The sequence below is a fragment of the Xenopus laevis genome, chromosome 9_10S (assembly GCF_017654675.1).
Source record: "Xenopus laevis strain J_2021 chromosome 9_10S, Xenopus_laevis_v10.1, whole genome shotgun sequence".
NCBI classification, from domain to species: Eukaryota; Metazoa; Chordata; class Amphibia; order Anura; family Pipidae; genus Xenopus; species Xenopus laevis.
This window is the reverse complement of record NC_054388.1, coordinates 34998361-35070449: the sequence shown is the minus strand read 5'-3', so window position 1 is coordinate 35070449 and position 72089 is coordinate 34998361. Positions and strand designations below refer to the sequence as shown.

At 41.2% G+C, this 72089-nt stretch overlaps 1 protein-coding gene and 1 long non-coding RNA gene across 2 annotated transcripts; one reads left to right on the top strand and one right to left on the bottom strand.

Annotated features, from left to right (window-relative positions):
• Nucleotides 1–24654: 24654 nt before the first annotated feature.
• Nucleotides 24655–31720, bottom strand: LOC121398841. The gene is made up of 3 exons (XR_005964544.1): nt 31309–31720; nt 29053–29163; nt 24655–24736 (listed from the first exon to the last, which is right to left on the bottom strand). It is a non-coding gene; the product is annotated as an uncharacterized LOC121398841 (long non-coding RNA).
• Nucleotides 31721–32689: 969 nt separating this feature from the next.
• mafb.S (v-maf avian musculoaponeurotic fibrosarcoma oncogene homolog B S homeolog) lies at nt 32690–35977 on the top strand. Its single transcript, NM_001090383.1, is given in 1 exon segment — nt 32690–35977. A coding segment is annotated over 1 exon segment (942 nt). The 5' UTR covers nt 32690–33135; the 3' UTR covers nt 34078–35977.
• Nucleotides 35978–72089: the final 36112 nt, after the last annotated feature.

Genomic DNA, 72089 nt, shown 5'->3' with positions numbered 1-72089 from the left:
TCGCCTTCCCATTGAAGTCTATGGGGTTCGCGACGTTCGCGAACTATTCGCATGTTTTGTCGCAAGTTCGCGAATATGTTCGCGAACATTTTTTCCGCCGTTCGCTACATCCCTAATAAAGAATAACAAAGTGGTATAAAGGTGATACCTAACTAATATAATCATAGCAAGCTTTCAGAACATTTTAGTTCCTTTTTCAAGCCGATTACAATGAAGCTGTGCTGTTCTCTGATAGATATATAGATATAGATATAGAGATAGATATAGATATATATAGATATATATATATATATAGATATATATATATATATATAGTGACAAGCTGGCGGCTTGACCACGTAAGTCAATGGTGAGCAGGCAGCATAGGAGGAAGGAGCAGAAAGACAGGGACACACAGCTTCTTCAAGGAAAACAGAGGTTTATTTTCCAACTTTACACAAACACAGTATTGTCCACAGACACAGGGGTGACCATTTTATCATTCAAAACAAATAATAAAATAAAAACCTAGCCCATTGGGCACTACCTTCATACCTTGAAGCAGTCCCTGACTAGGCTGGGCCCCTTGTGGACTACCAGCAAACAAAACAATTGTTATGGCTCACCCCTGTACTCACAGTCTTGGAGTGAACCTTTTAGCCTCCTGGCTTTTCTTCAATGTCCCACACAGACAACAACTCTGGCTCTTAGTCACAGCCACGGGCTCCCTCTGCTTCATGCAGGATCAGGCGGCACTCCCAGCTCCTCTGGAAGTTCCTCACACAGCCAGGTCTCCTACCTGCTGTGCCCTGTTGAGAGACACACTCTCCTATTCCAATTAACTTTAAATAGTCTTTCCACAGGACAGCTTTCCTGTGGAAGGTGAACTCCAATCTCTGGACTGGCTCTATGGAATGGAGTCCCTGACTACTAAAGTCTTTAAACAGAGCGCTGATTCTCTGTTTCATAACTCCCTTCCTGGAGCCTATCTCAGTCCCTGGGGCGAAATTAAAGGCTAGAGTGACCTTTTTCCTCCTTTTCCTAGTCACTCTACCACAATATATACAATATTAAGATGATAGGTCAAACGACGAACAAAAGGAATATCAATCTACGTGTGTGAGGGGATCTGCAAAGAAAATAGAAAGTAATTGGAAAAAGTCGTTATTTCTGGTGATCTATCTGAAAATAATTGGTTGTTTGAATGTGAACAACCCCTTTAATGCCCTACATGTATGGAACGATGATATTATTCATGTGTCACAATTATCTCTCTGCTCGTTTGATTCCAGGGCTCATGATCGCAAGATACAGGTATAGGATCCCTTATCCGGAAACCCGATATCCAGAAAGCTCCGAATTACGGAATGGCTGTCTCCCATAGACTCCATTTTATCCAAATAATCTAAATTTTTAAAAATGATTTCCTTTTTCTCTCTAATAATAAAACAGTAGCTTGTACTTGATCCCAACTAAGATATAATTAATCCTTATTGGAAGCAAAACCAGCCTATTGGGTTTATTTAATGTTTAAATTAATTTCTAGTAGACTTAAGGCAGGAAGACCCAAATTACAGAAAGATCCGTTATCCGGAAAACCCCAGGTCCCGAGCATTCTGAATAACAGGTCCCATACCTGTACAACTGATTAGCTGAACACACACAGTTTTTCCACACCATTCTTTCAAACTTCCAGGCTAAAACCCACTGACACAAAATAGGCTTTCCCTGGGCAAAGAGGCTTTCCGTCTCTTCAGATAAAAACCTCAAAGGTGAGCAAATTTACTGGGATGAGAAGCTTGCTCTAAACATATGCCAAGTTCAGAGAGCGACCCAGCGTCAGAAGTGCTAATTAAATCAGGCCTTGCTCATTTCAGGCGGCCTGTGTACTGCGGGCATAGCTGTCCTTACAAAAGAAAGCATATCAAAGGAAATGTGATTCTTATTTCTCTTCTTTGTGTCGGGGGGGGTTGAACGTAGGGAAATCTGCACTATTTTGTAGTGTCAGATGATGAAGCTGTCAGAAGTCATTTCCCTGCTGCTTGAGCGGTTCATTTTTAATATTTACATAACGTCTCTTGTCCTAGAAAGCACCATACTGCCGAAGAAGAGAGATTTTGCTGCATGCATCTCTACGCGTGCTACTAGTAAGCTGGTGCTTGAATATTATGGCACAATATTTAAACTATGCTCAGGCAGATAAATCTAGGAGATAGGTTCAGTGTTTTCATATGTGACTGGAATTGTACATAGAGATAAGCACAAATATAAATCTGGTTCTAACCAACAATTAAATTTGTTAACCCCTACACAGCCTCAACTCCTTTAGATAACCCTATAACTCCGCCTATTGCTCCATATAACCCTCCCTATAACTCCTTCTATTCAGTTCTGGACTGAGAATTAAAATAGGCCTTGGCATTTCAGGTACACAGAGGCCCACACAGCCCACATAGAGGCCTAAACAGTCCCACATAAAGGCCTAAACAGTCCCACCAGCCCACTAAATACTGAATTTCCATGGGACCTTATAGCAGCCACTCTGGCATTAGCCAGAAACCACAGATTGCCAGTGCGGGCCTGCTCCTATTGCTCCATATAACCCCTCCTATAACTCCTCCTATTGCTCCATATAACCCTCCTATAACTCCTCCTATTGCCCCATATAACCCTCCTTATAACTCCTATTGTTCCATTAACCCTCCCTATAACTCCTCCTATTGCCCCATATAACCCTCCTTATAACTCCTCCTATTGCTCCATATAACCCTCCCTATAACTCCTCATATTGCTCCATATAACCCTGCCTATAACTCCTCCTATTGCTCCATATAACCCTCCCTATAACTCCTGCTATTGCTCCATATAACCCTCCCTATAACTCCTCCTATTGCTCCATATAACCCTCCCTATAACTCCTCCTATTTCTCCATATAACCCTCCCTGTAACCCCTCCTATTGCTCCATATAACCCTCCCTATAACCCTCCTATTGCTCCATATAACCCTCCCTATAACTCCTCCTATTGCTCCATATAACCCTCCCTATAACCCTCCTATTGCTCCATATAACCCTCCCTATAACTTCTCCTATTGCTCCATATAACCCTCCCTATAACTCCTCATATTGCTCCATATAACCCTGCCTATAACTCCTCCTATTGCTCCATATAACCCTCCCTATAACTCCTCATATTGCTCCATATAACCCTGCCTATAACTCCTCCTATTGCTCCATATAACCCTCCCTATAACTCCTGCTATTGCTCCATATAACCCTCCCTATAACTCCTGCTATTGCTCCATATAACCCTCCCTATAACTCCTCCTATTGCTCCATATAACCCTCCCTATAACTCCTCCTATTTCTCCATATAACCCTCCCTGTAACCCCTCCTATTGCTCCATATAACCCTCCCTATAACCCTCCTATTGCTCCATATAACCCTCCCTATAACTCCTCCTATTGCTCCATATAACCCTCCCTATAACCCTCCTATTGCTCCATATAACCCTCCCTATAACTCCTCCTATTGCTCCATATACTTCAACTATTCTATAATGCCTCGCTGTATTTCCTATTGCTCAATACAGCCTCTAAACATAAGATTGCCTATCACTTGGTGTAATATATGGGAGTTTTCAGCTATTACTTTATTCGCTGGGTAATTTACATCTTTGCCTGCTCCAGTGAGTTATTGTTCAGGAAATAAATGAATAATTTGCTTCTTGCATCTGATAACTTATGTAATTGATCCAGTAGTTTGGCCTGGGAAGAATTGATTGTACTGTGAATGGCCCTTTTTATCCCAGTAATGCACTTACTAATCAATGGCTGGATGCAGCTGGGGGGATGGGGGGGACTCCGTGGGTGATAAAGCTGCCAATATGTGAGTAATTTGTTCCCAGTTTATTGGGGGAAAGGATGAATATCATTTCTATGTTAGCAGTAACTGTGCCTTTATTTGTTCATTTAAATAAAACCATAGATAACAAACATATTGAAGTTGTACTGGATGTCCATAGACATTTCATATGCAATGCGCTGTACAGTTCATGCACATTTGCCAGGTTTCCTATCATTCTATCTCAATGGTTCCAACAGTGTGGTGCTTGCCCTCTTGGGGCTCAGTCTGAATGCATGATGATTTAGGATGATGAATATTTGTATTCTGGGTACCCCAGAACTATAGCAGGGTGACTGTTACCCCAATGTTTCTATATATCTGTAACCTTGTTATTAGCTAAGGGGGCCCAGCCACCAGTTAGGGTGAGTGATTATTAAGTCCATGGGTACCCCGGAACTATAGCAGGGTCACTGTTACACCAATGTGTCTATATATATCTTTAATATATATTTAAGATTTAATTTTAGTTCTTCACTTGATGAAAGTGTGTAATATAATGAACAAATTGTTCACATTTTGCATATACCTATCTATTGTGTGTGTGTGTGTGTGTGTGTGTGTGTGTATGTATATATATATATATATATATATATATATATATATATATATATATATATATATATATATATATATATATATATATATATATATATATATATATATATATATATATAAAACAAACAAGGGAAAGTTGTGCTTACCACTAATTTTTAAAACCATTAGGCAGGGGTGCAATGAAGCTGTGACCACAAATGTATTTGTCTATATATAATATATATATATATATATATTGTACAGGGCTAGGAAATATGTTGGTGCTTTGTAAATGTTTAGAAGATGTTAACAGTATAGTATAGATTAGAATTATACCCATTATAAAGCTGTAAAATGTGGTAGTGGTACTGCATCTGCTTTTGTCTGACTCCCCCCTATCCATCAGTTAATTGCTTTTTAAAATCAGCCTGTACTGATTTCCATTGCTTTAAGCATCTCAACGCCTAGTTTATGAAATCAAGGCTATTGGCAAACATAGTAGTAGTTGAACTGCTAGGGAATGATCCCAATAAACTTCACTGGCAAGTGGCTAGGAGGAAATCTGCAATGTTGAAAGCACCACATAAAGTATGAGTCAAAGAAGGAAAAAACTAGGAAGCCAGGGTATTGCTGCAGGGGCTGCTGTGGTCTCAGCTGCTTGTGGGTCTGTCTAAAAATTAAGCATCTAATTGGTTGCTCTGGGTCAGTGCTGCCCTTGACAGGTGCCTCTATAATAGTGGCTGTTATAATAGTAGATTATTACATGCTAGGGGGGAACTTGTCTCACAGGAAGCAATGAAACCTATTTGCTTGTATCCCTGGCCTATAGTTGTTATATATAATTTATATATATAATTTTCTTTGTTTTGTTTTTATTTTAGATGACCAGATAATGTTGAAAAAACACACACATCCTTCAAATGCAACTTCTAGTTGATCTAGAGCAGCAGTGTCCAACGGACCGTGGACCCTTGTGTGGCCCCCCACATGAAAGTCTGCCTGCTGTCATTCCTTACCTTGTGTAAGCTTTAAAAGGTATCAGTACTGTTATTAACTCAAATTCACAGCACAATATGAGCTGTCTATCTTAAAGTCCTGATAGGTTTCTCTGTATCCTGCTCTATTCTGCCTGTCCTATGCCCCCTGTGTGTGCCATACTCTGCTTTTCATATGCTCCCTGTGTGTGTCAAACTCTGTCTGCCCTATGCTTCCTGTGTGCCATACTTTGCATTTCTTATGCTTCTTGTGTGCCATACTCTGCCTTCCCTATGCTCCCTGTGTGTGTCCTACTCTGCCTTCCCTATGCCATACTCTGCCACAGTCTGCTTGCCCTACTTTGTACCCTGTGGGACGTGAGCCAGGTAGTGTTTGTTCTGGGGGTTTGTTAGCATTTGAAAATTGTTATTAGGATCCCCTAATGTGTTTAATCATGTGCTGGGGGTGCTGTGTTATCCACAGGGGAGGAGGCAGTATATGGATTTAAGGTTATGTTTATGGTATATTTAATGACTTAAAGTTTCCACATATGAGTGATATCCCTGCAGTGAGCACCAACCTTTTGGTGTGTTGCCACCATTAATGTGGACATGGTCTTAAAAGTCCTTGTCATAACATGGGTGTGGTTTAAAAGAGGGGGTGCGAACACTGGCTTCCATTATCGGCCCTCCACAACGTAGGCCAAAAAAACTCTGGCCCTTGGTACCACAGCTTGGACAGCACTGAGAGGAAAGAGAAAAGCATTGGATCTCCAATTTGCTTCAGAAGTGGGGAAACATCCATTTCAATTTAAATTTTAAAAGTCGGGAAGCTAAAATCATGTATACTAACTACCTTTTTAAGGGTTATCAAAACAAAATCTTACAGGAATCAAACTAAACATGGCCATAAACTGGCTAATCTAATCTTAACAACTAACAGGAAGAAGGATTAGACAGGTTATACATATAGAATTGGCACTGTATTTCTCTTGCCGTGTGTGTATATATATATATGTGTATATATATATGTTTATGTATATAAATGTATATATATGTGTTTATATGTATATGTGTATATGTGTGTGTGTGTGTATTTTCCCATGTAGAAGGACAGTTTCCAATATATGAACAGTACGAAATGTTTAGGGGCTGAAATACGTTCATATGGTGATGTCATAAGAAGAATTTTAGGGGACTCTTGGCCAGTTCTAGGGGCCCTAAAAATCATTTGTAAGGCAGCAGGTGAACAAAGGACCACCAGCTGTCCGGTTGTAGGCTTTCTGGATTATTGTAGAAGTTTATTCCACCAACCTCCTTTAGTTCTGGATGATCAGTGATGTCCAGAAAATATAATACACATTGGCCGTATATTTCTGATATGTGTAATGAAAGCTTTCTTTTGGAGATACAACATATGGTGCAGTGCATTTGAGGCATGTATACAACCAGCAGCCTACAGTTGTCAAACTTTGGCTTTTAAGTGAGATTCTGCAAGCAGCGGTTCAGCCGTAGGGCCACAGGTTCAACACTCACTTCCAAGGCAATTCCCATTTCTGTATATTAAAGAGCATTAAAAGAAGAAATTGGTTGTCCAAGAAAATACTGAGTGTGTGCCAGAACATGAAGGATCGTAGGCAGAAAACAACCGACAATGAGCAATTTTTCACCCTATAATAACGTCTCCCCTCACATCTTAATAAATGCATGTTTGTTGACTTGTGTAAGCATTGCAGCAAATAGATGGGATCCACTGCACGAAGAGGGTGCAGGAAGCTCATGTGCTGTGAATAATGACTCCACACTGTATAAGAAGGACGCAATTCATAATAATCCCTTGCTTTTCTCATTTTGCAGCGTACAGCAGCGATTAATCAATTTGCTGGTGTGCCGTCACCCACAACAAATTTGCCAGAGCCAAGACAAATTTATTGCTCCATGATAAAAGAACTTGTTTAGAGGGAAAATAAATGAAATGGATGGCCATGGTATTTGAATGGAATGTTCAGATGTAGATGCCAGGCAGAGGAGCATATCCCCTATTGTTACCCTTGTGCTATGAGATGCAAGAATTCCTTGTATTATAATTAAGAAAAGAACATGGCCACATTGAACAGGTTGATGACATATTATGGGCACCTTCTGTAAAGTCATCAAAGCTGCCATGAAATGACTCTCCCTGGTTTCTCTGAATGGTAGCATTGAAGAGATGGGGCTTAATGGAAGGAAATTGTATGGAAGTTAAATTACATGGTAAGAGCTTAAATTGGTCTATACCAAGCACCCACAGATTCCTAAGGTTTATACCTAGGGTTGCCAGCTGCCCTGTATTTTACCGGCCTGGCCGGTAACAATTAAGCTTGATCCCAATGGTATTAATAGGGATGCACCGAATCCTGGATTCGGCTAGGATTCGGCCTTTTTCAGCAGGATTCGGATCCTTCTGCCCGGCATATGCAAATTAGGGGCGGAAGGGAAATTGTGTGACTTTTTGTCACAAAACAAGGAAGTAAAAAATGTTTTCCCCTTCCCACCCCTAATTTGCATATGCAAATTTGGATTCAGTTCGGTATTCAGCCGAATCTTTCTCGAAGGATTCGGGGGTTCGGCCAAATGTTTCTTGAAGGATTCGGCCGAATCCAAAAAAGTGGATTTGGTGCATCCCTAGTTATTAATAGAGAAAATGCATAAAAATATAGGAAGGCCAGTATTTTTTTCAAGAAAAGGTGGCAACCCTTTTTATACCCTTATAATGAACACCCTATATGGACTATTAAGGAACAGGTGGAAGTTATGGAATGGAAAATGGCAAATGAGACATTGGTTGGGAGACAACATGGAGATCGGGAAAGTGAAAGGGAAATTAAAAGGCAAACTCAAGAACAAAGATAATGCTATATAACTAAAATTACTGCAACACAATTAAACACATCAAAGAACTGACCAACACATCTGTACAGGAGGACAATGTCCTTATGGACTTCCTTAAAGTCTTGAAAAGAAGATTAGTAAGAAAAGTCAATAACCAACATGGTGCTATAACTCTTGAAGAAAAATAAAAACAGACAAATCACAGGACTGGCCAAAGCATCTGGAGAAGGAGAAGATTGTGAATATCTATATAGACTTCCATACAGAAGATAATATACAGGGGGCTTTATGCAGATCACAAGGGTAACATGGATACCTACCACTGAAGTGAAAAAAATATATAATAGCAAGTAAACCTAAGAAAAGGCAAGTCTACTAAATACTATGATCGGAAAAAAACAAAAGCAAACAAACACAACTGGACTGACAACAGTACTGATCAAAGCCAAAAACAATGGTAATAGAGGACAAGACCCATGGCAGAACTAAAAATAAGAATAAGCAAAGCAAACCGTAACATAATCTGAAAACCATGGACTGAATTAATCTATTTTGGAACAGTGATCTGATAAAAAAAATTATACCTTTTGAAATGTATTGCAGCAATTAATGAATTGGGTATTATTGTCCTGGTAATGAGCCGAATGCTATAAATCCCTGCAGAATTAAATGGTAAATTCACTGAGAGAAGCAGTTTAAAGTTTCATGTATTTAGTCCATAAGGCATTGTTATTTGTTGTGGACTCGTGGCCCAGATGTTTAAGTCATTAAATGATGCCATGAAGTTTTCCTAATAAACCTGGTCTTGTATTTAATAAGCATGCAATGTATCAATGGCATTGTAGAAGCTGAGCTTCTCAATCCGCTCTCCCTAATTTAGCACCTTGTTGTTTTCCTTGCCAATGATCTCAAACCTTCCCAGTGCAGAAAGTGTTAAACAACTATACACCCCCCCTACCGCAAATGGGGGGGGGAAATATATAGTGATACCAGTAGTTCCTTTCATGCGATGCAAAGACGCAGTTCTGAATTATGTCAGCACAGAGTTAGAGGACATCCTCTCGATATCTGGTCATCTTTCTGTGGGTGAAGTACATTCTGCTGATGCTGACGGAAAGGTGCACCAAATCAAACAGTTGGAGACTTATCTTGCTATCATACATTCTTGGCTATTTTCTTTCTCCCTTGAACAGCTTGTTGTGAGGGCCACAACAGATCACAATCTAGTGATATATATGTCTGAAAAAGCATGTTCTGTAACCACAAGGACAGGGGTGTCACAGCCAATGTTGATGAATATAAACGTTTGCCCCAATTAAAAAAAAACAGATCTGATCAATCCTTTCCAATTAATAAGACCTATTTTCTGTTTCCTGATTGCGGTTCTCAGAGCTAGGTCCATTATTAATCCTTGTGGTCAGAAAGGTTAGTTGTACCATTTCATTTTCTTCTTTAAACCATCCCACTCTTTCAGAGTCTATCATGCAAAAGCATTTTATTAGTACCAAAAGTTCCAATGAGCTTCCATGGTTTATTTCTAATCTGGTAGTTAATTCAGCTCATTAGTACCAAACCCAGAGCCTTCGTTTTAATCTCATTGCTTTGGCCAGTTGAAGACAACAATTGATGAAATCTTGATCTTCAACTGCTTCAGTTCAAGGCCCCCATTATTGACAGGCATTTGGTTGAGCCCATTTTGGGGCATTGCAATATTACAAATATATCAAAAAGATAGCCACTTTACTATAGTTCAAGAAACCATGGGTGAATTTTAATGAAGGCTTGGTTTGCAATAAATTGTGTGTCCGTGGTATAGGGGCATTTAGGGCATCTGGCTGCCAGGTTGATGCTGGCTTACTCTTATAGTGGATCAGTGATACAGTTATGAAAGGGAAAGTTTGGGGAATTAAAATGTTTTGCTATAGCATTTGTCCCTGACATGTCCAGATAACAGCCATATTGAGTCCTTTTGGCAGGCACTTGAAGACTACCAACATTTCAATAGAATCCAACCAGTATGTGATAATATAAGTGGTCCACTGGGGGGAAAGTGTTGCAAAAATTAGCTTTTAAAGAATCAGTGTATGCAGTTAAATAACCTCTCCACATCTATGGTTCTCCAGTTCATCTTCCAACACCCTCTGAGCAGCAGCCATATTGGTGACATCTTTTAAGTCATCAACGAACCAACGCCCAAATTGTAAGTCTTGCATTGAAACTGTTTCTCCCACTTTTTTTGCTCACCTCTTCTCATGGAGAGTCTCTCTGCTAGCCTAGATAGGCCACATGTGATTAAATAGAGGGATGATGTGTTTGTGCATCTACGTCTTTCTTACAGAGAAGGAATAAATCATCACTCTTTTATTTGTAAAGTGGATCAATATTTTGACAAATGCTGATATTTACTCATGTTTACTTAAACACTGATGTGTCCCATGCGGATTTGGGCAGAACAGACTACCCCATCAGATGCACTCAGGAGGTACCTAATGCAGTGAAGGCTGGGATGTGGATCAATCAGCAGTGGTTCTGCATTTATTGTAAATAGGACACATTATACACCAGTCTGTAGATATATTGCATGGCCAAGCTGAAAATTCTGCCACCCAACCCCGTAAAAACCAAACTAGGAGGGGTTAGGGAATCTTCCAGAATGCAGCAAATTGAAAAATGTGTATTAGAAGGATGTTATTTTTTATTACTGTCAGTTTAAGCAATAAGAAGCTTTGTAAGGGATAAGGCATTAGTATTAAGTTACATTGTGGCTGCTGTGTGAATGCAGGGCTGGGCAGTAGGGAACATAGCATTTGTAGTCTGTGTGTTTCTAAACAACAATTGCAAAACACTGGTAAAGAGGCAATGACCTAAAGAAAAAAAAAAGTAGGGATGGAACAATTTTATGTAGACATTTGGCTCAGAGGACTCATAATGTCCCACCATGTCACCCCACTGAGCGAATTTCTTTTTGATAAATGCAGTATGCTTTATCTTTGTAGCCCTTGTTCCACTGATAGTAGAAAGTTCTACCCTTGTTTCCCACAATGCTTTACAAGAAAATGGTCAACTGGGACTTCTCAGTTAATGCCGCGTGTCCCGGACGTGATGTGACGCCAGCCAGCAGCTCTCAATAACTTGGAGGGGATTAAAAGGATGATAAAAGCAATAGTCCATTACATTACCTTCTTCAGCGGGATTGTAATGAACACCATAAATTGCAGGCCTGGCTTCTAACAACTCCCATCTATTTAAAATGAATTTGTGGGGTTACTTTCATTAGCTAAGCTCACAGAGAGCAGCCTGACGTGTAAAAAAGGGATTTAGGGACTAAATATGCTTCATACACAAATATGCACCAAGGGGAGAGAGTAATTGGCTTGGGTAACCTTATGATCCTTCACTTATTAAAAGGAGTATTCCACCTTGAAATGAACTTTTAGGGGCACATATATCAAAAACTGCATGCAGAAAAATAGCCACTAATCGTATGAAATGGGCTAAGTTGTGCTTAAACCCCCAAGATTTTCAATTTGCTGTAATGTTGGAGATATATACTTTTTGTTGACTTCTACAACATCTTGGCAGGTTTTAATTTGTGAAATTTACCTTTTTAGTTCTTTGTGATTTTTTTTTTTTTAAATCATGCAAAATTGCCCAAAACAATCTACAATTTTGTGATTTTTGCGGGTCGTTTTGATTTATGCTAAATTGTCCCCATGTATGATTTTGAAAAGCCAGTGAAATTTTAAGAAAATCTACAACTGGTCATTTTTAATGATTCCTGGATTATATAATGCAACCTTTACCTATGAGGAACATTCACATGTCATTCACAGCAATAATAGCATGAAAAATGTTCTTGGGGTGCCAAATAAGGGCTGTGATTGACCATTTGGTAGCTCCTATGTGGACTGTCAACCTACAGGAGGCTCTGTTTGGCAGTACACACCTTTTTTATTGCCGCCAAGTCAATAATTCAAAAACAAGCAACAATCAGGAGCTTAGTGAGCAACATGCTGCTCACGAGACACTGGTTGGTAGGGTTGCCACCTTTTCTGGAAAAAAATACCGGTCTTCCTATATATTTATCTCTTTTCCCTATAAATAACATTGGGATCAACCATAGTTTTTACCAGCAAGGTGGCAACCCTACTGGTTGAAAATCACTGATATAATATTACCTCTCTAGTTAGGACTTTTAGCAGCTACTGTATTTGGTTGCTGGGAGTTTGCCTGTTTCAAGGTTATTTGCCATAAAAATTTGCAGCAAATATTCATTTAGCAGGAGATGCAATCAGGATTGCAAATGGTTTACGAAGTCTCCAGGATTTCATAAACTCACAGACAAAGCAAATCTCATTGGATCCGGCTATCGCTAATAAGCATACCTTAGAGGAGAATTCAACCCTTTAGCAAAAAAACTGTACCCCCCACTTCACGTAGACCCCCTCCCTCCTCCCCCCCAGCCTAACTGCCCCACCCCCCGGGGAAACTTCCCTAACTTTGTACTTACCCATCATCGCAGATTCAGGCATCGGAGTTCACTGCAGCCATCTTCCGGGTCTTCGTGTCTTCTTCCGGCGATTTGGCAATTTCGGTCCATTTCGGCAAATGTGTAGTTGTCGCAAACCAGTAAATTGCTCCAACTATGCAAGCGCCGCTTTGCCGGTCTCCATCTCAGCTTAATGAAGACCCGAAAGATGGCTATGTGGAACTCTGACATTAGGCGCATTTCTCCGGGGCTGGAAGGAGGGGGGTGTACGTGGGGTGGGGGTAGGGTTTTTTTTTTTTCGCTAAAGGGTTGAATTCTCCTTTAAGTCTGCTAACATTTTAAAAATGGAAATTTTAAAATGGAAACATGAAATAAACCCAGTATGATTGTTTTTTAATCAATATGGATTCATGCAGCTTGGTTACCATCAAGTACAAGGTTCTGTTTTATTATTACAGAGAAAAGGGAAATTGAGATACATACCTGTATACACCACTGGACTGGGAGTCAAAATAGAACCTGGCATTCCAAGTACAGAGAGACCCAATCAACTCCCGACCAGCCCACTAAATAGTGAGTGTCTACAGCATCATATGGCAGCACCTCTGGCATTTTCCAGAAACCACAGATTGCCACTCCGGGCCTGCCTGTATTTAATTCTTATATTGACACTGCCCTGGGATTAAATCTTAGAAACACATGGTAGAGGCCCTGAGGCACATGGTAGATCAAGCCAATATAAAACATTGGGCAACCATTATCCCCAGAAGCTTGGACAGGAAAGCTAATTCTCTATCATTTCATCATGGGGAGGGATCACGATTCTTGATTAGAGGAAATTGTAACACAGAGGATATTGCAAATATAGGCTTTTGTAAAACAGGTTGCCATTTTCTTGCAGTTGTTACTTCCTGATGTGTGTTACTTAATGCAACCGGATTTCCCCATTAATGCACAACGTTTCAAACAAATGCATAGTGAAGGGCTGCAATATTTGGACATAAAAACAATGCTCTTGTTCAGTGTTCCATTACTCTCAGGGGAAGTGACCCAGGGGTGATTCTGCACTCATTGACACCCTGAGGTGGCCTAGCAGACACTGCTTCCGGGTTGAGAGGGAGAGTTCATTACTAGTGCCGATAACGCAATAGCACTCTCTGCACTAGAATCAATGAAATTCTGGTTTCAAAAAAATCGAATTGCATCTCTTACAGTTACATTTTGCTGCCCCTGGTAACTTCAAAGTGCTGCCACCTGAGGAAAGTTCACTTCATGGTCTTTGTCAGACTGGGGAACCTGGGGCCCACGTTTCCACTTTTCTTCCACTTTTCCAGAGGGCACTGCGCATTGCATATTTTTTTTTACCTCCTTGCAGACCTGATGGATGGTGGGAGGTTGAGTGCCATAAGTTGCGTGCGCTGCCCCCCTCCTGCACTCAAGCCCTGATGTTGACTTATCAGGGCTTGAGTGCAGGCTGCTTGCTGTTGACTTATTTATATTCTTGCCTGTCTGCTGCTTTCCTTTTGGGGACAACAAAGATGGGGTGGGTTGGGACAGGTAGATAAATAATGGCAGCTTCCCAGGTCGACTTTTTGCCTCTCATAAGTCTATATGTCACATTGGCCTATTGACACTGTAGGTGATAAACTTCTGTATGATTTACTTATGCCCTTTATTCTAATAATATGGCCTATAAATACAATGACATGTACCAATAAATACAAAACCATATGTAGAAATATGAATTTTCATTTTGTTTAAGGGCAAATAAAATTAAGTTAAAATAGATAATAGTATTTTTATTATTATTGGATATAATTTCCCCTTTACATACAGTTTTGCCTGTTCACATGATTTCCCGTATATTTGCCAATAAAGAATATTTGATATAGGAGTCTCAGTGGTAACATGAAATAGAGTTCCGGAAATGGATCAGTGGAGTTATATATAACATGTACCATAATATATAAGGAAGTTTTTATTCTGGCTGGGCAAGGCTTTAATGAAAGGAATGGGTGCTTTTGTCTCATCAGCTCTCCATAAAAAGCAGCCAGTTCTATACCACATCTCCAATATTCATTTTAGTTAATAGTTCTGAGTTCCTATACCATCCGGATAAGAGCTTATATGCCGAGTCCTGATTCCCTTTCTCACATTTGGTTGACATGCTCCAAACTGAAGAACCGTTTGGACTGAAATTATAAAATGCAGTGAAAGGATTCTAGACTGTTCAATTGACAATTCTAAATACTTTCCTAATACCACAATTGCATTATTTTTAACATATGAAGCTTAAAAATAAAAACTTCTACATTTACTCCTGGTAACCTCTAACTCTTTGATACTGATAAACTGGAAGAAAGAATCACCACTAGCTTTAAAGACTGGTGTGAAAAGGTATAACAAATATAGGAAATAGAAGAAATAACAGCAATACTTACCAATCTTACCTAGAATCCTGGCAACCCTGGATCCTCTACCTGCAAAACAGCACAAGTTAAGTTAATAAATCAAACATTTAGCTGAATGGCAAGAGTCCAAAGACTATGTCAGGAATCTTAATTGAATATATGACTGGGGGCAGCTGGGAAACTGACAATATGTCTAGCCCCATGTCAGATTTCAAAATTGAATATAAAAAAAATCTGTTTGCTCTTTTGAGAATTTGATTTCAGTGCAGAAGTCTGCTGGAGCAGCACTATTAACTGATACATTTTGTAAAAAACATGTTTTCCCATGACAGTATCCCTTTGACAATGTCTTTATTAATGTCTTTATTAATAATGAAATTGGTTAAGGTACACGCTGATAAAACAACAATGTTTAAGTTCTGAGATTTATATAAATTCACTGTAAATGGTGCATATTTTCCTACTTTTATCTTTTTTTAATATAATATTTAGGCAATAGATTTGTATAACTTATTGCATCAACGTTCCTATATATGCAAATGTACTTGGTAATGGTAACATATTATTTTCCTGTATATTTATTTATACAGGTATAGGATCCCTTATCCGGAAACCCGTTATCCAGAAAGCTCAGAATTACGGGAAGGCCAGCGGCCATAGACTCCATTAACAATACGTGTTTATTTAGATTCAAATGTACACACTTAACAACATATCACTGATCAGTATACGTTGTACAATGAACAATATAGTATGAAATGCCAGCAATAAACAGAAACAAATCAACTTTTGCAGTGTCAGTTATTTACAAGTACTACATGCATACCCTAGTCCAATAATATTGGTACACCATGCAATATAAGATATATTACCCTTAGCAGGAGTCTTGAGCACCTTCCAGGTCCAACCATATTGCCCATATTTTGTCAAATTTCTGGGGGCAGCCCCTCCGAAGGTATGTTAATCTGTAATAAGGAATTGCTTTTTCGATCAGGTTCTCCCATGTTGAGAATTTTGGGCCCCTGTCCGATTTCCAATGTATAGCTATCGTCTTTTTTGCATACATGCACAGTAAAGTGACCAATGTTCTCTGACCACGCTTGGGTGACACATCTTCCACCTGATTAAGTAGCATTACCATGGGGTCAAGTGGGAGAGACATTCCCGTTCTATCATGTATACATTCTGCCACTTTTCCCCAAAATCGTTGAGACCTTGGGCAAGTCCACACTAAGTGCAGAAAATCTGCTGGGGAGAACTGACACCTAGGACATTCCTGACGTATGTTAGGGTTAATCTTGTGCAGTCGTTGTGGGGTAAAATAGATACGGTGCAGGTATTTAAGTTGGGTTAATCTATCCCGGCTGCTAATGACCCCCTCCATGGATGCCAAATTTATTTTTAAGAACAATTTCCTTTTTCTCTGTAATAATAAAACAGTACCTTGTACTTGATTCAAAGTAAGATATCCTTATTGAAAGTAAAGCCAGCCTATTGGATTTATTTAATGTTTCAATGATTTTCTAGTAGGCTTAAGGTATAAAGATCCAAATTAAGGAAAGATCAGTTATCTGAAAACACCCAGGTCCCGAGCATTCTGGATAACAGGTCCCATACCTGTATTTATATTTGTTAATATAAAAAAAACAAGCAGCCAGTTCCCACTGCACCCTCTTAACATGTCTGTTTGGGATAATATTCACTGATTGAAAAGCTTGCTGTGCCAGCCGCCTCTGAATGAGATTCCAAGGGTTTTAAACAAGAAACTTTCCCTCTGCTGTTATCTGCTGACACGGCTCTTTCCTCTGGCTAATGATTAACAGGGTGATAGTTTCCTTACATCCTTCTATTCCCCAAAAAGACAATCACTCCCACGCAAATTGGATCCTAATTGCTGATTACCAGGCTTTGGCAATATGTATGTGTTTAAGGCCTACGGATTCTTGAAATAAAGTATTCAGTCTGGGAAAGGGCTGCTTTGTAATATTCAGAAATACTAAAGGACACATATTTATAGTGATCGCTACTGTAGGTATCATGTGCTAAATTTTGAAGGAAGCAGCTTTTCTTTGCTTCTTAAACTAGAAGAAAACGAGCATCCTTTGTGTTTTTTTGATGGATGCCAATGGTATGCTGCTAACTATGGTGAGAGTTTCAGGCAAGCTCTATAGTAGCTCCCACCTTTTAATAAGATAATCCTTTTACCCATGTATTCAGGGAAGAGTTGTATTGTGCAAAATGTTTGTTAGGGAGACTACCGAGAGAAGTCTTCCCATTAATCATGAATACAGTAGTGTAACATGCCTGAAAAAATGAGGGTCCCCACACTCTTACTGATATGGCCTCCTATGTTCAGTCTACCCCCCCCCCCAGTGACTGGGGTCCATACACTCTCTTAAGCTGGCCATAGACGCAAAGATCCGATCGTACGAATCAACGTACGATCAGACTTTCCTTTCTCCGACCTGCCACTAACCATTCAGATCAAAGTCTTACCATTCAGATCAAATAAAGTAGTTAAAGAACAGATCAGCAATGTTCTGCCCCTGACAGCAATCCTACGATAGTTATATCCGACCAAAGCTAGTGACAGTCTCCCACTGAAAATCATACGATCGGCAATACACACAGAGATATTATCGGCAGCCGACAGAAATTTTCTAACCTGTCCGATCGACCAAACGACCGATCTCCGTCGGACGAAAAATGTCGGGACTCTCCACACAGGGTCCGAAAATCGTACGAATCCCTTATTCGTACGATTGGATTGTTACGTCTATGGCCAGCTTTAGGGTCAGGGCACACAGGCAGATTCGGGAGATTAGTCGCCTCTTCTTCGGGGCGACTAATCTCCCCGAACTGCCTCCCCTGCCTCCCCACCGGCTAAAATGTAAATCGCCAGCGGGATTGGCACTCGGTGAGATTCGTTTTCCAAAGTCTCCCGAAGTTTTCTCGTGAGGCATCTTCAGGCAACTTCGGAAAACGAATCGCGCAGAGTGCCATCCTGCTGGAGATTTACATTTTAGCCGGCGGGAAGGCAGTTCGGGGAGATAGAAGAGATTTGTTGCCGGGCCACTACTCTCCCTGAAGCTGCCTGTGTGTCCTGACCCTTACTGATAAGTGTTCACTGTCTATCCGGAAAAAAGGATGCAACGTACAGTAGCTAGGGTTGCCACCTTTTCTTGAAAAAAATACCGGCCTTTCTATATTTTTATGCATTTTCCCTATTAATAACATTGGGATCAAGATTACTTTTTAAAATACCGGGCAGATGGCAACCCTAACAGTAACCACCATGACTAGTATGGGGTCTGTTGTATTGTGTCTACAGTATGTGACTGCAGGAATATATTTAGTAGTTGGTCTCTCTTTAGTGAATCTCCCTAAATCTTAAATGGATTTTGGTTCACAGAGTTGCTGCTGTGGCATTTGGAACAACCATTTATATAGGTTTGGGATCCATTATCTGGAATGCTTGAGACCTGGGGTTTTCTGGATAAAGAGAATTTCAGTAACGCTTTCCTCAAGTCTACTAAAAAATCATTATAAGAACCCAATAAAATAGATTGTTTTGGCACCAATATGGATTCATGCAGTTTGGATACCATTATGTACAAGCTACTATTTTTACAGAGAAAACAGAAATCATTTTTAAAAACGATTTACTTGCTTAAAATGGACTCTATGGCAGATGTAATTCAGAGCTTTCTGGATAACCGGTTTCTGGTCAAGGGATTCATTTGCTGGTTCTTTGAGGCAGCAGACCACCGCTGACCTGTCGGTATCACATGGATATCTACAGGGAAGTAAGTTTCTATAGGATAGCATTAAAATTAAATTAAAAGTTAAAAGCAGCCCAAACTGACACCTGTAATTTAGTTAATATCATAGCATTATTGCAGCTTTTCTGCATTGTTGTTACAGCCTATTGTGCCCTTTATTAATACAAAATAAGGCATATGGCACACAAGGTGGTTGCTGAGTTGCATGGCACTTGCTGTGGAATGGGCAGTATGCTCCAATAAAGTACAACGACATTAAAACTGCCGATCTGCTCCTTCTTTGGAAATGATTATATGGAGGCAGCCATTTGTATTACTAGAATGTATCAGCGACCCTTCCTTATACAATATATTTCCATAACATTGTTATTGGCAATGATTTCTGTAATAAACCAGCCCTGCAGAACATGAAACAGTTTCTTCCAATATTCTCCTTGTGCTTGGGAAGATGCCTCGGGTTACTTAATCCCAGTTAAAACAAGGCCCTATTTAGTGGTGTGCTTTCAGCCAAAGAGGAAACGATATCTCAGAGAAATCGTTCCAGGTGGAGTGTTATGGTCCGTCGGTGACCACTGGGGGCTGGAGAAGAATAAAGGGCCCATTTGGGGTCCTCCTGAGTGATGTACACAAGGCAGGAAACTATGGGAACTATGCAAAATACATTTTTAGTATGATGCAAATAATGGGGTTGGCAGATTTCTACAAACCAATTGAGAGCCTGGCTGGATTCATTTTGGACAGGTTTAAAATTTCAGGTGAGGATGACATCCTCCACCAATTGGTCTGCATAAGAGAAAAATGATTGGATGAACCCAATAGGGCCAACACCTAGGATTCATCTGTACCAAACTAGGGATCTTTAGGGTTTTGTCCAAATAAAAGGTAACAAAAACAATTTTTAAACAGTAATAACATTTACAAAACATTACACATTTTAAGGAGTAAATCATTTTTTGGACGATAGACATTATTAAATACAAGGCCATTCTGCAGGCCCATTGTTTCATGCTACGCAGGCAGTTAAAGGGTTACACAATTGTGTGCGAACTGCGGACTTCAGGAGCTGAGGGAAATGGCTGCAGCACACAAGTCAAAATGAGCTGTACACAGCCTCTTGTTGGGGCATGATTGATACTGCAGGGTGTAGGTGTAATGAAACCTTCCCTGTCTCCTTATCCACCTGTGATTTATTGAGTACAAATTTAAGATGAGAAAGGCCCCATACCAGGTCTTGTATCATCCCCCTCAAAGAGAGAATGGTCATTCATCACTCAGGCCTGCACAAAGCAAGCTGTAGAGACACTCACGAGATGAGCCAATAGTCTCTTTTGTTGCCATTTCTAACAAGTGTTTGATCAGCAAAAGTCTATTTTGGTTGGTGGACCTTTCAAGACCAATTGGCACTGGGTCACTGATTCTACTTTTGTATTATCTTCTTTACAAGACTCACCAGTTGGGCGAGCGGCAGAGATTAATGATACCACCACCGTGCTGCAATCTAGAGCTCTCCGAACACCAGATTAAGATTTTTTTTTGTATTCTTCAATTTTTGGGGGTGGGGTGGCAGGTTTGATTTAAAGATATCTCTAGCAAATAAGTATTTTTAGGGCATTCACAATCCTATGTGGGAACTTGCTGCAGTTCTGGTGGACTCAGTTGGGAACAGGTAGGATTTCAATGATTGGCTGCCAGTTACTAGAGTCTAGAGTTTAATATACAATAATTGATTGTAATGTTGGGGATGCTGATGTTATCTGCAGTTATCAGGGAATTAAACCATAGCTACCCCCAATCTCATTAAAGGTGTGTGATGCCAAAACCTCCCCCCAAAACGTCCCACTTTTAGGGCAGAGACAGACGAGAAGATTCGTGGAGATTTAGTCGCCCAGCGACAAATCGCCTCTTCTTCGGGCGACTAATCTCCCCGAACTTTCTCTTCTTCGGGTGACTTCGGAAAATGAATCGCTCCGAGTGCCATTCCACTGGTGATTTAGATTCTAGCAGGCATTTCGGGGAGATTGTTGCCCGAAGAATAGGCGATTTGTCGCCGGGCGCCTACTCTCCCGAATCTCCACGTGTGTCTCAGAGACAGATGATAAGATTCGGGTAGATTTAATCTCCACCTGTGTCTCTGCCCTTAAAGAGAAACATTTTAAGAAGCATTAAAGCTTTAATCTAACTAAAATGTTGTAAACCTGGCCACAGTGACCTATCATAATCTTTTCTGGTATGGGACCCGAAGTAGGTCATTTAATTCATTCTGTGTTTGCACTAGAACGTGTGTTGAAATAGGAAAAGCAAGCTGAACAAGCCAAAACAATGACACCATGGGGGGGTTTGGCCAACTTGATGCTACACGTAGGGTTGCCACCCGGCCGGTATTTTACCAGCCTAGCCGGTAAAACACCTGCCAGGGCCAGTGTTACAAATTTACCTGTAATTTAGCTGCCGGTAAATCTTTACTACACCTAACCAAAGCCTGTGGCCTGCCCCCAAACTCACTGTTTTTTGCTGGCTTCTTGCCAATCGCCGTGCTGAGGCTCCGCCCACTTTGATGTCACAATCCGTCCCAACCAATCACGCGCCGTGGCTCTACCCCACGACCCATCCCCTTTGACGTCACGTCCCGCCCTTTTGTTCCCGCCCCCTCCACCGGCCGGTGGAACTTTTATTAAAAGGTGGCAACCCTAGCTACACAGGCCTACACCTCCCATAGCTTTTCCAAAGTCTGGCTATCCAAACATATGGTCAGATTCTACAGTATCTGATCAATTGGCCTTCCGAATAGTTTGCAATGAAATGAAAGTGCCACTAACATATTTACAGTCATATGAAAAAGTTTGGGAACCCCTCTCAGCCTGCATAATTATTTACTCCACTTTCAACAAAAAAGATAGATTTTAGTGAAGCAGTATTCAGTTGTATGAAATTAAATCAAATGTGAAAAACTGGCTGTGCAAAAATGTGATGATAGTATCCCTTTAGATATATAATCTCTCATAGAAAAGGTACATTTTCTTGGAATTATATCATAAGAATATACCTGTGCCCAACTTTATATACTATAATCTATTCTTCCAATCAATTTTTAATCAATTTAGCTTCTTTGTTCCCAAACTTAAATAGGGACTGACCATGAAATATGGCAAATGGTTAGAAGCAGGATGGCCCACCAAGAGTTGTTCTGGTATTCCTGATGGACCAGTCCAGGACTGTGCCTGTTTTGTAAGAGAAATGGACAGAAATCCTCGAAATGTAAAATGTGCAAAAGCGGGGAGATGGCCAATGAGGGTGAAACACACAGGATGGGGTTCGAGTATATGTGCAGTAAGCTCTATTGAAGCAAAGCCCTGTCATAGTTAATCTGGGGACTACTGTATATTGGAATGAAGTGTTAATCCTACCCCATACATCTCATTTCTGCAAGCCATTTACCCTGGACCTCTTCTCAGTCCCAAACAAGATCATTGAGTCTATGCTTAAAGGGATACTGTCATGGGAAAACGTTTTTTGTTTTTTTCCAAAACACATCAGTTAATAGTGCTGCTCCAGCAGACTTCTGCACTAAAATCCATTTTTCAAAAGAGCAAACAGATTTTTTTATATTCAATTTTGAAATCTGACATGGGGCTAGACATATTGTCAGTTTCTCAGCTGCCCCAGTCATGTTTTCCCATGACAGTATCCCTTTAATCTAAATGGAAACATTTCTTTCTGGAATAGAGGGCTCCAGATTAGCTTTCAAATTGGCCAGACTCATAGAGATGGTCATTTACTTTATAATTATTTGCCATGAGTGTATTCTTGTTTGACCCCCTAGTTTGGAGCCTTAACTGATACAGACTGACAGCCAAGTTCAGACATGTTGATGACAATGAGACTTAAACCAATGTTCTGCATTAGAACACAAGGACCCTATTTATAGGGAGAACTGGGTTGGACAAAAACTTACAGCATCTCTAACTTGGACTATTCTTGTCTGCTTACTTGCAACTATGGTTGCCACCTTTTTCCCTATTAATAACATTGGGATCAGCCATCATTTTTACCTGTAAAATACCGGCCAGGTGGCAATCCTACTTGCAACCCTTTTTATGTTCCCCATGCAGCCTTTTAAAGATATTTACAGATATGACTTCCCACCTATCATTATAAGAGTCACCTTTCTGGATTACTTCTTTCTAACTGTTTGCATACAGTGGAAGTGTGGTCCTAATAGTTAAAACTCAGTGCTATTACCACTTGATTGTTCTCACTTGCCGACTGTCCTACTTACAGCGGGAAAAATCTGATTCTGCAGAAAAATCTAATCAGGAAGCCTGTGCTGTCAAACGAATGGCAGACTTTTGCCTCTGATGCCGCACCAGGAATTCATTCTGTATGTACCAATGAATAAATTAAACTGGACGGTCCAACCTGGCCTCTTCCAGCTGTCTTTGAACTACAACCGCAGCATCCCAGGAAAGTATCCAGCTAAATGGCCACTGGTTGGACTTCCCTGCACCAGATCATTAACCTAGAATTTGCCTCAAAACGTGGCACTTCAGGTATAAGTTGGAGGATAATAATGAGAAAGAATCATCTTTAAGAATCCAGGTACACTTCCCGGGGGAACACAGCCTGCATTTGCAGATGAGAATAATATCAGCACTACAAGAAGAGTGTGGAAGCTCATCTCGCCGTCCCCAGACACTGTTCTCTTGTCCCTTTGTTTTACATGGGTTGTAAATCAATAGTGGTGAGGATCAGTAGTGCTGCCCACTTCCCCCTTCATTGTGGAACCACGTTGACATACGATTATACCATTGTCTTTCGTGTGTCAACAAGCAGTAGAAAAACCAGGAGACAAATAGTCTTTCCGTGTTCTGATACTTACATCTTTATCTCTCCTTTGGTCCCCCATGCATCAGAGCCATACGTTCATTGAATATTTGCTTATAGAAGTAGGGACGGGGTTTGAGTTGATCCGCCATGACAGGGAAAATTAGTCAACTTTGAATAGAGTTGGAGCAACTAAAGCTGCCATTTTGGGTCTCCAGTATATGAATGCTTGGGTCAAGTTTACAAATTGTATTTTGAAGTCACTATAGGTACTATAATTTTATTCCTTATGAAATACTCATTAAAACTACATTGTAGAAGGACTTTGGCTGAGTTGGGGGTGGCATGTGGGTGGTACATGGGCAGGGTCGCTCCTGACTTGAATTGTGCTGGGATCAGATCCAGTATTTACAGAGCATAAAAGACCTCATACTGTACAGTATGTGAGGTAGGGATCAGACCCAGTCAGTGGTGTATAGCTAACAAGAACCCCCCAGCCACACTCTTACCTGTGGTCAGATAAGTAGAGTGCAAGCTGGCACAGTTTGGATAGTGGGTGGGGTCAGGCAGGGAGTGGGTGGGGTCAGGGCAGAGAGTGGGTGGTGGCTGGAAGTGGGCAGGAGGTTCATCAGAGTGCCCTGGGCCCGGCACACTCCAGACTAGACCCAGCATTGTGAAGTATGTGGGGACATCAGACCTTATATTGTACAGTGTGTGTGCAAAAAGATCAAACCCTATGTTATACAATAAGCAGCACCACAGAACAGTCATTTCAGATTAGACCTGGGCTTGGCTGCTGATTCCTGCTGGGATTTGTAGTTCAGCAACACATCTGGAAGCCAATTGCTTGGCCGCTCCAGTGTTAGTGGCTTTCTTTAAGAAGTAGCTGTGACTCCATTTCTTTTCCTCCTCTACGTGGGCTTCATCCATCACTGAGCCTGCATTCTGCTGCCTTTTAATTTAACAGACTACGGACCAAGGAAAATAGAGTATCAGCAGAAAGAAGAAAAGAAAACGCCACCTTTCTCCCCCCACCTCCTTCCCATTTGTTTGTAACCTGAAGCATTAACGTGTTTAATGTCAGAAACCGTACAGCCACCAGGAGAAGTTTCCGAAGGCGAGTGCTTTCTGATCTTCGTTAAATATCTGCTCCTGGGGGACACGTTATTGGGTTTGACAACGTAAGAGCTGTTCTCTTTGTAAACTGCAGAAAAGCATGTTTGTGACAGGACTGCTAGCTAATTAGCCCCGCTCTCCTCACCCCCCGTCCATGGCTCCATTACAGAGAGATTGCCAGGCTCCCAGCTTACTCAGCGACTTCATCCCCGAGAAAGATGCTCCTTTCCTTGCTCTGATTAGATTAGCACCCGCTAGTCACCTGAGAAGAATCGAGGCCTAATTGTGAGCTAATGCTCTGAGATTTGGCCACGGTTCATCTGGGAAGTGGGTGGGGTCACATGACAAGACACGGAGACTGGGAAGTGTAGATGGCATGGGCAATGGTGTCCCCAGCCAAAGGGGCACTAAATTAAATTGTTTGTTATACAATGGACAGGTTACTGATGGCTGAATCTGACACGTTTCACTTTGCAAAAATTTGTGAAATAGCAAAATCAATGGGCGTTTTTTCACGTGACATTATTCAAACTGTGCAGCATTTTTATCTCATTATACATTAGTGGCTATGGGCTTTTTTTTTGCAGCAAAACATTTTGCTCATCCCTTGCCAGATTATATGTTATAGTCACAACCCTGTTTAGTATATTATCTATAGGCCATTCCAGCAGCTGTGAGGTTGCACTCCAATTGGAGAGATTGAGGTTATCATCCTTCAGTCTTGGGTGGTTTATACGGAGGAAGGGTTATATGGAGCAATAGAAGGAGTTATATGGAGCAATGGGAGGAGTTATAGAGAGGGTTATAGGGAAGGTTATATGGAGCAATAGGAGGAGTTATAGGGAGGGTTATATGGAGCAATAGGAGGAGTTATAGGGAGGGTTATATGGAGCAATAGGAGGAGTTATAGGGAGGGTTATATGGAGCAATAGGAGTTATAGGGAGCAGAAAGAAGACTCACAGGGTTTGAATACATTTTCTGTAATTAAATAAAATGCATTACTTTATTAAAGATGCTAAATTAAAATACTGATTAATACTGATATCCAGCTCTTCTTAAAGGGCTATAGAAGACTTTTATGTTGGTTAACTCACTGTGATTCAACCAACACTCCCTCTACTGGAAAAACAATATCACTGCAATGTCAAAGAACAAGCAACATGGTTTGTTTTTTTCTTGGTGATGTTCTAACAAGGGAAGGGATTGTATAAAATAGTACTGAATGTTTTTTATCTGTCTAGGGGAACCTGTCACCTGGGAAGATTATATGGATAACACTCACTCAATTGAAAGCTATAAAGGATATCAAGTAAATGATCAGTTATGTGATCACATAAAGGCACAAGGCTGCAGACTGTTATACGGAGAATGCGGAGTATCTCTCATGTATTATAAGGGATAATGTACACCCTACTGAAAATTATAAGGATATTAAAAGTCACTGAGGGGTTCTGTGACCATATAAAGGTACAAGGCTGCAGACTGAGTTATACAGGGAACTCTGAGTATCACTCATATATTATAAGGATTAATGTGCCCCCTACTGTAAATTATAAGGATATTAGAAGTCACTGGGGAGTTCTGTGACCATATAAAGACACAAGATCATAGGCCACAGGTCAGGGAACTCCCTGGTGGTGTCTTCCTTTCAGCTGTTAGTGGGATGGTAGAGGGTATAGTTTAATGACAGCTGCAAGAGCACAAGTTTGACATCCCTGTTATAATTATTAGGGGGAATCTATTAGTTCATTCAGCAACAGTTGAAATGCATGGAACATTTGTCAAAAAAAACTGTCAAAGATCCCTTTTATTCGGTTGGGACCCCCATATATTACAAAATTACCGTATAATTAATCTGATGCAAAGAAAATAACTTTGTATCCTATTGGATATTGTAACAACCCCTAATATTTCTCTTCTTGGCTCACCCCCTTCTCTAGTGCTCCATTTTTGAAGTTACATAGTAACATAGTAAGTTGGGTTGAAAAAAGACACACGTCCATCAAGTGTAACCTTTTAAGTCTATATATAACCTGCCTAACTGCCAGTTGATCCAGAGAAAGGCAACAAAACCCATTTGAAGCCTCTCCAATTTGCTTCAGAGGAGGAAAAATCCTTTTCGGACACCAGGATTGTAATTGGATCAGTCCATGGATCAACTTGTACTATGAGCTATCTCCCATAACCCCGTATTCCCTCACTTGCTAAAAAGCCATTCAACCCCTTCTTAAAGCTATCAACTTAACATGTTAGAGCAGGTGTAGGATCTATTATCCAGAAACATTTATCTTTACACAAAGATACAGTGCCTTGTGCATTTATGAACTAAGCTGGCACCAACACATGCTGATTACTAATGAATGCAGTTGTTTTTTTATGTTATCTTTTCTACTGTGCACAGTGTTCCAAAATCCACAAACCCCTAGTTCCCCAGCATTCCAAGAAAAATTTACCTAGGTGCCTGTATTGCCATTTAAGTGAAGAAACTGACACTTTAAAGTGTCTGCTCAACCCCTCCAGACTTGCATTTTGTGAGCCAATACTCTGTGCCCCGTAGCAGCACCCTAGTTGCCATAAATAGATGCTGTTTTTCTATATCAGTTTGTCTATGTGTAGATATAGCAGTTCCAATTCACATGTATAAATTGTAAATATACAGAGAAATACAGAGATGTACACATTAAGTACTGTCTATGACAAGCAACATGGTAGTTCACACTGAATATGAATATGAACATGCAAATATCCATACAGATATCCATGTACACAATAAGCTATATCATACTGATAAGGGAAAAATATGGCAGATCTGACACACTGACATATATAAATGCAAATACACTGAGCCGGAATATATTTTGTGCATACAATACCGGACTTTTTTAAGGGGAAAATATGGCAATTTAATGCCTAGGTATAAATACAAATACAATGCGGGATGTGCAGAATGTTTTGTGCATGTCATAAGCTATAACTTCATATTGTACTGTCTATGCAAAATAACATAGTAATTCCCACGTATATGTATAAATGCAAACGGACACGGACAAAGGGTTCTGTGCATGTAATAAACAGTGAATTTATATTTCTCTAAGGGGGATAATTGAAAATGAGACAATTCTGTAAATTATGATCTGGTTTCCTGCTACCAGCAAACCCGACACAGCAGATATAAATTAGTATATAAAGCGGCCAATAAACTGCTCGCTAGCCTATCTCCTATAGATTAGAGCAGTTTATTAGTTGGTGGGTAATATTATATACTATAAATGTTGGCATGCACAATGATGCCTAATTCTGTTCCTCCATGGAAACAGTTAAATAAAAACATTAATAAAACTGTAGCTTGTTGTTTAGCTAGGACATGTCCACCAACCTGCAGTTCTACATACAGTTAATCTATACGATTATTCTGCGATTTAGCCCATCATATCCCTATGAAATAAAGCATCACAAAACCTCAGTAGCAATTTATATACAGAAAAAACAAAAAGCTGTGTTCCCCTTCCCCGAGAGGAGAGTTTTTGCTTGCATTTTAACCCTTCACTAGCCTTGCCTGGAGGGAACCACGATCAAATAAAAAACCACAGCCGTTTTGCAAACTGTTAACTCAAAATCTATTTTATCTGTAGCTTTAATTCGAAGCTGTCGATGCAGCGGGTAATTCAGAATATAAATAATCAACGAGGTCGAAACCTATTTAAACAACTGAACAGCGTAGCAGGGAATGATTTGTAAGGGGGCTGATGGGAAAGGGAACTGGTATGGGGTTTTTAGACACTCTAACAGGGACTAATTGAAATACGCAAAGGGTTTCGTATAAGCAAACGAGGAGGAAAGGTCACGAAGTTCATTAAAAAAAAAAAACCTTTAAAATATATATATTCAGAGTGCTTTTAATGTCTTGCACTATGACCTTTCCTGCAATAAAAGCTTCACTGTGATAGGGATAAGCAGCGGCTAGATTGTCAGCTCTTCAGCCCAGTTACATTTTGATCATTGTTTTCTTGTCTCTCTAGCATTAATACATGAGATAATAATCCACCCTGAATTCTTTAGTATAACTCACAATTACGGGAAATTGCAACAAATCCTACGCACAGCAGCATGCAGCATCACTATATCAAAATTATATTTAAAGAATTCATTTTGAAAAAGTGAACCTACCAGTCCTGATGCCAGATTACGGATCTTCTTTCATTATTATTATGAAATTATTCATTTATGTGAATGGGGGGGGTTTCGGCTGAACCTCTGTGCAGAGCAGATCTGATGGGACTGAAGAGAAGAGGAGAATATTTCTGTATTTAAGACTTTAGCAAGCCAAAACTGCAAAGTGTTAGGGAGTTCCCCCCTCTCTTTATTAACTTCAAGAAATCGTGGGCAGCTTTGGCCATTAATTTAAAGGAGCAGAGCTCAACACTTTTCTTTCTGAATCCCACTCGAAGGCTGTTAGATGATTAACTACTCTGGTCTTTTGTGGCAAAAGTCACAGCCAGACTCAGCACAGTCTGCTGATTTGGGGGGGGGGGGCGAAATAAAAACCATCCCTGCGGTATCAGATCCACCTTTATTTTAACTGAACGGGTAGATTTACATCTTTAATAATCTTTTCAAGTCTTTTGAATTCTAATTCTGCCAATGCTAAACCTTAACCCTCTACTCTCCTCCTCACCAACGTACGACCTTTCCATTTGCTTTAGAGATCTGTATTATGAGTTTAATTTTTATATCATTTTATTTTTGCCTGGGCACAACAAAATACAGCAGCTTTATATTTTAATTGTCAGCTCAAGCGTTTCCCATCCCACCCCCCCTTCCCCTTTGCAACTTCAAGACATTTACAACAGCCTTAAGAATATATTACAGTAACAGCATGCTCTTTTAAATGGTTTTTAATAATCAATAAACCATTTCACAGTAGACGCCATCTATTAGAATATAAATATTTCTCAAGGATCAAAGTTAATATCCATTACCATGCCTGCAGATCAGGATTCAGCATGTATTTGTGCCTGGCAAACATGTTAGAATTATTTTTAAACCGTGCCTCGAAATTAATTTAGCAGCATACGTGGTCCATTAAGGATGAGAGTAGGCTGATTCATTGATACAGTTTGTTCCATTTCCAAAATGGGATTCATTCATGCTGTATAAAATATACCCATATAAAATATACCCATATTCATTTCCAATGTCCTGTGACAAGGGTTTTAATTGCCCAACATTTCCCCCTTTCATATCCTCCAAAAATGGTGCATTCCAATACATCTGTGACTTTTTTAAGGGGAAATGAATTCCTCCAAGCAAATTTCCCATGTGTAAGACTTCGTAGCATTCTATAGTTTCATGGGGGGGGGGGGCTGTGCCCCCCTCTCCCTCCCTGTAGCCAAATGTCCCCAAAAAAACGTTTCTGAGAAAAGAAAGAAGAAGAAGAAAAAAGAAACTGCTGATCTACAATTTTCATTGTCTGGGAAGAGAAGGGGTTAAAGTTCCTACCCTTGGAAGGTTCTCATTCAAATAAGTATTGATTGCGACTTTTATTATCTGCACTTGGAGACTCGTGTGTGTATATATGTATATATCTATCTATCTATCTATATATATATATATATATTAGGGATGCACCGAATCCAGGATTCGGCCTTTTTCAGAAGGATTCGGATTCGAATCCTTCTGCCTGGCCGAACCGAATCCTAATTTGCATATGCAAATTAGGGGCGGGGAGGGAAATTGCGTGACTTTTTGTCAGAAAACAAGGAAGTAAAAATGTTTTCCCCTTCCCACCCCTAATTTGCATATGCAAATTAGGGTTCGGTTCGGTATTCGGACGAATCTTTCACAAAGGATTCGGGGGTTCGGCCGAATCCAAAAAGTGGATTTGGTGCATCCCTATATATATATATATATATATATATATATATATATATATATATATATATATATATATATACACATACATATAAAATGCTCGGGACCTGTGGTTTTGTGGATACGGGATCTTTCCGTAATTTGGATCTTTTTGCCTTGTCTACTAGAAAATCATATCAACATTAAAGTAACCAAACAGGCTGGCTTTGCCTCCAATATGGATCTTAGTTTGGATCAAGTACAAGGTACTGTTTTATGATTACAGAGAAAAAGAAAATGATTTAAAAAAATTTTTGGGATAAAATGGAGTCTATGGAAGCCAACCTTTCCATAATTCAGAGCTTTCTGGATAACGGGTTTCCGGATAATGGATCCCATACCTATAGATCATTTGTAAAGAAATATGCGTATCATCTTCTAGACCTCAGATTAGATAAGGGTGCATGTATATGTGTCTGTGTATTTATCTATATCATCTATATATCTATGCATAAAAGAAAAGCACAGTCAAGCTGCAGCATTACATCCCGACATGCAAAGACATGCACATACCTCGGACAGGTTTGCACTGAAGTCTCCTTAAATTAAAAGTATTCATGGAAGTCCCTTAAGGTTCCGTCTCTGTCACTCAGTTTCCGTCACTATTGGAATTTTTTTTTTTTTTCGGTTCTGGGGGGGGGGGAAGCATTAAAAAAAATTCTTGCCTATTCATTTTTCCATTATGCTTTCCCAGTCGTGTCCACTTGGGGGCACCATTTGTATCTGTTTTGAGCTCCGGAGAATGTTTTCCCAGCAGCTTTCTCGCCACTTGGTTGCGAAATACTAGACAAAAGCAAAAGAAGTTGTTTATGAAAGCATAACAAAAAGCGACAGCGATTTAGTGTATTGGGGAGCAGGTCTAGACTGGGAGTCAAAATAGGCCCTGGCATTTCAAGTACAGAGAGAGAGAGGTCCAATCAACTCCCCACCAGCCCATTAAATAGTGACTTTCTATGGCATCTTATGGCAGCCCCTCTGGCATTTGCCAGAACCCGCAGATTGTCAGTCCGGGCCTGTTGGGGAGTCAGAAGCTACATTAGGCGGGTGTGGGGGTTCAGTACCAGTTTTACACAGTCAGGGACGCCACGCTATGGACCTTTGCTTTTTAAACTGAGATTTTTGATGAATTTGCCCTTCAAACAGAGGCAGGGTGTTCCTATGGTGGGCACTGAAGCAATATATAATATTACAATCAATATGATAAATCTATTTATACATATATACACTATTCTAGGCTCACAATTGACTCTACAAATCCAGAGAGACATGCAGACACACAGAAGACATACCTACATGATACACATATATAAGGTGGATGACATATAATAGTGCGTTACATTGATCAAGTACACTTGAGTGGCAACTGAGCTTGCAATCTAAAACATTTGCATTTCTTATGATCCAAGGGATTGGCTCTTCCACGTGTGATTAACCTCTTTGTAACCAGAAGGCTCTTTTCCCCCTGGCACTTATAGGTTTTTAATACTTATACATTAAGGGGGGGAGGTTTTTTTGGGCGGGGGGGGGGTATATAAATTAACCCTGTAACCTCCCAGACTAAAGGAAAAGTTAGTGAGCGGGGGTTGCTCTATGAATAAATGATTAGGGCAGGAGAAGGGATTTTTAAAAGGATATGCGATAATTCGTACATATTGACGCGGCAGAATTTCTATAGAGAGTGAAGGCTTCCCGTAGCATTGCCTGGTCTTGTCCAGCAAAGGTTTGTGTCAGCTGACTTTCTTCTCTCTGTCACATTCTCCCCCCATTCCTCTTTCCCTGTCCCTATTATGCTAATCTCGTACAGGCTATTGGTCAGTCAGGACTTGGCTCCTCCCACTTCTGGAGGCAAGGCATATAAGTAGCAGGCAGGCAGTGGCAAGCACAGATGATAACCAGAGCCAAACACTATTCAGTCCTCGCAGTGAGAGACAGATGCCGAGGTCCTGTCTGCCTCCTCTTCCAGCCCAAGAAAGTTCCCTGAGTTCCCCCCTCTCTTGTTCTTCCTCTGGATCTTACAGGAGAAAAGGCAGCAGAAGCCACAGCCCTGGGACTCAGAGAAGTGAGGGGAAGAGGAGGAGAGAGACATCTGAATTGGGACAGTTCCAAGAATGAAAGCGGCGCTGTAACCCTTGCACAGAGGACACCTACAAAGTAGCAAAGAATTCTCTGCAAAGGGAACAGACACAAAGTCGCTGCCAGCGGGAGAGATAGACAGTAGCGCGGAGTTCTCTGCACACCTCCAGTTTGCCGGTCCGGGGAGCAGAAGTGACAGTTGGTGCCGGGCTCCTTGTGCTTCGGCGGCACCTCAGGGTGCAGGAGTGAAGGGAGGGAGAGCGCAGTATGGCTGGAGAGTTGCCCATTGCTACACCACTGCCCACCAGCCCGCTAGCCATGGAGTACCTCAACGACTTCGACCTGATGAAGTTTGATGTGAAGAAGGAGCCACTGGGAGGGAGGCCAGATCGGGCGATAAGGCAGTGCAACCGCTTACAGCCCACCGGCTCCGTGTCCTCCACCCCCATCAGCACCCCGTGCAGCTCCGTGCCCTCCTCCCCCAGCTTCAGCCCCACCGAGCACAAGACTCACCTGGATGACCTGTACTGGATGTCCAGCAGTAGCTACCAGCACGTCAGCCCTGAGGCGCTCAACCTCACCCCGGAGGACGCAGTAGAAGCCCTTATTGGGCAGCACCAAATGCCCCCTCAGCTGCAAGGCTACGAGAGCTTCAGGGCTCACCATCATCATCATCACCAGAACCAGCATCAGTATCAGGGCGTCCACCACGAGGAAATGGGGCTCCCCCATCACCACCCGCACCATCACCAACACCAGCACCACCAGACATCTCCCAGCCCATCCGGCTCCTCCAGCTCCTCCCAGCAGCTCCACCACCAGCAGCAGCACTCCAGCTCCAGCGCAGTGGAAGACAGGTTCTCCGACGACCAGCTCGTCTCCATGACTGTCCGGGAGCTCAACCGACATCTGAGGGGCTTCACCAAGGACGATGTGATCCGCCTGAAACAGAAGCGACGGACCCTAAAGAACAGGGGGTACGCCCAGTCGTGCAGGTACAAGCGAGTGCAGCAGAAACATAACTTGGAGGGAGAGAAGACCCAACTGGTTCAGCAGGTGGAGCAGCTGAAGCAAGAGGTGAGCCGATTGGCCAGGGAGAGGGATGCCTACAAGATCAAGTGCGAGAAACTGGCCAACAACAACAGCAGCAACTTCAGAGAGGCTGGTTCCACCAGTGACAACCCATCATCCCCAGAGTTCTTCATGTGAGTGTGTCCCACAGCCAAACCCCAAGTCTACTCCATCTGCCAAACCCCAAGTCTACTCCATCTGCCAAACCCCAAGTCTACTCCATCTGCATAGGCTTCACTTTCATCAACTCCAGTGAGCACCCACTCTCTTGTTTTATAGACTAGTCTTTTGGGGTTGGGGGCAAGAGAGGGAGTGAAACCATTGATTCACTCAAGGAGTATTCAAGATGCTTCTCCCTCTCTCCTTGTTTGAGGGGGGGGGAGGGGGCGCATATCAACTTCTTTCTGGGGGTCTGGGAAGGTGAAGTGACTTCTAACCCCACCAAAGACTGTGCTGGACGGTTGACACTGCCACTTTGGAGACAAACTGAATGAACAATATATGCAGATTTGTTTTTTTTTTATATATTGCAGTAACATTAGCCTAAATCCTCACACTCATGAATACAGGTGGGGCATTAGGGCACCCTCCCCTTTTTTGGTTTTATTGCCTGCTTGATTATCTAGAAAATATTACAAAAAAAAACTGCATTCAAATATTACTCCTGCATGCTGGACATGTATGGTAATACTTTCTATTTTGTATCACGATATCGTTTTAACCCTGAGCATGCTGCCTCTTCTCCTCTTCTTCTTGTGCCACATCTTCTATTCTTTCTGCTGCTCAGAGGTGTCTTTAATTCCAGGCCGCTTGCAACTTCACTTCCAATGTAAAATAGTGCAGCTTCCCCCCCCCATTCCCATCATTTCATATAGCGAAATGCCTTTCATACATTTTAAATAAAAACGGGCATTTTTATTGAAATTGAAAATCAACCATCAGCATTTTTTTTAGAACCCCTCATATTTAGTTGCCATTAACCCTTTGGCGATATTTTTCTGATTAAATTAAAAAAACAAAACAACTCCCCAGATACTTGCAATTTTCTCTCTCTCTCAGGAACAAAGAATGGCTTTAACCCCTTGGGTGCCAGAGCCATCTTTAAGTGTATCTCGCTGCAAGAGATGTCCCTGCCCTCAGAAGGTGGGTAGAAACCTTTGCCAACACCAGGCCTGTAGGCATTTTTGGGGGGGGGGCTGCATATAAAGGGTTAATGTTTTACAAGTGTAGAAATGGCAACATTTCTCCTTACCATAAACACTGGCATCTGACTTTAATTTTTGCTGACACCTGAACAGTCCAAAGCTGCAGGCACCTAGTGCTGTGACAGCTGAAATGGTGACTTATATAGATACTAAATGCTTTCTATCAACCCTGCTAGCAGCATTCCGCGTCACGCTGTTTATTCGCAGCTACACCGTGGATTTTACTTCCTTTACTTTCCCTCTCCCCCCCCCCCACGCTCAGATTATTTATACTGTCTATGTAGCAGATTTTGTATGGAGCCGGGTGCTGTTTAGTTGAAATTTTTCTGCAGGTCAGTTAAAAAGCGAAACGCGTTGGCATACAGCATACCAAAATGAAAACTTTTTTTTTTTTGTTAAATGCATTTATTTCTCTTTTTTTTTTGGGCACTGCTGGTGCAGATGCATTTTATGGTTTTATTTTAGTATATAAGTTAATGGTAATAAAAAAAATATAGTTTGGGCAGCACGGCGCTTGCAGTCTTTCAAAAAAAAATTTTGGTATTTTCTGTCATGCCTCAATGATCTTTGTTTATTTTTTTTTTTTTTTTAATTTTGTATTTTCCTGATTCAACTGTGTTGAAATCACGTCTGCAAGCAGCAGGGAGTTGTTTTTATTCCATGTCACGTTCAGAAGGGAAAAAAATTCAAATCCTGCTTCTCTTTAAAAAAAAAAAAAAAAAAAAACAACTCCAAAAAATAACTGGTCTATTGTAGTTTTATTCAGACTGGATTCTGTTTTTATGTTAACAAAATTGTTTCCTATTTTGCTTATTAAAACAATTGAAAATGGATTTTGTTGCCAAGACTTGTCCTTTATTTCTGGTTACTGTGCGTTATGGTGTAATTGGTCCCCGACGCGTTTCGCAGCCACCTGTTGGAGACATTCCCAACCAATACGTTGTTGGAAAAATTGAATGGGGGTTATCATTTATATATTATTGATTAACGAGGCCTCAGTTGTATTTGCTGCACTAACATAAAGCGACAAGCTTTGTGTGACTGGAGCACATTTTGTACTGTTCTGTAATGAGGGACGAGTCCAGGGTCCAGGGTATCCTACCATAAAGTAATCTCTTGGCCTTTGGACTCTATTTAAATAATCATTTACACGCTTCGTCACATCATAAACGCATGCAGTACAGCCGTGTAACACACTCCAGCCGCCTTCATTTATGGCTTATTATCTCTGTTAGCACTGCACAGCTTTACACATTTTTTTTTCGAAGACAGACGTTGCTCATGTTCCTGGCCGGTATTAAAAAAATATTCCAGAAATTCTTGGTTATTAATATTATTTTCCAACTCAGTTCACTCTTTGTTTTTTTCCTTTTGCCTGTTTAGAAACTCATTTTGCTCTCCCATAGGTTACAGCTACAGAACGCAGAAGGTTGGGAGATGCTCCCTTAAAATAAGCGCCGCTCCCTAAGAAATAACAGAAGGGGAAGTGGCACTAGGGTTCTAAAAGAATTCACTTTTTTTGTTTTAAAGGGCAACAGCAGGTGCTTGGACCTGTCCATAGGAATTCTAGCTCCCTTTAAGCTGTAGATACAGTCTGTGTGTTTTTATAAAGGTATTTGTTTAACTAAAGGTACAGTATTTCTATCGTTCCATCTATGTCTATGGATATAGATCTACCCAACTAAGTGTAGGGACATGACCGTTAGAACTTAAACCTCCAACAAATGGAATTCATTGCACAAATTTATTTTTGTACTTTTTTTACCCAAAATTCTTGCATAGATAATGAAACATTTTTGGTTCTTAATGCATTTATTTGTACCTTTTTTTTACTCAAAATTCCCGCAGAGATAATGGGTGCTTTTACCAGGGTGTGTTTAACACTTTCCTACCCTACCAGAGAGGGTAAGTTATTTAGTGTCCTGTAACACAGCGCAGGCCTGGCTGGCAATGAATGGCGTGTGTTTTATTTGGCCATGATCAGTGACGCACAGTATTGTGGGAGCTGCCATAGTGTATTGCTGTCTCCTCATGCATGCATTGAATCAATCTCTGGATTAATGCTGAACAACAACATAAAAAAAGGCAAAATCTAAAAGAAATGTGGCTTTGAGAAGGAATTACGGGCATATTCCCCTGCTCCCCTCCCCTTTGCTGTTGGTGCTGGGTGCTTCCATAAGTCCAGTTCAAGGTTCAGAGTTTATGTCTTGCAGAAAGAGCAGAGAGCACGTCACCGTGCTATGATACTCTCTAAAACATTTCCTTTAACGGCTATGAAAAAACACATGTAAAGTTGCCCTTCCAGAAAGACAGACACTGGGAAATGCCCATTGGCTTCTTGCGGTGCATAAGGGTTAACATCTTGTTTCACTGCATTGCAAAAGTTGCAGCTGATAGTAACATGTTACATTCGATTTCATCTGGTGGGAGGTTTTGCAAAAGGGGCTTGCAATCTAGCTCTTATACTGCTGTGTGTTGCCCTAATGCAGCGTTGTTTTTAGGGATACACCGAATCCACTGTTTTGCATTTGGCCGAACTCCTGAATCCTTTGCGAAAGAAAACTGAATCTGGATCCTAAATTGCATATGCAAATTAGGGATGGGAAGGGGAAAACATTTTTACTTGTTTTGTGACAAAAAGTCATGCGATTTCCCTCCCGCCTCTAATTTGCCAATTAGAATTCGGTTCGCTGCGCAGAAAGATTCGGCCACATCTGAATCCTGCTGAAAAAGGCTGAATCCTGGCCAAATCCCAAACAGAATCCTGGATTCAGTGTATACCTAGTTGTTTTACCAACTATTGCCCAGTTGTTATCTCTATTGATGCAGAGGTGCCTTTATAGGGTTAACCCCCTCCACATGGTTAACCCTCTAAAGGCACCTCTGCATCAGAATCCCTTGTCCATTTTAAGGATAACATGTTTCCAATTATTCTATGGGAAAAGCGCAGCAGTCTGTCCTTACACTGTGAGAATATAATCGCATTTTGGGCCGTGTACAGTGCCGTATACTATATAGAGGGTGCATTTGTGATTTGCTCTTTCTTTGGATACAAATACCCACTGCCTGAAGTATATTAGACTTGTAAATTAGTATCACATATAACATGCATAATTTCCTACCAAGTATATTGCTATGAGCTTTCACTTTTGTAATATCACAACATTATTACGTCACATTGTGACATCATATAATGCATGAGAATAATGTACCTCTATTCAATACATACGTGACTCTTCGGCTCTTGTTAAATTAGAACTTGCACCATTCTCTAAGAGCACCTGGCTTTTGGGGCATTCATGAATATATCCGTATGTTGCTCCTGTGCATTAGAAGACCAAATGTACCCCCAGCTGCTATGTGCCGGTATCCACAGCAGAATCCTATATCATTTACAGCAGGGTGTATGTTGTCCCATATATAATATATATATATATAGCGGCTAAAAATTTGCTGCACAACCCAAAGAAGCAATTGGATACCTCGTTCATTGCTGTAGCTCTCAGCACCTACAAAGCTCTAACTGCTGACACACATTCCACCTTTTCTGCTGCCTTGCACACTTAGCATGTTGCACCCATCTGTTCCCTCAACCTGACACTATTATTTTTGCTCGTTGTAACTAAATCAACACCTGGATGGGTGAAAAAAAAACAGGTTCAACTTGCTCCATGACAGCTCTCTGCACTGAAAATGTCACTTTTCTTTTCTTGCAAATATTAGTTCTTCAAATATATCTCATATATGTATATAAATAGATACATATAGATACAGACATATATATATATATATATATATATATACACACACACATATAAGCATCGATAGATATAATATATATTATATAAATTTATATGTTTATAAAAAACTATCAGGCTTAATAAGCTACAGTGCATTTCCCCAGGCTTCCAATTCTTGCAGTGGGCCCCTATCCATTCCTGGGCCCATCTAACTGTGGCCCTTGTGACGTCTCTATACCCCACATCACACACAGCCGTACCCTTCCTTCTCATCCACTTGCCTTTATACAAAAGCCCCCTACTCCCTTTATATTTTATGTAATATTTAAGGGTCTGAAATAAAACACGGAACCTGGGGCTTGGGAGGGGGGAGGATGGTGTAAGTTAATTTTTTTTTTCCTGTTCATCAGAACTGCGGGAGCCTTGTCACGGCCGTGGGCAGGTTTTGCAGTGACCCCCCACTTACTCTATCTGATTCCATAGAATTTAACAGGAGATGAGTCAAATTTAATAAAGGATTGTAATCAAGTTACAATAGTATTTTTTGCCTTCCTCTGGATCAACTAGCAGTTAGGCAGGTTATATATAGACCTAAATGAACTTGATGGATGTGTGTCTTTTTTCAACCTAACTTATTATGTTACTATGTTTGTTTTATTTGACCTCTAAAAATTACAACTTCAACATTACAATTTCAATTTAAGGATTGCAATATATTTAAGGGTTCTTCTAAAAGAAAAAATTCCAGTGAAACAGGAACATTTTGTTTCTTTGGGGGTTTTATTTTTACCCCATTCACTGCAGTAGGAATTTATTAAACCCGTACGACGCATGCAACTGTCACTTGCGTTTACTGGGCAGTTTTTCTGCCTGCCGGGATTTCTGCCGTGCAGATGAATTTCTCTCCTTTACATCCAAGTGTGAAGGCAGCTCATCTGACATGTGAAGGGTTAAATGACACAACAGTCAGTTTAAAGGGTAACTAGTAAGTATTAGTGTTTCTACTTTATTCATGACCCTTTTACATAATGCACATAAGAGCTCATTTACTGTCACAGGTGCAGGCACTATGCATTCTGGTGGGCAACTGGCGCAATATATTGTATATAGCTAATAGAGCTCCTTTGGTGGAGCCAAATGTCTTGCTTGTTCATAGGATTCATTAAGTAGCCTTTAATTAAAAATATATATAAATGTATAAAAAATATATATATATATATATAAATAAATAAATAAATAATAATAAAAAAAAAAAAAAATATATATATATATATATATATATATATATATATATATATATATATATATATATATATATAATTCTGGCAAACCACAAAAAAACCTCTTCTATAAATATTTATGAATGTACAAAATATTCATTCACATAGAAGCATCTTATTGCTATTATCTTTTATTCATAAAGCTCCGCCATATTCCACGGCGCTGCTCAATGAAGATGAAAAGAAAGTGAGCTTAACAAGCTACACAGAAGAGTCCGAGACCCTTGTTCCCAAGAGCTTGTAATCTACGGCTTGTGGATACACAATCGACCTATTGCGTTGCTGAGAGGCAGCCGGAATGGTATTCACAGAATGAATGGAACCTGTTTGGCTGGGGCATGCCTATGGAACATATTTTACATGCAATAAATATACCCGTAATAGTTATTGGTTATGGGGTGAGTGTAAATAAGGGGGGGGCTACCATGCAACTTATAGTAGGGCAAGGGACCTGTTATCCAGAATGCTCGGGACCTGGGGTTTTCCGGATAATGAATCTTTCTGTAATTTAGATCTTCATACCTTATGTCTACTAGAAAATCATGTAAATATTAATTCAACTCACTAGGCTGGGTTGGTTTCCAGTGAGGATTAATTATATCTTAGTTTGGATCAAGTACTAGGTACTATTTTATTATTATTATTTCTTATTACAAAGAAAAAGGAAATCAATTTTAAAAATTTGTCTAAGGGAGATGGCCTTTCCATAATACGGTGCTTTTTGGATAACAGGTTTCCTGATAACGGATAGTAAACCTGTATAAATTTTCTTAAAAAATAAAGAAAAGTGTTTTTTTCAAGTACACTATATGCATCTCCTTTACCGTGCAACTAGGTGAAATATTTAGGAATTGTGTGCCACCTTTTTGTATTGATTTTTATTTATATATACATACATACATATATATATATATATATATATCCACCATTAAGGACCGCACTCGTCGTTATGAATCCAAACTCGGGTGCTGTGTGTAGATCGTGACATCCAGAAGTCCAGTGGTTACACGCACACCGATGTTAATATTAAAATTAATTTATTAGAAATTCATTAAATATACATTGCATCAACGTTTCGGTTCGGAGTTTAGAACCTTTCTCAGAGGCATCTTGAGAAAGGTTCTAAACTCCGAACCGAAACGTTGATGCAATGTATATTTAATGAATTTCTAATAAATTAATTTTAATATTAACATCGGTGTGCGTGTAACCACTGGACTTCTATCTATATATATATATATATATATATAAAATATACATTCATTCTCATTTCAGCATTTACAACCTAAACCAAAAATGGGGAATCCTGCGGTGCTAAAATATTAACCTGACATTAGCTGGAGTTGCATATGTTATAGTCTCAAGAGGGAAGGAATTCAATCGCACCAAAGACAATGGATGCAGCATGTCAGAGAGACCTCAGCACTGAATGGGTTACTATAGATTCTCTGCCTTCCAATATACATTAATTTGTACCAGTGAATGATTTGACCATCGCTACCCCATCCTAGGGGACGTAGATAAGGAGAAGGCCTTATTAATAATGAGTGCTTTGAAAACACCATTAAGTTACCCGCGTATTCTTGGCTCTGGCTTACATTTCAAGTTTGTAGGACGTTGCTTTGAAATGAGAATAAAGAGAAACAAGTCAGTGGTTTGCCAAAGTACGAGACACCAGGCAGCGCTTAGGAATAAATATGTTGTGCGTGGGGGTTACCGCATTATGCAGACACTAATGCATGCCACCCCTGCAGCAACCCCTGCATCTGCAAATGTGACTGGGGCCCAACCATTACACTGTAACAGAGGGCAGGAGTTTGTGAAGAGGGGATTTGTTTGAGAATAGGGCAGAAAGTGTATCCAGCATCTTAAAAACATATGATATTGTGATGCTTAGCAGTGACCTGCATCACCCAGCATGCCTAGCGCCTGTGTTTTCTGTGTTACACCTTGTGAGAATGTGGGCCTGTACCCGAGGGAGTGGGCATCAATGCAGAATGCAGGAAAAATGACCAAGACTAATTTTCTCTGCATTTTAGTGTTGCTCAGGGGAGGAGGGTGGAATGTTTGTGGGGCTGCCAATAAGATGTTCCATTAGAGAAATTAACATTATAATAATTATATAATATATGTTTGAAAATATAGCAGTTGGTCTCTTTTGGGCTTTATCTTCTTTATTTTTCATTATTCTCCCCCTGTGGTGTTGCTCTCTGCTGCTGTCTCTCTCTACTGACCCTTTAGGTAGACTCGAACCCACACTTTTGCTCAATCAATTGTTGCTGGACATACCTGCTACTGTCTTTTCTCCTATAACTCATAACTGAAATGTTCATGTATATATCATTGTATCTTTATATACAAGCCTATTGCACCCCTGTTTTCCATAATTCCCAAAGGGAGTGCTCAGTCCCCCTCCATTGATTGTCTCCCCCCACTGCAGCCTCCTGCACCCCCATTACCCTGGACTTTCCCTGCAGGATCCAGGGCTCGGAGCTGTACGTCACTTTCCAGGTGCGCAGCTACAGTGTAATTGGTTCATGCTCAGCCTTTCCCACAGAGACTTCAGGGCTGGTGAGTTTTTAAATAATCGCTGATAGCACCAAAAATTATGAAGTGCTAATAGATTTCCAGCAGGAATAGAACAGGAGCACGTTAACTCTTTCCTGGGGTGGAATCTGCCTCCTCTTGTACAAATTCAGCCTCCATCTAAACCATTCTGCTGTTGTTGGCTCCATCATAGCACCAGGTAGATAAATGGACTCGGGGAGAATGTGTGTAATGCAATAAATAGAGATTTCTATTCATGTAGTTTCTATTTATTGGGCAGGGTAGGGCAGAGAGGACATTTGCCCTGGATGTCCAGGTACAAAAGTAAAAAGGACATATCCTATTGTGTAACACTAGGGTACAAGTATACAAGGGTACCTTATTAGACTGGGGCTCATAAAAGCAAATTTTGTAGTCTGGTATCACATGGGGGGGTGCAAAAAATTAGAATTTAAACAGGGGCCGCAGTTTGTGGTTTCTGATGGCACTGCTGAATGTCAGTGTAATATCTGTAATTTCTATATGATATGTCATTTCATAGTTTGGTATGATTTAAGTTGTATATATTCTGATTTTAGTTATTTATGATACATCCTGACCCATCAGTGGTGTAAACAAATAAATCAGTGAAGGGCACTCCAATATTTCACTCGCAAAAGTTCCTTTAAATTTAGGTATAGGTGCAGTAAGCCAAAAGGGCCCCCATATATAAGGCCTTAAAGCACATTCAATGTTTCTAATCGCACACAAAAAATACTTTTACCACCATCATTGGTGTAACTATGTTTTGTGTAACTATGTATTGTGTAACTATGTATTAGCAGACCCTGCGACCAGAGCCGGGCCATGCTGGGCAGGCCCGGCAGTCGCAGCGCCTATTTAGTGTGTGCGCATGCTCGAATTTGCGCTCGCGTGTGCATGCGCGAATTTGCGCTCGCGTGCGCGAATTTGCGCATGCGCAGAAGCGCATAAAGCGCAAACTGTACGTAGAGTCGGCCAGAGAAGGGAACCGGACTTGGGGTAGGCGACAGAGGAGGTGCCTGGCGCCCTCCCAGCTTTGCGCCCTAGGCACGTGCCTACTCTGCCTACCCCTAGTTCCGGCCCTGCCTGCGACCAAAGGGGGAAACCAGTGTGACAGGTAAAGGACTGCATGCCTGTTGGCAGAGTTGGGCCAAGTATTATTGGAAGACTCCAAGTGCATATGGCGCACACCTCTGTTGCCTACCCCTAGTTCCAGCATGGCACCTTCCCTCCTGCCTATACCCATGCTGTTTGATCCATGAGCTGGCACACATTAGAGGGGGAGGAGGGGGTCAGGGTAATGCAACCTAGAGGGACACCCTGAAAATGTTTTTGCAATGGGGCCAGGTCTGTAGGATGGATATTGGTTGGTTCATCAACTGATCAGGTCAATTTCATCTGCTGTCGACCAGAGCATGCTCAGCAGATGAGGAATCTCCGTACAGGATCGACCCATGGATGTCCTGTCTGTTTGGAGCAAGCAAGATGCATATCAAGTAGGGATCCACTGAAGCCACTATTTTGGATTCGGCTGAACCCCCGAATCCTTCGCAAAAGATTCAACCAAATACTGAAACAAATCCGAACCCGAATTTGCATATGCAAATTAGGGGGTTGAAGGGGGAAAAAATGTTACTTCCTTGTTTTCTGACAAAAAGTCATGCTATTTCCCTCCCAGCCCCTAATTTGCATATGCAAATTAGGATTTGGATTTGGTTCCGCTGAGCAGAAGGATTCGGCCGAATCCGAATCCTGGCAGAATCCCCAACTGAATCCTGGATTTGTTGCATCCCTAATATTAAGGGGCCCATTTACTTCGAGTGTAGGAATAGAGGAAAAAAAGCTTCGAATTTTGAATGTTTTTTTTTGGTTACTTCGACCTTCGACTACGACTTTGATTCGAACGATTCGAACTAAAAATCGTTCGACTATTCGACCATTCGATAGTCAAAGTACTGTCTCTTTAAGAAAAAACTTCGACCCCCTAGTTTGCCACCTAAAAGCTACCGAAGTCAATGTTAGCCTACGCTGAAATGCTCGCGCTAATAAATTTACGATATCGGAACTTAGCCAGCGTACGGCTGCCGAGACACATTTTTGCATTTTAGTGAATTAGTGGTAGTGAATTTGCGCCTGATTGAAGTGTGGTGAAGCCTTCACAGGCTAAAATTCGCCCTTTCGTGAATTTGCCCCTATGTCGGGAATCTCAGCAGTGAATGTTCTAGTTTTGCAAATAATTTACAATTTTGAAAACCACTGAAAATACACAATTAGAATAAATTGCCCTTTAGGCAATAATCTGTGTTTAACAGTTACACGTTCAGGTATTATGGAACTGGCTGGCGCAACAACAAAGACTATTTACATCATTGCTTAGAAATGACACGTTTGGGCTTTTGTGCAATTCATATCAAGATTACCTAGATCTTGTGACAAATTTTCAAATTTCTTGTGTACTATGACTCCAAACTCCAGGGAACTGGAAATTAGGAAGTGTGATCTACCCTGTGATTTCTTAGCAGATAACAAAATGGTGTCCCTCTTTCACTGTGTATATGCACCCGGGGGGAGATGCACCTCCTGCCAGATAGGGCTCCAGGGTTGTTGCGTGTCACAGGACGGCTCGTCCCACATAAATACAGCTTCCCTTACCATTCCATCCTAGCCAAATGCCTCTACTACCTTCAATTAATTCAGGTCCTGGGTGCAAAAGTGCAAAAAGCATTTTGGTTTGCACCCACTTCTTGCACTTTTCTCCCTGTCCTGCATTTTGTAAATTACCTTTTTGTCCTCTTGTATTCCAAGTGCAGGTCTGGGTCAACTCAGATGAACACCCTAGACAACCTGTCCTTAACTGTGTGCACCCCAGCCCCTGCCCCCTCACATGCACAATGTGCACAAGAGAGTGTGTAGGGGAGTTTTAGGACTTGTAACAGCGCTTGAATTACTTCAAAGACATGCAATTTAAATGTTGCCTTTAGAAGAGATCTATGTTTGTATATATAATCTACACTTGTAAGGGTATGTCTACATTAATAACAAGAATAGGTTCCTAGGCTAAATTTGTTTTCCTTCCTATTTTGCAATCATTACACAGAAAAACGCTTTCATGGAAATCTGCACCTCATCAAGCATTCTGTTTTATTGCTATCAAAAATGTATGATATCCCGGGCAGGCAATGTCGGAGGAGTGCCAGGAACCCACTGCAGTTAACACTTGCCCCAAGACGTCTGCACTGAAAATCATTCAGTAGGTACAAGATGCACTTTTTTTACCCCCATTTTTTTTAAATAAATGCGTTCATTTTGTTAAGCCTTAACATAGTATTTAGAATTAAAGGGGGAACAGAACCCAAAACCTTTTTTTTTTTTCGTAATGAAAAAAAAAAGCAACTTTCCAATTAACATTCATTTAAAAAAGTAACTTCAAGTCTGCTGATTTCTGCTAAATTAGAGAAAACCTCAGTGATCAAGTTTGTTCTTAGGGAAACCTCAATGATTATATTTGTTCTTAATGAAACCTCAGTGATCAAGTATGTTTTTAGGGAATACTTAGTGATCAAGTTTGTTATTATGGAAACCTCAGTGATGAAGTTTGTTTTTAGGGAAAGCTCAGTGATCAAGTTTGTTCTTAGGGAAAGCTCTGTGATGAAGTTTGTTATAAGGGAAGCCTCAGTGATGAAGTTTGTTCTTAGGGAAACTTCAGTGATAAAGTATGTTTTTAGGGAAAGCTCAGTGATCAAGTTTGTTATTATGGAAACCTCAGTGATCAAGTTTATTTTTAGGGAAACTTCAGTGATGAAGTTTGTTTTTAGGGAAAGCTCAGTGATCAAGTTTGTTATAAGGGAAGCCTCAGTGATCAAGTTTGTTTTTAGTGAAAGCTCCATGATCAAATTTGTTTTTAGGGAAAGCTCAGTGATCAAGTTTGTTTTTAGGGAAAGCTCAGGGATCAAGTTTGTTTTTAGGGAAAGCTCAGTGATCAAGTTTGTTCTTAGGGAAGCCTCATTGATCAAGTTTGTTCTTAGGGAAACCTCAGTGATCATGTTTGTTCTTAGGGCAAGGGCACATGGAGCGTTGGCTCCACTACTCTCATGTAGAGCAGGCATTTTCAGTCCGACCTACACTCTGCATACCTGCACTCAGGTGTAACCTGTACTTTTCAGTTGAGAGCAGTGGAGCCAATGGTCCATTTGCCCTTGCCCTTAGGAAAACCTCAGATATCATGCTTGTTCTTAGGGGAACCTCAGTGACCAAGTTTGTTGAATTATGGTGCATTGTCAGAAATAGAAAACTGGCCCTTGGGCTGGTTGGAGAGCATACAAGATTTACCCATGTAAAGCTGCCTTAAGGGAAACGTTCTTAGGGAAACCTCAGTGATCCTCAGACACCTTGAAAGTACAGCAGCCACTTTCCATTATGCAGGTTTTAGTGCTTTCGGTGCATCACATTTCTTGGTCCTGGCAGGCAGCCAAAAAAAGAAGTAAGACTTTCTTGTGTGTGCCATAGACAGCACAATACCCTTTTGCAATAAAGGACAGAGGTTGCCAGCTTTTCAATGAATTTCAGTTGTCCTGGTTTTCCAAGAGAAACTTGTAGTGTCAAAGGTCTGTGCCTATGGTCTAAACCGGATCTTTCCTGTGTGTTGGCAGTGAAGTGGTTGGGGGGGGGGTCATTTATTAACTTTGCACTAAACAAGGTTTGGCATTTATGACTTATTTCCATAGTTGTATCAAATTACTCAACTTGATAATTGTTGGGAATTTATGTCACTCTGCTGCACAAGACTGTCGTGAGTGTTGTACTTGGAACATGGCCCTGTGCCTGAACCGGAGGTTACAGAATGACACACACTGCTGAATCAGATGCTTTCTGTTTGGCTCAAGATCCTTTTGTATAAGTTCCATGTTTCTGAAATAAATTCTTACATTGTTGTATGATCAGGGTCAGATTTAGATTAGTGTTGCACCAGTGACCTCTCTGTCATGGTGTCCAGAGGCTATTATAAAGGTAGCCATACACTGGCAGATTAAAGCTGCTGATATCGGTCCTTTAGACTGGCAGTTTATCTGCCAGTGTATGGGGGCTTCCAACTGGTCTCCACGATCGAAATCTGGGCAAGAGGAGGTTTGATGTTTTTGGCAATCGTGGACCGCATCGGCTAGTTGATGTGGTCCTCATCCCATCAGCGTCCATTCTCTAGGGCCGAACGTTCGGATTAACACGATATCGCTCTGCCGTTGGTGGGAAAGATCCACTCGTTTGGTGACCTCTACAAACGAGCGGATCTTATAGTGAATGCCCACCTTTACTGATCCAGCAGCTGCAATAAAGGCCGTTGGGTGCCCTTCAATAAAAGAGAATTAAACTACAGAGAAGCACTTCTTCTGTTAATGAAAAGCTTAATAGTTGAGCACCAGTTAATGCAACTGATGCCTATTTTGGCTGCAGTCATATCCCTGTGCAGACCTGCACAACACTGTAGATCCTCCACTCATGAGAAGATTCCTGCTGGACAAATGGTCCTTTAAGGACTTCCAGTATATAGTAGAGAAAATAGGCATTTTCCCCAAATCTCTTAGTCATTTCTACATACCTTCCCAGTGGGACAACCCTTCACTATGGGCAGTGTAACAGTGGTTTCTCCAGTTTTACCATCTAGTAAAGCAATCTAGCTACTGCACCATCTAGCCACCTGTACTGGCTCCTCTTGTGGGCCAACCCCAAAGTTTATCCCATAAAACATGCCTTAGAGATCCATCTCTGGCCCACAGGCCTCAAGATTGACAACCCAGATATAGGTAAAAGGAGACCAAAAAAAATGGACAAATGAGCTCATGGAGTTAGAGGGGGACTAATAGACCACAGGAACACTGCGACTGATCAGAGAACAATGAAGGATTAAATGTAGGGTGTAGAATGATTTTTTTCCGTCTACTAGCCATGCCAGGGCTGATGTTCCCTGTAAACCCATTCCTAGAAGTACAAAGGGTGCCAGGGTGGCAAATGGAAAGACTATCTGTTACAAATGTAAATATGTTTAGCGAGTTCCTGACCTGGCCATGGAACTGTTTGGATAAGCATTGCTGTATACTTAACATTAGATCTGTCCTTGATTTCAGGCCACCGAAGTTTATAATAAGAATTCATTTTTATTTACATTCGAGAAAGTATTTTCAGCCTAGGTAGATCTGATTGTACTCAGTCAGGCATAGCAACTGAGATGGTTGCTCAAAGTGTAATGTAAAAGCCCTCAGCCTCCACTGAGCCTATCACAAAAAGCTTTATTAAGATATCAGTGATGTCATCCTAGGGCCTTGTCTGTGATTCAGTGCCCCCCTACTGCCAGCTATAATCATATAGGGTGAGGAAAGCAACCAGATCCCCCCTAAAATCATGTTCTATTCTATTTTCATTTTCTATTGAATAATCCATAGCGGCAATGATCCGTTAGCAGTTACAAGTCTAGTACAGTTACAATAGGGCTATAATTCCCTATAATTCTAAATATATTTCACTTTTTTTAAACCTCTAGATTGCCACAGGGGCTCATTCACAACTTCTCTATGAAATCAGGACACAGTTGTCACCCCATAGCTGTTATTTTTGCTTACCATACTCATAATAAATTGCTGCAGGTGTCTGGGACACAAATGAGCTATTTCAGGCAATACGATTTTAATATTACAACAAATCGTATGAGTTTGAAATCATACCAAGAAGAACTATTTTTGAAATGACACGGGTGGTTTTAAAAGGGAACCCGGGGATACATTAATCTAAAAATAATAAGAGTTGCACCCTTTCCTTCCCTCTATATCCCCATCTCTTTGGGGAGTTTTAGGCCTCTGTGCAGAGTAATTCTGTTTCTTAGTCCCTGCTCAATAATTAATAAAATGTCTGGATGGCTGGTAAAGCAAACGTGTTAAAGCTAACATGGTGTTGTCTCTGGCATGGCTTCCCAAACTTGCCTGCAGTTGGTCGGTGAATTATCCACTTTAAAGCAGTTGATTCTGCTATCTCACCACACAATGAGTACATTAGATTTACAGGCACAGACTGTGAGGTGCTTATTATGCTACGTTAGAAGGGAGACCATACAGCACACTGTGGCCAGAAACGCACAGATTATATCGTACAAAACAAATTTTCGTATGATATTCGGTGTGTGTATGGTGGGAAAAGAGTCGACCGATATTGGCAGAAGACTTGGATATCGGTCGGCTCGTCAATCGGGCTGGATGGAAAATTTTGATCCGGTGCCTTTGAAGGGACCCAAACATCGGCCATTGTTTGTGCTGAATCGTCAGATACAGGAAGAATTCTATTGTTTCTACCTGTATATCTGAATATACAGCTCAACACTTGTTTATTGAAACAACAATCTTTCTTGGAAAGATGTTTTCCAAGAAAGATCGTAATTGTTACGTCTATGGCCACCTTTTAGTGTGACTCCTGACCCAGGTTAATCATTGGCCCATGTCTTGGGCCTTCCTGACACCCTGCTGAAGCAGTTGGGCAGGTTAGAAAATGCCATTGAAAGAGGACTGCATGAGTGCTTAGGGGCAGATTTACTAAAGAGCGAAGTGGCTAACGTTATCAACTTTTCATCAGCGTTGCCACCCACAGGGACATCGCCAATTCACTAACAGGCGCAGGCGCCTATTCACTAATGAATGGGACTGTCGCTAGCGGTCATTCGCACTCTATCGCCAGGCGACTTTTCACTTCGGCGAACAGACGTTACTCTGCAAATTCACTAAAATGTGGATTTTACTGAACCATAGACCAGACAAAGTGCTATAACCCAGCTAGATCTTCCTCAATCTTCTGTCACTTACATCAAATCCTGTGTGCTGAAAATGCATTCAAGTTTAAAAAATGCTGGTGACTTTTCCTTTTTTTCAGCGGGATTGGCTGCAAAAGTCCTAATTTACTTTTTTGGGTAAGCGGTTTTCTCCACACATTTTATTATATATGGAACATTAATTTTACAGTGGGCTTATGTGTAGGGCATTATATTAACTCTCTTGTCTTTATTAGGGTTCCCTGAACATGCGTAATATAAACCGGTAACTTAAACCATTTGCAGCAGCATTTATAATAAAGACATCCATAAAACTTTAAAATTCCCTACCTATGCAAATTGACCTAGGTGCAAGATCACTAGCGACGTTTTACTAGGCACAAATGAATGCTAGCGCATCTTTGCTATGAAATGCTCGCACTGCCAAAGTAAAGGTTGTGAAAAGTCGCCAGGGTTCGCCGCCCAGGACAAAACTTTGCATTTAAGTGAATTAGTGTATTCATATCGTCTTTACGCCTGGCGAAGTGGTGCGAAGTGTGCGTACATGCTAAGTATGTACAAAGTGAACACCGTCAAACACCAACTCTGCCCTAAATATACCATAGTCATAAATCCCCCCTATTAGGGAGAAAACACATTACAACTTTAAGCAATTCACAAAATGAATCAAAACTTTTTCCATGGAGACCCAACAACTACCTTGTTGGACCAGGTTGAGCAATGTCCAACTACCAGTTTTTATGTAGTTCTTTATATCTGTAAATGACTATTTTAACAACGTGAGGCAAAGGTTACAGTTGTTGTTTTGGTACCTGGAGATAACCAGAGTCACCAATGGAAAGAGGCTAGGAAATAACCCTATTATCTCTATAAAGTAGCCCCTTTATCTCTATGGCCTTTCGTCTACTGTTGCATGACAACTCCCTGTACCTCTGCTAGCTCAGAATAACAGATGTCTATATGATTTACTGAACATTTATAGGTTAATACAAGAACTAAATTATTCATATTACATTACATATTTGTATGCACCGTTATAAACGTCGAATTGAATTGTCAGGACTCTGGGAGATATCCGGTGGGCTCCAGCCCTAGTGTGTTCTGAAGTCATCTTCATGGACAATGGCAGTGTCTTTAGTCCTCCAGTATTATTATAATTGTACATAGAAATACTGAACAAGGGAAGTTGCTGTATATATCAACCCTTGGTGCAGTGATCCCCAACCAGTAGCTCGTGAGCAACATGTTGCTCTCCAACCCCTTGGATGTTGCTCTCAGTGGCCTCAAAGCAGGTGCTTATTTTTGAATTCTAGGCTTGACAGCAAGTTTTAATTGCATACAAACTAAGTATAGTGCCAAGTAGAGCCTCCTGTAGGCTGCCAGTACACATAAGGGCTACCAAGTAGCCAATCACAGCCCTTAATTTGCACCCCAAGGAACTTTTTCATGCTTGTGTTGCTCCTCAAATCTTTTTACATTTGAATGTGCCTCACGGGTAAAAAAGGTTGGAGACCCCTGCTTTGCGTGACCAGATTTGCTACTTATAACCACATCTCTAATAATTCTGTGTCTGATCTCAAGCCGGGAGGTTTTCCACAACTATTCTAGGGCTGCTGTATATCCTGCCATTTACACCAGTGTTTTGAGTGGAGAATAACCCATGTAAGCCCTAGCAGGAGACCAATGGGAATATAAAATAAGAGCAGGGATGGAGTGGGAGATTAATGCACATATAAGAGCTGCACCTATGGAGGATCTATACATAGAATTATAGATCATACTCTGAACCCTTGAACTGTATTTTACACTGGTATAATTGAGTGTTTAGTCAGTGTCAGAGCCTGCACCAGCTCCACAATTCCCCTGGTAGCAGCTACAACTCCAGATGCAACAGATCAGTGAAGTTTATGTTTTCTGTCAAAACCAACCAGGCGGCACATTCCAGTGAAGGTTTTTACTGGTAAATCTGCAAGCAGAGGGGTTTATCTCACGGTGAGGAGGGTGCACACAAGCTATATCGATGCAATGTGCTAAATAGGAGTGCACTATATATAGATCTTTTTTTAACATTTGCAAATAATGTAGAACATATACAGTTTCTGGATCAGAACAGGAAGAGTGAGTGATACCTATAACTGGCTGATATAGTAAAATTACTATATGTATAGGACATTACCAGAGAAAGACTGTGTGTACTAGAGAGCAAGCTTCTGGCTGCAGAGTTACAGGGCAGGCTGGGTTACTAAACAGGGCAGGCGCCTAGTTGCACTCATCAGGAGAATGAGGACAGGCTGCATTTTTATCTAATGTAAAGAATAAGATCCTGACTGCAGGACAGGCTCAGCTGAATGTACACTGATCTCCTGCACCCCACAGTATCACGACAGGCTCAGTATATTATCAGGTCATATTCAGCACAATATACTCTAATCACCTGGGCTGAACATTAACAGAACAGGAGCAGTAATTGCTGGAGAACAAGATCCTGATGTAGATTATTAGGACAGACTCTGACCCTGATTTGCCTCTTACTAATGGACTGCAGGTGATCGAACAGGCACAGTGCAGGATTGTAATGCAGGATAAGGCAAATTATCAGGACAGGCTTTGACCCTGGAGCAGTAGTGTAGCACCCTTACCTGCAGACAGGTACTTAGCACAATGTACCTTGAGCACCCGTGCTGCACATTACCAGTCAATTCTGATATGGATTATTTGGGCAAGCACTAATGGGGCACACCAACATATTGATGTATATTATTAGGGCAGGCACTAATGGGGCACAACAACATATTGATGTAGTTTATTAGGGCCGCCACTAATGGGACACAGCAAGATCTTTATGTAGATTATTAGGGCAGGCACTAATGGGACACAGCAAGATCTTTATGTAGATTATTATGGCAGGTACTAATGGGGCACAATAAAATATTGATATAGATTATTAGGGCACTGATTTGCCTCTTACTAATTAAACACCACCACCCTTGACTGTAGATTATCAGGACAGGCTCAACACTATACCCTAATCACCTGGGCTGCACATTATCAGGACAGGCTCGGTCAGTGCTGTAGAACAAGTTCCTGGTGTGGATTATTAGGGCAGGCACTCTTCCTAATTTGCCTCTTACAAATGAAGCACCACCCTTGACTATAGATTATCAGGCCAGGCTCAGTCACTACTGGAAAACTATATCCTGATGTGTATTATTAGGGCAAGCTCTAACCCTGATTTGCCTCTTACTAATGGGGCACCACCCTTGACTGGAGATTATCAGGACAGGCTCAGCACAAGACTCATGCAAAGCAATGTTTCCAAATAAAAAAAAGTATAGTTTTATAGGAGCAAGGCCCAAAATCATCTGTCATTTATCTCAGCTTTGTATCCCTAATGGGAAAGGTAGGAATCCCAGGAGTGCGCACATCTGCTTTCTGCTGATTTCAATCTTTTTGTTAAGGTATCTGGCTTGGAATTAAGCCCAGCTCTACGCTCAAGGAGGTGGAAAAGATGTCTCACTCGCATTCAGCTGACAAGGCTGTGCAAGTGCCGGTTTAATAGCTGCAGAGGTCTAATGTGCTCACTTAACAGCAGGCTAACCACTGCAGGCAGCAATAGGGAAGCCAAGCACTCAAATGCTGGGGAATTTGCAGAAACTTGCTGGCCAGCTTTTCACTCTAGGGATGCACTCCCACTAGTGACCAGTAGATGGCAATCGTAGCAATTTGGCTTTATGTGTTTGCAGAGGCTGTGAAAATAGTGTGTTTTCTACTTAACCCTTCCTGCACTGGGATGTTTCGGACTGTATACCTGGGAAAACTGCAGATGTAGTGCTACAATCCCCCAACTGATAAAAGCCCTGTACCAAAGAGCTTACAATCAAAAGGATAATCTTTGAACTGAACTGGAACTTGGACCTCTTCAGTCTGATCTCCCTTGAGCAGAGATTAGCAGCTTTATCATGAACTCTTCCCATATTGTGGTTCTGCAGGGGGAAGTAGAGACGGCCGTCATATGATTACAAGGGGAGTAGCTGCAAAAAGAATTATGCAAAATGTAACCATTTTTATTGTTACAAAGTGATACACATCAAAGTATAAGGTGAATTTATAAAGACACAGCGCTCTCATATACTTGGCTGTCATAGAGCTTGTCTTTTTTTCAATTCAGAATGCAAAGGAATTTACATGACTTGTTTTTTTTATTGCCTTTATGTGCCAATGTGATCCTTGTCTTTTTGAATAATCAAGCCTGCCCCATAGATATGTGGATGATTTTCAGACAGATATCAGTTGGTCAGTCCTGTCTTTGGCCCCATACATGGGTCAATAAGCTGCCAACTCGGTCTGGAAATAAGAGGGTGTCAGAGAATGATAGGTGATTTCACTATCTGATATATCCCAGGCATATACAGTAGCCCTACAGTATCTATTCATACAAGTTATACAGTTTTGCTACAGCCTACGATCCTCAGAAAGAGACGACTACACTGAGTAATGGATTTTAGAGAGATCCAGATAAAAGGGAATGCAGCTAGAATGTTGGTGCCAAGGATTTTGGTTCCAGGGCTTGGCATGGCTTTTCCACATTAGGATTGTGTGTGTGCATTGAATAGAAAGGGAATGTATAGCTTTTCATGTGTGCCAGCTCAGCCAAAGCAAAAATGAAAAACTAACTTGTATCACTGAGCAGGGATTATGGAAGCAAAGCTGCAGGCTGCTCTGGCAGAGGAAAGGTTAAAAGATCATCAGGAGAAATCTCTATCTTTTTGTACATATGAACTTACCATCCATTCCCTGTATCTTTGCATTTATCTAGATGGGCGGGTGCTGCCATACTGTTTCCATTTCAAACAATAGTATGAGCATACATTATATTGTGTGCACAGCATATTCCTTGTACATGCCTGTGGGAGTTGCTGTATTGTTTCTATAGACTGTATGGGGGTTACAGATTATTACAGATTATTCTTATGTTACACAGGGGAGTTGCTGTTCCCATTTATGTATTATTTTCCTCTTGCTTTTCCCTCTGCTCCTACGGAAATTTCACTAGTTCTGTTTGCCGTCTTAGCCTTGTTTAGATTTTGCCTCTCATTCAGGCAGGACACAAGCATCCCATAACCCTAGTTATACTTCCTTGAAGCTAATGGGGTGGCCTAATATCCCAGTGAGTGGGACCCAACACCCACTGGCAGTCAGAACTCAGAAGTGGGCCACTGGCACAGAAGGAAATGAAGATGGGAGTATTAATGTCCACTCAGCTGAAGAGCAGAAAGCCATTCCATACATTCATTGTGTTTTCCCCTTCATCCCCTCGTAATTCTTTATATAGTATATTAAAATTTCCCCCGTATACATTATAGAAATAATTATTTCACACTCATACATTCCTTTAATGGTAGATATGTGCAAAATAAGGGGCTGGGTGCAACAGATCAAATTCTGCAGCAAAAGAACCTGACAAAAGACCACAGAGCCCCACCCATTGCCCATGCCGCAAAGGTGGTTTTACACCTGAAGATCCTCTTTGCCTGATATGGTCATCTATGTGCTGAGCCATATTGGACTGATCATTTGGCCCTAGCGCTAGGGATGCCATCTGGTCAGTATGTAACTGCTAAATCATCAGGGCCATTTACCCTCTTTCTCGAAGTTTTCCATCATGGAACTTTTAAGCTCTCAGACCTCACTTTTCACATAACAAGCAGCTCTCGGCCGGACCCTGATTCACCTGATTTGTCGTTGTTGTTTATTCCAAGCACCATGTATTTGATGTAATGGAGTAAGATGGAGTTTTTGCTGGGAACCAATCACATTTACTAGCTCTGTTGCTCTATACTGTTCTATAACAGGATATGCTGGGTTATTGGATCATGATGACCCAGGGGGATCAGTTTCCTGAGAATAGTTGCCCTTTAAATATAATGTTCTTTTCCCCCTGTTCTTGTAAAAACTCTGTGATTAGTTCAGAAGCTCTAATATCATTGTATATAAATGAATAAGCAAGTCTGTAGCAGGGCTTACTGTCACTTTACATAGTAGATAACAGATAAGGCAGGGGTCGGACGTCAGCCATAGCTGTCTGCACCCACAGGATGTAAACTTTTCTCCTTTTCTCATGCAAATTTGGAATCTCACTGCCAAGAAATATTTTATTTGGCACACAGATATCTACAGTATCTATACATGTATTCTTGAGACTTACAGTCAAGCAGCAGGCTCTCTTAGAAAACACAGGTGTTAGTTTAAAGGACTGCGAGTTGGGAGTCTTTAACTGTAAATATATATATATTTATTCCAACTTCATTCTTGGGTTGTGTCTCCTTTAACTTTCCAAATCAAAGGCCCAGTGCATTTGTAGAACAGACAAAGAATGGGACTGCCCCCTTGTATATCCTATTCCAAAATGCAGAGGATTAACCTCGTCACCCAAAGTAAACAAACAGGAGCAGGAGCATTCATGCATTATGATTCCTTTGCCCATTTGGAAAAATCCTTTATGTGGTCTGTCAGACTCTGCCTTTCCACTTGGAAAAATTCTCAGGATAAAGGAAAGTAAACATCAGCAGCTCCATGATTGACAGGAAAATGAATGTTTCAGCAAAACCCAGGCGCTCATAATATTTCACAAGTCAGATGGATTTCGTAGGAGTGCAAGGGTGAAAGCGCTAATTACCATTTGGTATTTACCTTCCTGCTTCCCGAGGATCTTCTAGTGATAAGGCTAATGTGGCTACACCAACCCTGAATTTGAGGGGAAACAAATTATTTATTACAAGTGTTTGTCTTCCATGTATTTCCCCTTATAGGGGTTGTTCACCTTTCAAACACTTTTTCAGCTCAGCTGTTTTCAGATTGTTCACCAGAAACAAATGCTTTTTCCAGTTGCTTTCCATTTTTTATCTGTTAATTTCCCCAAAATTTAAGTGTAAAGTTGAATGTTCATGTCTATAGTATTTCAGTCTGGCAGTTTAGTAATCCAGGAGCAGATTCGGAACTGTTACAATTTGATACATTTAGTTGATACATTTCTCAGCAGCATCTGTGGAATATCAGCAACTATTCTATCAATTCTAACACCCGTCTTTCATGAAACTCAGGGATTCTGCTCAGCAGGGACACAGATAACAAAGGTATCAACTAAATGTATCAATTTAGAACGGTCGGTGACCCCCTCCCAGAGTTGCTTTAGATTTAGGGTAAGGCCAGACGAGGAGATTCGGGGAGATTTTGTCGCCTGGCGACTTATCGCCACGTCTTTTGCGCGACTATCTCCCCGAACTGCCTCAGCGTCTTTTCCCCATAGGCTACAGCGCAAAATCGCCTGCGCTAATGCACACGCGGCGATGCGTTTTCAATAGTCGCCTAAAGTTGCCTCAACTTTGGGCGACTATTGAAAACGCATCGCCGCGTGTGCATTAGCGCAGGCGATTTTGCGCTGTAGCCTATGGGGAAAAGACGCTGAGGCAGTTCGGGGAGATAGTCGCGCAAAAGACGTGGCGATAAGTCGCCAGGCGACAAAATCTCCCCGAATCTCCTCGTCTGGCCTTACCCTTAAGGTGGCCATACACGGATAGATCCGCTCGTTTGGCGATGTCGCCAAACGAGCGGATCTCCCTCCGATATGCCCACCTTGAGGTGGGCAATATCGGGCTGATCCGATCGTGGGCCCTAGGGCCCAACGATCGGATCCTAGCGTTCGCCAAACGGGCGGTCGGATCGCGGGACCGCATCAACGAACAGATGCGGCCGCGATCCGACGGGATTTTTAACCCCATCCGATCGAGATCTGGCCGACTTTCGGCCAGATCTCGATCGGGGAAGCCCGTCGGGGGCCCCCATACACGGGCCAATAAGCTGCCGACTCGGTCTGTCTGCATCTTTTATCGGCCCGTGTATGGCCACCTTTAGAAGGTGAAAAATTAAACTTAACACTTCAATATTAGATTAACGGTCACAAATGGAAAATGGAAAGTAATTGGAAAAAGTCTTTATTTCTGGTGAAATCTCTGAAACCAACTGAACTGGAAAAAGTGTTTGAAGGTGAAGTATCCCTTTAAATAGACAGTAAAGTAGAAGGCTACTCTGTGTCCAGTATATTCTTTATATAGGGAATAAGATCACTATAAAACACACGAGCCATGAATATCCCGTAAATTATATCCTTATAAACAGTGCTAAGTTATGTCCTCCTTTGAAATCAGTGCTTATTGATGTAATACTGTCACATGACGCACAAGCTCATGTATTATAATGATATAAAAAATAATTGAATTAGAAAAAATAAGGATAATAGAAGTCACCTCAGAGGCATTCAGCTTTAATATGGTCATGGAACTCCTCAGTAAGTTACATTTTACAATCAGGGGTACATTAATTACTATATAAAACAAATAAGCCATGAATATCCTGTAAATATTGATATATTTATGCTGTACACCCTTATGAATGGTGCTTAGTGATGTATGTTTTGTTAAATGTTTAAAAAAAAAAAAGGATACTAAAAGTTACCGATGAGTTCTGTGACCATATAAAGGAACACGGCTGCAGGCTGAGTTATACAGGGAACTCTGAGTATCACTCATGTATTATAAGGGATAATGTACCCCCCTACTGTAAATTATAAAGATATTAGAAGTCACTGAGGAGTACTGTGACCATATAAAGACACAAGGCTGCAGGCTGAGTTATACAGGGAACTCTGAGTATCACTTGAGTATTATAAGGGATAATGTACTCTCTACTGTAAATTATAAGGATATTAGAAGTCACTGAGGAGTTCTGTGACCATATAAAGACAGAAGGCTGCAGTCTATGTTATACAGGGATCATGAGTATAACTCATGTTTTATATGGGATAATGTACCCCCTATTATGTATTATAAGGATATTAGAAGTCACTGAGGGGTTGTTCTGTGACCATATAAAGACACAAGGCTGCAGACTGAGTTATACAGGGAGCTCTGAGTATCACCCATGTTTAATATGGGATAATGTACCCCCTATTATGTATTAAGAGGATATTCTAAGTCACTGAGGAGTTTGTGACAGTGTCAGTCCAAGGCCGAGTGCTCTCACTTTTGCACAGGACATGGAACTGCCCAGTGACTTCTAATACTATATTTTACAGTGGTAACATAGCATACTATAACCTGATTTATAATAATTTCCGCCACATTCCATCCTTGAAGATATGAACATAGTGCTAATATATTTGTTCACTTGTAATGCCAAGAAAGTTTTGGCAAGGGGGAACAGGTAGCTCAGTGGTAGATTCACAGGACTCTGAGTCACAGAAGTCTGGGTTTAATTATTGTTTCTTCTCCCTGTAACATTGAACTTCAGTCTTTCTCTCTGTGCCTCACGCACAAGCCTACTGGGGCAAGGTAATAAAATGTACTTTTGCACCAGGTCTAGTAACCCAGAGCAACCAGACAGGTGTTGCTGATTTGTTGCTATGAGTTACAGGACTGGTGCAAAGTTTGCACCTTTTATTATATTACTCCCTAACATTTTAACCTTGTGTTGCAGCTTGAGATTACCTTTCCAATCTTGTTGGGTGTTAAATCACACAGAACGGGTGGTCTTATACATATAGGTTTTTGGCAAAGTATTATACTGTATTATAACTGCATTTTAGTATGCATCTCTTACGATCTACTTCATCTTTACTTCATAGGAATGAATAGAAAAGGGACATCTCCATAATGCAGTTATTTATAAGAGTGTGAGCTGCCATTTTGCTCGCCTCGGCGGAGGTATTTTTTATAGCCACTAAATTGACAGCACCATTTGTTTATAAGCTCTAGGGGACCGCCTCATCATAAATATGTGTTATCTATGTGTGTTTGTAGGGTAGAACACAATAATAGGGAAAATAAGAACTAGACCAGCTGTGAATTCAATTTTATCCCATTATGTAATTGTTTCCATGTGTTATAGTCATGGAAAATAAGGAATAGGGGGAAAATAAACCTAGGACAAAAGGGGGCGCTTTGTGATAGGTGGGTGGAGGGAACATGGGGGCAAATTTACTAAAGCGCAAAGCGGCTAACACTAGCGCAAATTTGCCAGCATGACGTCATTTCGTTACTTCTCCGATTTACTAACTGGTGAAGGCGAGGCTAGGCGAAGTTGTGCTATGGCAAAGGGACGTAACTCTGCTAATTCACTAACTTGCGCATTTTACTGAACGTAACCTCTTGCGCCAGACTTTACTTCGCCAGGTCAGATCAGGTGAAGTTCAATACAATAGATAGGAGCTTGTCCAAAAATAGTTTACATTTTTTCTAAGTCCCAAAAAACACTGGTGTCTTTTACTTTTTTGAGGGGGATATTATGAAAAATAGAGTAAATTTTTTTGGGGGTACCCTCCTTCCCCCCTACATTTCCTAACATATGGCAACTCAACGATACAGTGGGCTCATGTGTAGGGCAATAGAACACCTTTATTTTATTTCTTAAAGGTTTCCTGGGCTTGTGTAGTGTAATGTAGTTGTTGCAGCATATACGTCCATTATATTTTAACTTTGCGCCGTATGCAAATTAGGCATCGCTAGTGTAACTTCGCTTTGCCTGACGAAGTAACGGTAGCGCAACTTCGCTACCGTTCTCCTCCCTGAGCACAACTTCGCATTTTAGTGAATTTGAGTATCGCTGGCGAAACTACGCCTGGCGAAGTTGTCGCTGGCGCAACTTCGGATCTTAGTGGATTTGCCCCTATAGATTTAGTAGGGAATGAAAGCCCGAGATAGGTACAGGGTTCTTTTCAAAATGAAGTAAAATGAGGTGAAGCCAAGTCTTTCTTTGCTTATTATGAAGCAGTCCATAACGACCTAGACCTCAGTAGGGGAAAAAAACAAGGATAGACACAAGGTTTAACTTAGCATGAATTAAAATGGAGTGTAGCCCTTTCTTTGAGGTCATTATGGAGCAAACGAGGCTGTTGGGCCATAGATTTGAAGATTTTATATTCATGTCTGATGGACGATTGTTCGTTGTAATTTTCCGACCTACGACTAACCATTCAGATTAAATAAAGTAGTAAAAAGAACAAATCAGACAATGTTCTGGCCATGAAATGACAGGCAGCAATCATACAAAAGTTATGTCCAACAAGTAGTAGCGTCAGTCATCCACTGATATCATCAGATGGGCAAAACATGCAGAGATATCGCTAGCCGACAGCAATTGTGTTTGTGTGGAGATGAAGTTATGCCCCCTACCTGCTCACATGCACTAATAACTACATACAACTTAAGATCATCTGAGGGAAAGTAACACCACTCATAGGGGCAAATTCACTAAAGTGCGAAGCGGCTAACGCAAGCGCAAATTCGCCAGCGTGACGTCATTTCATTATTTCGCTGATTTACTAGCGGGTGCTGGTGTAAATTCGCTAGCGAAGTGGACCTACTTCACACCCTTACACCAGGCGAAATTGCGATATGGCGAAGGGACGTAACTACGCTAATTCACTAACTTGTGCATTTTACTGAACGTTAACTCTTGCGCCAGACTTTCCTTCGCCACCTCAGACCAGGCGAAGTGCAATAGAATAGATAGAGATTGCTTCAAATAAAGTTTAAATTTTTTCTAAGTCCCAAAAAACGCTGGCGTCTTTTACTTTTTTATGGGTGATAGGCTGAAAAAGATGGTAAATTTTTTTGGGGTTTCCCTCCTTCCCCCCTACATTTCCTAACATAAGGCACCTAAACTATACAGTGGGCACAATAACAAATCTATTTTATTTTATGAAGGTTTCCCAGGCTTGTGAGTGTAATGTATTTGCTGCTACATATATACGTCCATTGTACTTTAACTTGGCGCCGTATGCAAATTAGGCATCACTAGTGTAACTCACTTTGCTTGACGAAGTAACACTAGCGCAACTTCGCTACCTTTCGCCTCCCTGAGCGCAACTTCGGATTTTAGTGAAGTGCGATGAAGCCAGCGCTGGCGCAACTTCGAAGGTAAGTAATTTTGCCCCATACTGTTATGGAATGGGCAGCTCAAATCTGCAGATAATCACAGATGCTTAGTACCCAGTATTTGCGGCATTCCCACCAGGAGAAACAGTGTTAAACTTGGCATATACAGTAAATAGCTGCTGAGAGTGACTGGAAGGGACACACAATTAATAACAGGATAGAAGGTTTGAATCTGACTAAATTCAGCAAGCAGCCCCACAGGCCTGTACAGGCAGGCGCAGGCTGCGAGCGTTGGAGAGGCCCCGTGGATAATTTATGGCTCAGCATTTTGCCAGAGAGGTGTGATATATAGTTCATTCTGTTTGTGGGAGGCACCTTTCTCCATACAGCTGCACTGGAAGAAGCTAATTTACAGTGCAGAGCGTTTGGCCATGTTAATCCCTCACGCCAGGCTCTGCGTGATTGTGAACATATCCTTCCTTCACCTTTCAGATTTCTCACCAATATAAACACAACCCTGACACCACACAACCGACAATCTCCTACTGTTACAGCTGGGTAATCCTCCTCTCCAAAATGACTCCTATGCATTCTAATCACACCACCATATTTTGTCCATTTTGGCCCAAGTTTATACATTCAAAACAATGATATACAGCCCTGGCCGCTCTTAGGGATTGGTGTGAGTTGTCCTTAAAGGAGAAGTAAAGCTTAATTAAATAAATAGGCTAGACATATTGTACATTACGTTTTGGGCTTCTGTACCAGCCCAATGCAACCACAGCCCTTTAGCAGGGAAGATCTGTGTCTCCAAAGATGCCCCAGTAGCTCCCCATCTTATTTTCTGCTGATTCACTACACATGCTCTGTGCTGCTGTCACTTACTGAGCTTAGCGACCCACTCACAATATACAGTGCATATAGGGTTGCCATCTTTTCTGGAAAAAAATACCAGCCTTCCTATATGTTTATCTTTTTTCCCTATTAATAACATTGGAATCAGCCATCATTTTTACTGACCAGGCTGGTAAAATACCGGCCAGGTGGCAACCCTATGTACACATAGATAGAATAGAAATGTCACAATATAAGGCTGATTAGTAATTAATACAGATAATTACTACATGGCAGCACAGAAACCAGTGCAATTAGTATCAGAATTTAATAATCAGCCCTGTAGCATCAGCTTATATTACAGACCAACCTCATTTTCTGCTTGATAATTAGTGACGACCCCTAAGCTTAGCTTCTCAACAGCTGCTCAGAGCCCACTGAGCATGTGAGTGTCACAGACACTTTCCAAGATGGTGACCCCCTGTGACAAGTTTGAAATCCTGGATCATTGCTGCTATTGACAAGCTGAAACTTTAGGCTGGTGCAATACGTTTAGTAGATAAAATATTGCATTTTTAGCCATATTAATTTTTAGGGTTTACTTCTCCTTTAAGTGAATGGCAAAGGTTTGTCAGATATTTTAATTAGGTATAGTATCCACTGTACCCTATAAGCTGCGGGGTCCCAGCAAAGCCCTACATAAATGCTGGGAGATTGCTGCTGCTTTGTTCTCCATGGAATGGGAAGGTGAAAACTGGTGGTGACAGTCATGTTTGCTTAAGATAAGGGAATTATATATTATTTTCTCCCTTGGGCTTTATCAGGCTCACAGTGCTTTACAGCAAGGGAGCCATCATGACACCAGACCATTAGGGTAAGGCCACACTAGGCGATAGCGCCGCGATTTGACTCGCTGCGACTTTTCGCCGCGACTTTTAAGCCGCAATCGCTGGGGAAACTTTTGCGCTGGCGTCTATGGGGAATCGCGAAAAATCGCCAGCGTAAAAACACACGCGGCGATCTTTTTTCTATTGTCGCTCGAAATCGCCTAGCGAGGCAATTTCGAGCGACAGTAGAGAAAAGATCGCCGCGGCGATCTTTTTTCTATTGTCGCTCGAAATCGCCTAGCGAGGCAATTTTGAGCGACAGTAGAGAAAAGATCGCCGCGTGTGTTTTTACGCTGGCGATTTTTCGCGATTCCCCATAGACGCCAGCGCAAAAGTTTCCCCAGCGATTGCGGCTTAAAAGTCGCGGCGAAAAGTCGCCGCGAGTCAAATCGCGGCGCTATCGCCTAGTGTGGCCTTAGCCTAATGGTCTGGTGTCATGATGGCTCCCTTGCTGTAAAGCACTGTGAGCCTGATAAAGCCCAAGGGAGAAAATAATATATAATTCCCTTATCTTAAGCAAACATGACTGTCACCACCAGTTTTCACCTTCCCATTCCATGGAGAACAAAGCAGCAGCAATCTCCCAGCATTTATGTAGGGCTTTGCTGGGACCCCGCAGCTTATAGGGTACAGTGGATACTATACCTAATTAAAATATCTGACAAACCTTTGCCATTCACTTAAAGGAGAAGTAAACCCTAAAAATTAATATGGCTAAAAATGCAATATTTTATCTACTAAACGTATTGCACCAGCCTAAAGTTTCAGCTTGTCAATAGCAGCAGTCAAATCGCGGCGCTATCACCTAGTGTGGCCTTAGCCTTAAGTGGCATTAAGTCACAGGCAGCTGCCAAGCTAAAATCAAAGTATCATGCATGACATTCATATTTACACAATAACATACGAACATGTCTCAACATTTATTAAATTCAAACTTGGAACAGTTTAGGCCGTTATCCAGTCCCATCAAAACGCAGATATACTCCTAATCCAACCAAACCCACCCACACGGGGGGCTGTTTGGCCATTTGTGCAATTTTAATGCCAGGGCCTTTTTTCCTATGTAGCTTGTAGCTGATCTAAAGCCAAATACAAACCCTTCTGAACCTGTTTCTAGTTTCTCACTTATAGACACTCTTTCCCTGGTTCTTCTAGTCCAAGGTGATGGCATCCCAAGGAATCTCAATGGCAGAAACAACTCGGTAATGCAGATATGTAACATTCATGGACCTACGGTAAACATTGCATCCTGGGAGTGCTCTCGGTACCAGTTAAATAAAGAATAGCAAAATCCACAGTAGTCTGCCATCTTGGATACTCTCGGCAGTTATTCCCAACGAGTGGCCTACAAGAAAAGCAGATGCTGCAGGGCTGATTATTACATTCTAATGCAGAATGTACTGGATTCTGAGATATCATGTAATGTGAACCATCTAATTAAAAATCAGCCTTGCATCATTAATTCTATACTATACTTCTATACTCTGTATTGTGAGAGGGACCCTAAGCTCAGTAAGTGACAGCAGCACAGAGAATGTGTTGTGAATCAGCAGAAAAGAAGATGGGGAGCTACTGGGGCATCTTCAAGGGCACAAAGCTTTACTGCTAAAGGCTGTGGTTGCCTTGGGCTGGTATAGAACCCCAGAACATAAACTATAGCCTCTCTAGTCTAATATTTGAAAATACTTTAGTTTTCATTTAACAGTTAAATATTTTCACTTTCAATTCCTGAACAAGACAAATTTGTGAACAGAGATTTTTTCATATTCCTGAAATACGTGTGCGAGGCTGATTAAAGCCACATATTTCTGTGAAAATAGAATAATTTTTTTGCGTGTTTTTTTTTTTTTTTTCTTTTTTTTACAAACCGGCTATTTTCCCTTTTCTTGAAAGACAGCAACTTTGTGTGAGAAAATATGAATACACTGCAGGAGAACAAACTGCATTTTGGCATGGCAAGAGCAAGCGGTTTTCAGTGTAGAGCATCCTAGGGCCCACCAGAGAACCTGTCACCCAGGGCCCAATCTCTCAGCAATTAGATAAAGACAGTGCTAAATGTAATAGGTGCCATATAGAGTAGATACAGTGTCGGACTGGCCCACAGGGATACCAGGAAAACTCCCGGTGGGCCCAGGTGTCAGTGGGTCCTCATGCTGCTAAACATTGGGCCTATTTCATGGTCATTCCCTATTTCTATGAGAACAAAGTGGCTAAATAGATGGAATAATAGATTATAGTATGTAAAGAAAATAGATTAGGGGAATAGAGGTTGAGTGAGGAGAGGAAGAATAATAGTACTGAGAGTGGACCCCTGGTCTAAGGTTTTTGGGTGGGCCCCTGGTGTCCCAGTCCGACACTGAGTAGATATGATACAAGATAGAAGAAGATTGTCCTTGGCTGGGGTACAGTGAACTGCCAGTGCTTGCCATATGTAGTGTTTTCCCCTATGCTTTTCTATGGGCCATATGTGTGTAAGGGAGTTTTAGCAGCTGCAGCACCTCACTGGGCAGAACATGCACTTACAAAGGCTAACAACCCTCCCTGAAATTTAGATAAACACCTAACATGTTGTGCTAGATCATGTCCTACGCTGGTGGTTTATCAATTATACATGAAACAATAATTGGACCTTGCTTCCCCTCATGCACTTTCACCCCAAACACATCAAACTCCTCATATTTCAGCTAGATGGCAATGCTCTGACAAACCCCTTCCTCCAACCCTTTTATTAATGTCAGTGCATATAAATATATAATGTCCACCCTGTATTCGCTTTATTCCCCACTGTATTTGGCCAGTATATATGGACATGCTTTATAAATAAGGAATGCCCAGGATTTTAATGAGCATTTACAACAATTATTACATATGGTGTAGGTGATCGGCTTTGAATTTGTGATCTGGACAGCCCCCACCAGCCCACTTAATAGTCACTTTCTATGGCATCTTACAGCAGCCCCACTGGCATTTGCCAGAACCCACAGATTGCAAGTCTGGGCCTGCCCCCACCCCGGGTAGCCCAAACCAGGGTATTGGGGGCTAGTATGAAGGCCAGTTAGGGTGAGGTTTGAAGTAAATGTTTTTGGTCTGGTGGTGCAATGTGACTTTCTCAAGCCCCACTTGCAACCAGTGCCTGGTTTATAACGGTGTGTGGGTTCAGGTAGCTGATGTTGTTTCTTAACCCCACTGTGTTGAAAAGTCTGACAATTTGAGGTAGGCAAATGAAAGGGTGCAGGAGGGAAGGCACAGGTTACGGGTGCTGGGGGGACATGGGTCTCTACCAGGGCTCTCTGCAGTAGCAGCATCTGCTGTAGTCAGGGACTTAACTACAGATGAAGCAGACCCTGCAGCTGCAGGGGGCCCCAAGTGGTATGGGAGCCCCATGATCATGCACCATTGCAATAAATATTGGTAAAACAAGTCAACCTCTAGACATGTTATGGGCCTGAAAAATAATTTGCTGTGGAACCCAGCAATATCTAGTTAAGCCACTGACTGTAGTGCAGATACACCATTGTAGATACTCACTGATGCCCAGCCTAGGGCAGTTGGAGTGAGATTTGTGGGTGAAACTTTCTGGTTCTATGGCTTATAAATGAATGACTGATAAAGGGTAGTGATGGGCGAATTTGGGAGGTTTCGCTTCACCGATAAAAACGGCAAAACATTTGCGAAACACCGTCTCGTTTTTGGATGCCGGCGTCCGTTTTTGGACGCCGTGTCCATCGCAGGAATTCGCAGCGAATTCGCGCCTTCCAAATAAATTTGGCCATCACTAATAAAGGAATGTGTTCCTTGGTCTGTAGCCTTGTTATGAGCTAAGTGGGGGCTGGCGCTCTTGGGGACCCTTGAATTGAAAAACCACTGAGACACTATATAAATATCAGTGTTGTGTGTTTATGACCATTAGAGCTGCTGTATTTAAAGGAAAACTATACCCCCCAAACAATGTAGGTCTCTATTAAAAGATACTGAGTAAAACAGCTCATGTGTAAAACCCTGCTTCATGTAAATGAACCATTATCATAATAATATACTTTTTTAGTAGTATGTGCCATTGGGTAATCATAAATAGAAAATTGCCATTTTAAAAAATAAGGGCCGCCCCCTGAGATCGTAAGATTCACTGTGCACACATACAAACCACATGTAAGGTCACATGAGCCAATTAACAGACAGAGTTCTGCCTTTTGCTTCCTCACTTCTTCCTGTTACAGTTAGAGTTGTAGTATTTCTGGTCAGGTGATCTCTGAGGCAGCACAGATAGAGTCACGAAATGGTGGTTCAAGGCAAGAGATGTAAAAGGGCAATATTTATGTAAATATATATTCCAGTTTGGTAAGATTCTTTAATATGTCATTCAATTTGATATAAACTATCTGTTGCTTAAGTGTTCATTTTGGGGGTATAGTTTTCCTTTAATTGCCTCGGCTCACCCACTCAACATGGCAGCGGCCAATTACGCACAGGGAGTCCTCTAGCTGGTCATGGACGCAAAGCTCCTATTGCACGAATCCTCGATTCCTACGATTTTCGGACCGTGCGCGGAGAGTCCCGACATTTTTCATCCCATGGAGATCAGTCGTTTGGACGATCGCCCAGGTTAAAAGATTTCTGTCGGCTGGCGATAATATCTCTGCATGTATTGTCGATCTGATGATATCGCTGTGAGCTTCCCAGTAGAATTTGTCCAGCATACTGTCGCATGATTGCTGTGACGGGCAGGACATCAGCTGCTTTATTTTATCTGAATGGTTAGTGGCAGGTCGGGAAAAATTTGTCCGATATTCTGCTCGCCTATGGCCAGCTTAACATACACATGACTTCCATACAACTCATACAAACAGAGGCTATTACAGTAATGTACTGTGGTTTGCTTGGCCTTTATTAGCATTTAGCTTTAATAAACCACATGCCCCAATCCCCTCTGACATGTGTTGTCCTCTGCGGAGCACAGAAAGGTAAAAATAAATACTGTGTTCAGACAAACATCTGTATTGTTGCATTAAATAAGTAAATGTATGTTTCAACTTACATATAAATTCAATTTAAGAACAAACCTACAGACCCAATCTCGTACGTAACCCGTAGACTGCCTGTATAGATTCAAATCAGAGAGACCTGGATGTTCTGTACAGAATATTACACAAAGTTCTCTGCTCAAGGGAAAATAAACCTGGGATAAAATATACAAAAACGGATATATTTTAAGCTTTAATACTGAGTTGACAGATTTTTCACTATTGAAGCAAAACGAACATTTTTTTTTTCTGGCATATTTTTCTATATTCAGATGTCCCTGACTGTCAGCACTAGTCACCGTTCCCAGATAAAGCTGGATTCTTCTTGTTAAAAAATAAATCTGCATATTCTGCATAGATTATTAATGGGGCTATTTAAAGGTAGTGTCTAAATATATACCGCAGTAAATGTCATCTGAATTGTCTGCAGAAAGGAAAAAGGGACCTTCTAAAGGGACATTATCTGCCCGGCATATGATCAGTCTAGTTTGCTCTGGTTCCAGGACACACCATACAGACTAAGAGGTTGTGTAATAGACACATCACATGGTCATGCCGGTCTCTCTGTCCACCGCAAACCCATCTGGTCGGCACTTTTCTTCCTCCTCCTCCTCCTTTTCTCTTGATCCAGCCTGAAATACTGGAAACAGGCCACCCTGTGTCTTTCTCCCCTACCCACATAGGAAGCACTTGTAATAATCTTGTGATCTACTGAGATTGCTGGGTAGTGTGAATTGGAAGGGGGGGCACAGATATAGTAACCCAATGCTCATTTTGCACTTGCACAATACAAATTAAAACTATTCTTCTATTTTTGAAGATAAAACATGAATATAATGCAGTATTCCTCATCTAATACAGAAGCAATATTCTCCATGTCCTTACACTGTACTGTATTCTGTACAACCTGAATATAAAACTAAACCAGGATACAATGTACTCCCACCCATGTATAAAAATGTAAATATACAGGGAAAAAGGATGTATGGATAATATCTATATCCTCATAATCGAGTGTCTAAACAGCAGTGCATGACGCTTACCCTTAACATTTTTCAGCTGGTGGGGAAGTGCCCAAACGTGGCCCTGCCGCCTGTAAGCTTGAACAGAATCCGCCTGTCATCACCGCTATTGACTGGGGATTCCATTCAATTAAACGAATGCTGCACAACCATATTCAGCTGCTTTCCTGCTAAAGTTTTTAGCATAGGCATTAGGGCAAAGACACACGTGGAGATTCTGGAAGTTTTAGTTGCCTTGGCGATGAATCGCCTCTTCTTTAGAGAGCTTAATTTTCCGAAGTCGCTCAAAGTTTTCTTGTGAGGCAACTTCGGGCAACTTTGGAAAACGAAGCGCTCTGAGTGTCATCTAGCCGACGGAAAGTCAGTTCGGACTCAGAGAGATTAGTCACCCGAAGAAGAGGCGATTTGTCACCAGGCGACTAATCTCCCCGAATCTCCACGTGTGTCTCTGCCCTTAAAGTGCACTTTTTTAAAGAGGGAGGTTGGAGACTTCTTATTTACTAGTGTCCAGTTTTAAGGCAATGGCACCCAGAGCGATTCAGAACACTGTATTGATCCAGTGATTTCCAGCACACTAGACAAGGCAATGCATCTCATTAATTTCAACAGGAATTGCATGGATTTGGGGGTCCAACCATAGGACCTGGGGTGCACGTGTAAGTGATTGACTTTGAAAAGAATGAAGGTCAATTCCATATTTTCTTGCCTACCATCAAAGCTGGAAATATCTTGAACAACAAAGGGCCCTGAATTGCCCCTTTGCAAATGCCATGCCTATAGCATGTTTGTTTTACAGGCAGACAGCTTTAAAGGCAGCTGTATTAGAGAAAAACGTATAGGAAAATTCCCTTTCAAAAAAGTATATGCCTAATGAAAGAAAATTAAATTATAAGCAATTTACCAAAATACATGCATTACTCATTTCCCACTGTTTGTAAATGTAACAAACAAACAAATCTCCTCTTCTTAGCAGCGACTAATCTCCCCGATCTGCCTTCCCCTGCCATCCGCCGGCTAAAATGTAAATCGCCTGGGGGCAGGCACACGGAACGCTTAATTTTCCGAAGTCGTCCATAATTGCCTCACGAGGCAACTTCAGAAAATGAAGTGCTCCGTCTGACTGCCCCCAGGCGATTTACATTTTAGCCGGCGGAAGGCAGGGGAAGGCAGATCGGGGAGATTAGTCGCCGCGAAGAAGAGGAGATTTGTCGTCTGGCGACTAATTTCCTTGAATCTCCGAATCTGCCGTGTGGCCAGACCAATTGCTATTGAAAGCTGCATTTCTCTTTTCTGACTCTTGAATCAAAGTAGCAGAAGTCAGTTAATCATCTGCCTTCTGCGACATTGTTTCAGGGGTTGGAACCAGCAGTGCAGATAATATAAAGAGCCAGAGAGGTACTGAGTTCAATAGAGCACATCTTTAAAGCTTTAAAACCATTCAAATGAACGTATATAGGCATGGAACCAGTTATACAGAATGCTTATGACCTGGGGCTTTCCGGATAACGGATCTTTCCATATGGATCCATGACGGATCTTCATACTTTGTTTACTGGAAAATCATGTGAACATTAAATAAACCCAATAGGCTGGTTGTGCTTCCCATAAGGATTAATTACATCATGTTTATGTTTTATGAATCAAGTTAATGTTTTATTATTATACAGAAAAAGGAAATAATTTTTAAAAATTTGCATTATTTGGATAAAATGGAGTCTATGGACATGGCCTTTCTGTAATTCAGAGCTTTCTGGATAACGGGTTTCCGGATTAAAATAAAATGGACATTAGCCTCACTAATATATTTCTTGGAACGTTAAGCGCAGAATAACATCCCTCAAGGTGTGGCAGGGGTTAAT